General features: G+C 40.4%; 1 protein-coding gene across 1 annotated transcript; it reads left to right on the top strand.

Annotated features, from left to right (window-relative positions):
* Positions 1–12,652: 12,652 nt before the first annotated feature.
* prkd1.S (protein kinase D1 S homeolog) lies at positions 12,653–54,965 on the top strand. Its single transcript, XM_018232192.2, has 17 exons — positions 12,653–13,514; positions 31,787–31,925; positions 36,337–36,468; positions 38,145–38,305; positions 42,324–42,612; positions 42,731–42,905; positions 43,814–43,937; positions 46,037–46,114; positions 47,333–47,606; positions 48,607–48,659; positions 49,448–49,520; positions 49,722–49,828; positions 49,927–50,088; positions 50,539–50,637; positions 50,927–51,194; positions 51,669–51,754; positions 53,635–54,965. Exons 1-17 carry the CDS (start codon positions 13,353–13,355, stop codon positions 53,836–53,838), a joined length of 2,586 nt encoding a protein of 861 aa, XP_018087681.1. The 5' UTR covers positions 12,653–13,352; the 3' UTR covers positions 53,839–54,965.
* The last annotated feature ends 17,124 nt before the right edge of the window (positions 54,966–72,089 follow it).

Consider the following 72,089-nt stretch of genomic DNA (forward strand, 5'->3'; position numbering starts at 1 on the left):
AGTGCTCTTAAGGATTAAGAAAAGAAGATTTTATGAAGATGTGACCTAATGTTCCGCTAGAAGCATTTGTACAGTTGGTATGGTCCACATGCATCTGCTTATTGTCTTGTCCAAATTATTGTATCTGTTTTGGGTCTGGGGGAAACAACTTAAGGGAATTCTCTTTTTGACAAGAAAATAACCCATTTCTACTGGAAATAACTTTAATGTCTTCAAATATGGCATTTGTTACAAGCTACGTGACAGCGGTAAACTTATATGAGCCGTGGGAGAAGTCATTGTGTCTTTGGAAAGACTGGCCATAGCAATACACTTGCATCAGAAATTCATTTTCTCCAGGCTGCTATAGAACTCTCACAGATCCTTGCAAGTCCCATCTCTCTTTGTATTGTTATTTCTCTCACCTCAGGCTTCTGGTCTGATTATGAAACAGTCCAGGGAAAACAGCAGTGGGAGCATAAGACTAAATAGATGAAATTTTACAGAAAATGGGAAATTACGTCTCAGTAGGTCAAATGTGTTGAAGGTTTACATGAGATCCCACATGCCGAAAATAATGAAGAAAGTCTTTGATGTGTTCCACTCGGCAACAACTGATCTTCCCCAAGGACTTTTATCGGTGTCTCTGTCGTGAGAATTCAATTTCCATATGGCAAATAGCCGACATTCCCATCAATTTCTTTCAGTGATACTGATGGTCCCAAGGACTTTTCCATGAGAAAATGGTCTTTAGAAGAACAATCCAAAGTAGGGAAGAAGGACACCAGTTCAGCTAGGCAATGCCTTTTAGCACATTTATTTGCAGAAGTATAGAACGCACAAGCTTTTGGGGTCCAACCCCTTCCTCAGGTTGGACCCCAAAAGCTTGTGTGTTCTATACTTCTGCAAATAAATGTGCTAAAAAGCATTGCCTAGCTGAACTGGTGTCCTTCTTCCCTACTTTGGATTGTTGCAGTGTTGGGCTTGGGATATGGATGCACCCAGTAATATGAATTAAGTGGTGTGCGGCAAATTCAAAAGTATTGCTTTAGAAGAACAATCTGCCTCAACAGCTTTCCAGTGAGTACCAACACTAAGAAAGGGTTAATATTCTATTTTTCTCAAAAAATTTTCTAAAATCTATTTATATCTCTCTCTTTCTGTCATTCTTTCATTCATGCTTCCTCCACCCAAAAACACTTTTTATGCACAAAGAAAGGCAATACCTTCTAAGCAACCTTCCAATGTGCATTCATTAAAAGTCTTAAATGGATTTAAAGGTTTTTGTAAATGTAATTGCAACTGAAAGCAGTTTTAAAAAACAAACCCTTTTTGTCCCCATGTTGTGACTCTTGAAACGATGAAGTCACTTTTCCCCCTGGTCTGTTAATCAGCTGCTTCTGTTACATTATTTCAGATTGTAAAGACAATTAACAATACTGGGAAGAACTTTAAATTGCACTTAATCTTGGAATCGGGTTGGAATTTGGAGAGGATTCAGCCTTTTTCAGAAGGATTTGTATTGGGCTCAATACAAGTGCCTGACATATGGGAATAAGGGGTGGGATTCAGTTTGGTTTTGGGGTTTGGTTTGGGATTCGGCTGAATTACAGAATAGTGGATTTGGTGCACTTTAAATGACTTGTGAGTGTAAATTGGATCACTGTGTGGAATTATATTTTCATCATGTCGGTTTGCATATGGCAAATGGATTCTCTGTACAAGGAAATCATTTTGTTTTTCCTTATTTTCCCCTATAGTTAAGATACAAACAAACAAACCAACAGAAATCTATTCCCGCTGCTAAACCGATTTTCAGTGTTTTTAATAGTTCTCCAATTAACTGCTTGAGTATGTTTATGAATCTGCTAACCAGATAATACCAACAGTAGCAACATCCAGGGCTGCCGTGTAGCTGAGAGTCGAGATGGTTGTGTTGGTAATGCTGATTTAATTGTCAGCTCATTTACAGAATATTTAGCTGAGTAGTGAGTCAGATGAGAGGAGTTAATGAGCACAGCTTCTGCCGTAATTAGGTGGGCCCAAGAGAAGTTCATATTCTGCGTTTTCTGTGCGTTAGAAGCAAAGCCATGGAACTGGACTAAAACTAATCCATGCAGAATTCAGTGCTAACCGTGCTGTTGTCTTAGGCTGGAACTAAACGATGTGTCTTATTAATCCAACATGATGAGGGGAAATTGATGTGACGAAAATAAGGTAAGTACTAGAAATGTCGGCCCATGTTGCAGCATGCATCTGACATGAATGCACTGACTAGGTCCGACATTTCTAGTACTTACCTTATTTTCATCGCATCCGTTTCCTCTCATCACGTCGGATCTCAAGAAGACGCAGTGTAGCTCCAGCCTTAGGGTAAATCTCCACGAGTGTTTTTCATCAGATTTTATGGCTCAGATTGTGTCTTATCCTCCATACAACTCTGCACAACAGCACAAGATTTTGTAGGGTGCTAAAATGTAAACTTCAGATAAAGTTGGATGGAGTCTTTTCTTCATTCTTCTTTACATCCAACAGTCAAAATATTTCAATGAGAAAAAAAAAAGTCTTTCTGACGCCATCTGTTTTCATCTTGTTGGAGGAAGATGCAGCATGCAGGGTTCATGCAGTTGCATGCATCAGATTTTTCTATCAGCCCCATTTTATTTTGACCCATGCGACTACATCAGACTTGTCCGATGCGTTTTGTCAATCCGACACCATCGGAGTGGAGTTTAGCCCATTTATTTTATGGCTCAAGCCATGGTTCCATGGATTCTGCTCTGCACTATGTACATGATGCACATTGGAAGGAATAAAAAGAAGGAATAAAAAGATGAATAAAAGAGAGACAAAGACCTGAGTGAATGGGACAGGGAGTCAGATTTGTTTCCAGTATGAGGGACATATGAGATAAATATCAGTTTACGAAAGCTCAGGAATAATAGAAAGTAAAGCAGGAGACCAGAAAAGGACAAACAAACAAGATGTAAATAAATTGTTTCCACTGGGACAAGCAACAATCTATTTTGTGAGACTGAATTAGCCACATCTGTCAATGACTAATCTGTAATTAGTTCCTGGATTCTCCATTAGAACTAGTTAAACTACTGATTCTGGGAAATGGCACCTCCCTCTTATTGAACCCATCAGTTGTATTCAATCCGTGCAGAGCAACCAGACTGTCAGGGGCCTATCAGCTCCTAGCGGAGAAGTCTGGACCAAGGAGGAAGCTTAGGGGTTAAAATCCAAGTTTGCGGTATCCAAAGGGGTCAGGCATAAGCAAAGTCAAGTCCAGGCAAGAGTTCAATAAGGCCGGCAGCAAGAATCAGAATCAGGGTCAAGCCAAGGGTCAGGAAGCCAGGAAAATAGGAAACCCAGGAACACGATCAGAGTCGGACCTCGCCGGCGGGACACCGGGAAAAAACCCAGTGGGTCCCTGGCTCTTAGGGCCCCGCCAGCCCAGATCCACACCCAGATCCTTAGATTTACAACTCGTTCCTGCATCAAGCTCACGTAAAACACAGTGTATGCGCACCCTGCAGGTCCGGCGGGGGGCCCTGGACAGCAGCCCTGGGCCCCCCAGTCCAACCCTGAACATGATTCAGCAATTCCAATAATCGGGCATTGAACCCGTGACCTGGAAGTCCTTTTATTTTCAAATTTCCCGCCGGGTGTGCACGGCATCAAGGTGGAGATGGAAGCGCCAACAGGCTCTCCTGACACAGAGAAGATTATAGGAAACCACATGTTTATTTGTAAATTGGCGCAGCCATGGATTTGTTTATAAACGCTAGGCCTTAAATACAAGCACTTACCGTCTCTATTGGGATATTTCAGCCACACTTTGGCTACGGAATAACATTTTAAAAAGGGGTGAGATTCATTCATTTTATATATTATATATTATATTCATACACTCGGCAGTGCTACTGGAATATTCATTATTTAGTATTTCCAATCCTGTGTAGAGGGGATTTCAGCTTTGTACCCAACACTGCAAAGAGCAGATACTGCTTTCAAAAGCAATTACACATACAAATAACTTTAAAACCACTGACAATAATTAATGAATGTTTATTGGAATATTGCTTAGGATTACATTTTCTTTCACCATGCAAAAAACTGATTTTGGATGAGCACCCCTTTACAATAATCAACTTTTATTATTTTTATTCATTTATTATTTATTAGAAAGGCATGACATTTTTAAGTTTGGGATGTTTAGGCAGTATACTGATTTTGTATCTCTAAAGGAAAACTATACCCCCAAAATAAATATATATAGCAATTTTATATCAAATTAAGTGGCATATTAAAGAATCTTATCAAACTGGAATATATATTGCCCTTTTACATCTCTTGCCTTAAACCCCCATTTTGTGATGGTCTGTGTGCTGCCTCAGAGATCACCTGACCAGAAATACTGCAGCTCCAACTGTAACAGGAAGAGATCACCTGACCAGAAATACTGCAGCTCTAACTGTAACAGGAAGAGATCACCTGACCAGAAATACTGCAGCTCTAACTGTAACAGGAAGAGATCACCTGACCAGAAATACTGCAGCTCTAACTGTAACAGGAAGAGATCACCTGACCAGAATACTGCAGCTCTAACTGTAACAGGAAGAGATCACCTGACCAGAAATACTGCAGCTCTAACTGTAACAGGAAGAGATCACCTGACCAGAAATACTGCAGCTCTAACTGTAACAGGAAGAGATCACCTGACCAGAAATACTGCAGCTCTAACTGTAACAGGAAGAGATCATCTGACCAGAAATACTGCAGCTCTAACTGTAACAGGAAGAGATCAGCTGACCAGAAATACTGCAGCTCTAACTGTAACAGGAAGAGATCACCTGACCAGAAATACTGCAGCTCTAACTGTAACAGGAAGAGATCACCTGACCAGAAATACTGCAGCTCTAACTGTAACAGGAAGATATCACCTGACCAGAAATACTGCAGCTCTAACTGTAACAGGAAGAGATCACCTGACCAGAAATACTGCAGCTCTAACTGTAACAGGAAGAGATCACCTGACCAGAAATACTGCAGCTCTAACTGTAACAGGAAGAGATCATCTGACCAGAAATACTGCAGCTCTAACTGTAACAGGAAGAGATCAGCTGACCAGAAATACTGCAGCTCTAACTGTAACAGGAAGAGATCACCTGACCAGAAATACTGCAGCTCTAACTGTAACAGGAAGAGATCATCTGACCAGAAATACTGCAGCTCTAACTGTAACAGGAAGGGATCACCTGACCAGAAATACTGCAGCTCTAACTGTAACAGGAAGAGATCACCTGACCAGAAATACTGCAGCTCTAACTGTAACAAGAAGAAGTGTGAAGGCAAAAGACAAAAGTGTGTCTTAACATGTATGGTTTGTTTGGTATGTTTGTGTGCACCGTGAATCATACGATCCCGGGGTGTGTCCATTAAAAAGGCAATTTTCTATTTATGATTACCCAATGGCACATAATGCTAAAAAGGTATATTATTATGAAAATGGTTTATTTACATGAAGCAGGGTTTTTTACATATGAGCTGTTTTATGCAATATCTTACATTTCTTCTACATTGTTTGAGGGGTATAGTTTTCCTTTAAGAATCTCTGTTTTAGGGTATAGAGCAATATAGGCATTTCATATGTCAGTTATAAAATAATTCGAGTCCTATAGGTAAAGAATCATGCTGTGTTCTGGCATCTTCACTAGAACTCAGAGCTTCTCTGCCTCTCACCTTAGTTTCCTTTCCATCCAAATACTATTACTGTAAATAAGGATATTGGGTGGAATGTACAGGGGAGAGTTCCATTAGGTTCATTGCAAACACCGGGTATTTTTATAAACATCCCTCTTAAAGGATAAATATGATAACCCCTGCTTACAGCCTTCCTTGCTAGTGCAGGTAAAGGCTTTAATTAAAGGTTAGGGTTAGGGTGCATGTGACACAAACGCCTGTGTTCACTCGAATGAAATCTCTTGTTGGACATGATCTGTCACATTAATCCAAGACCATGGGATTGTGCCAGTGAATGGACCACGACGTAGAACTCTGCAGGACTTCAGCCAAGAACTAGTTAAGTAGTGGTGCAAATTGTACAAACACAAGCAGAAAATAAAGTGTCCTCCTATGCTCTGTAGGTTTCATGTTGTTGAGGAGAGATATTTGTACAAAGTAAACTTGCAGCTCAGTCATTATCCCGGGTGAAGATTACAAGGTAGAACAATGAAGGCTTTATCAATACAAAATACACACACTTTTTTTCTGATGCCAATTTTCATTTTGTCATTTTGCTTCTGGTTCCCAAAAAGGTTCCCGACCCCACGCTTCCATTAATCATAGGACTTTATTTAATTCACTATTGTGTTTCCACACAGACTGGTTATAAGCAGAAATGACAATGTGCAAGGCTTAGAGTCCAACCTAAACAGAAATACCTACATTTTGGCAAATAAAAATTCTTATTTTAAATGAATGGCTTTGCATGGAGAGAGAACTTTTGAGCTATAAAATATTCTCTATTGTAGAATTTATAACAAATCTCTGTGTCCAGGTATAAGTGATACAATTCTAGACAGAAAAAGTCTGCCAAAAAAGAAACTTGGAGATAAAGTTAAATAGAAGTGGTTCCAGGGTACCTGATCTTACGGATCAACATGTTGCCTTCCAGCCACTGCTTGTGATCACTGGTCTAAATCGTTCATTGACCCTGGGAATTCAGATAAGGCTTATGAGCAATTTAAAGATTATTTACTTCACCCTCGCAGCTTTTTCATCATTGATCAACTCTCCGTCTATAGCATTAGCCTTAGTTACATGGTTAATGGTGTTCAGCTCTGGGTAGATATACAGATAGTGATGCCTCTATATTAAACATGAGAACAGTTTCTCATGGTGCCAGTGACTCTCTGCCTATGGTTTTCTTTCCCACCACTGATTAATGGTTGGCCAGATATTTATAAACTGGGAAATATTCATTAGAATCAGTATAGATGGAACAACCAGCAGCAGGAATACTGAAACCTACCCGACTCCAACAGAGACATGAATGTCTATTGCACCGTTAATGAATTAGGGGGCAAATCTGTGTATATTTATATGAATGAGAGTGAGTCAGAGGACAACAGAGTCATTGTTTTATATTCAGCTAAAATAACAAGAAATAATGTATAATGACCATTCTGCAACCCCAGGTAGAGATACATAAAAGGGGCACAAATGATTTGCATTGATGGAAGATCCCTGGAGCAGTAGTGCAAGCATTGCCTCACTCATTGCCCCACTCATTGCCTCACTCATTGCCTCACTCATTGCCCCACTCATTGCCTCACTCATTGCCCCACTCATTGCCTCACTCATTGCCTCACTCATTGCCCCACTCATTGCCTCACTCATTGCCCCACTCATTGCCCCACTCATTGCCCCACTCATTGCCTCACTCATTGCCCCACTCATTGCCTCACTCATTGCCTCACTCATTGCCCCACTCATTGCCTCACTCATTGCCCCACTCATTGCCCCACTCATTGCCTCACTCATTGCCCCACTCATTGCCTCACTCATTGCCTCACTCATTGCCTCACTCATTGCCCCGCTCATTGCCCCGCTCATTGCCTCGCTCATTGCCCCGCTCATTGCCTCGCTCATTGCCTCGCTCATTGCCCCGCTCATTGCCCCGCTCATTGCCCCGCTCATTGCCTCGCTCATTGCCTCGCTCATTGCCTCGCTCATTGCCCCGCTCATTGCCCCGCTCATTGCCCCGCTCATTGCCCCGCTCATTGCCTCACTCATTGCCTCACTCATTGCCTCACTCATTGCTTCACTCATTGCCTCACTCATTGCCCCACTCATTGCCCCACTCATTGCCTCACTCATTGCCCCACTCATTGCCCCACTCATTGCCTCACTCATTGCCTCACTCATTGCTTCACTCATTGCCTCACTCATTGCCCCACTCATTGCCCCACTCATTGCCTCACTCATTGCCCCACTCATTGCCTCACTCATTGCCTCACTCATTGCTTCACTCATTGCCTCACTCATTGCCCCACTCATTGCCCCACTCATTGCCTCACTCATTGCCCCACTCATTGCCTCACTCATTGCCTCGCTCATTGCCCCACTCATTGCCCTTGGAGGGAAGTCACAGAGAACTGCGCAAGGCTTGGGAAGGTGTTGGAAGACATGGGATTAAAGAAAAGGTGATATATTCCAGCATACTGCCCAGTTGTCCCTAAATGAATGGAGTAACTGGCTGCAACTGTAAAATAATTATCTTTGCTGTTAAATATTGAGGCGTATGACAAAGTAAGTGATAAACCTGAGCCTCGTCAGCAGTTTGAAGAGTTTTGTCCCTCCCGTGGTGCCTGTTCTTGTCCATCTGCAGCACAGCACATACATTATAGCTTATTACACTCCAATCTTTCACTTTCTCCTCTTCCCTTCCCCTCTCATATATTCTATTTTCCATTATTTATTTTTTCGACAATAAATATAGGGATCATTTATGACAGTCACAGTGTCGCTACAGAGAAATGACCCACTAGCAGTTGTATATATTCCTGAGCCCTTTACATATAGTTTTTTGATTCATCTAGTACAGGGGGTCCCAAATGTTTTCTACTGAAGAGCTACATTCAAATGTAAAAATAATTGTGGAGTGAACATGTTCACAGGGGTGCCAAATAAAGGCTGTGATTGGTTATTTGGTAGCCCCTATGAGGACTGGCAGACTACAGGAGACTCTGTTTGGCAGTACACGTGGTTTTTATACAACCAAAACTTGCCTCCAATCCTGGAATTCAAAAATAAGCTCCTGCTTTGAGGCCACTGGGAGCAACATCCAAGGGGTTGGGGAGCAACATGTTACTCACGAGCTACTGGTTGGGGATCACTTATCTAGTAGGTGTTTGTTAGCAATGAGGTTGGGAACTAGCTCCGGACTAATGGGCCTTGAGCTACACTCTTAGGGAGAATGAATATTCATGAATATATGAGCAATACTTGTTCACTTGCACTTCCGTGTAAGCAAGGGAGTATCATTTGTGGGGCTATTGACTGCTATGTAACAGTATAAGGGTAAGGCCAGACGAGGAGATTCGGGGAGATTTTGTCGACTGGCAACTTATCGCCACATCTTTTGCGCGACTATCTCCCCGAACTGCCCATAGGCTAGAATGAAAAGTCGCCTGCGCTAATGCACACGCGGCGATGCGTTTTCAATAGTCGCCCAAAGTTGCCTCAGTGAGGCAACTTTGGGCAACTATTGAAAACGCATCGCCGCGTGTGCAATAGCGCAGGCGATTTTGCGCTGTAGACTATGGGGAAAAGACGCTGAGGCAGTTCGGGGAGATAGTTGCGCAAAAGACGTGGCGATAAGTTGCCAGTCGACAAAATCTCCCCGAATCTCCTCGTCTGGCCTTACCCTAAAAGGGTAATTGAAGCTTATGCCTTAAGGAGAAGAGGATGTTTGATAGCAATTAGGTGGAAAACCAGAGCAATGAGCCTCGAGCTACACTCTAACACTTAAGCTTTGAGCAATACTGGTTTGTGTCCATTATTGTGTGTTGCAGACAGAGGAGTAGTGGCTACAGGGAGGAGGGAAGTAGGTTGTGGGACTGGCATCGTCTAGGAAGGGACATGTGGAACACATAAGCTTGTGTAAGACTTCTGTAAAGTTGCAAATAAATGTTGCTGTGGACCCCAGTAAGTTCTAGTCATACTATTGGCCATAGGCAGGTCGCACTCCCATTGTACTGACATGGTTCTTCCTGAGATGACTGCAGAGACTGAAACCACCTGTTGGTTCAGTTCGTATTGGACTTGGATTGGAGCGGTTTGGCATTTGGGTGCGTGTGTTTTGTTGTGCCAGACTGAAGCTTGGAGCATTCGCTCTGCTAATAAGAGGACTCTCCTGCCTACTCACTGGCCAAAGTCATCATCTCTACTCATGTTGACACAAGGGGGTTATTTATCAAAGTCCCATTTTATTTCAACATTTTCTGCTACAAACTCCGAATAAATCCGCTCCGGTTTTTATGCTTATTTTTAAGGGGCATTGATTCACAGGAGGAGGGGGTCCCACTGTATAGAGCACTGGTAAGGCCCCATCTAGAATATGCCCTACAGTTTTGGTCTCCATCACTCAAACAGGACATTATTGTATTAGAGAGGGGACAGAGAAGGGCAACTAAGCTGCTAAAGGGAAAATCTTAGCTATGAGGAAAGACTGGCCAAATTGGGGATGTTCACTCTGGAGAAGAGGCGCTTAAGGGGAGATATGATAACTATGTATAAATATATAAGGGGATCATATAATAATCTCTCTAATGATTTATTTACCAGTAGGTCTTTCCAGCTGACACAAGGTCACCCATTCCAATTAGAAGAAAAGAGGTTCTGCCTAAATATTGGGAAGGGGTTTGTTACAGTGAGAGCTGTGAAGATGTGGAATTGTCTCCCTGAATCAGTTGTACAGGCGGATACATTAGATAGGTACAAGGAAGGGTCGGATGCTTTATTCACCAGTAGCTCCTCCCAGCAGACAGGAGGGAGCCAATGAGATTAGAGGAGGGAAAGGGGTGTTACAGGGAGAGCTGGGAAGTGAATCAGGGGTACAGGCTGATACATTAGATAGGTACAAGGAAGGGTCGGATGCTTTATTCACCAGTAGCTCCTCCCAGCAGACAGGAGGGAGCCAATGAGATTAGAGGAGGGAAAGGGGTGTTACAGGGAGAGCTGGGAAGTGAATCAGTGGTACAGGCTGATACATTAGATAGGTACAAGGAAGGGTCGGATGCTTTATTCACCAGTAGCTCCTCCCAGCAGACAGGAGAGAGCCAATGAGATTAGAGGAGGGAAAGGGGTGTTACAGGGAGAGCTGGGAAGTGAATCAGGGGTACAGGCTGATACATTAGATAGGTACAAGGAAGGGTCGGATGCTTTATTCACCAGTAGCTCCTCCCAGCAGACAGGAGGGAGCCAATGAGATTAGAGGAGGGAAAGGGGTGTTACAGGGAGAGCTGGGAAGTGAATCAGGGGTACAGGCTGATACATTAGATAGGTACAAGGAAGGGTCGGATGCTTTTTTCACCAGTAGCTCCTCCCAGCAGACAGGAGGGAGCCAATGAGATTAGAGGAGGGAAAGGGGTGTTGCTGGGAAGTGAATCAGTGGTACAGGCTGATACATTAGATAGGTACAAGGAAGGGTCGGATGCTTTATTCACCAGTAGCTCCTCCCAGCAGACAGGAGGGAGCCAATGAGATTAGAGGAGGGAAAGGGGTGTTACAGGGAGAGCTGGGAAGTGAATCAGTGGCACAGGCTGATACATTAGATAGGTATAAGGAAGGGTCGGATGCTTTATTCACCAGTAGCTCCTCCCAGCAGACAGGAGGGAGCCAATGAGATTAGAAGAGGGAAAGGGGTGATTTTTTAAAAGTCATATTCAGATATTTATGGTTCTTGAATGATTTTTATTTTTATTCAGCAGCTAGTTGCTAGGGTCCAAATTACCCTGGCAACCATGTACTGATTTCAATAAGAGACTGGAACATGCATAGGAGAGGGTCTGACTAGAAAGATGAGTAATAAAAAGTAGCAATAACAATTAGAGGTACATTTATCAAACTCCAAATGTATCTCATTATTTTCTGAAAACTACTGACCAAATCCACATGGGTTTTTTCCTCTTGTTTAAAAAAAAACATAGGAAAAAACATAGTCTTTGGATTATTGCACAAAACCCAGCACAGATCAAGATATCTTCGGGACTTCTCCCATTGACTTATATGCAACCTCGACAGTTCTGAGATGCCGGATCCACTAAAAAAAGGTTGGATTTTCAGGCTCATTCCAGCGCAGACCACAAAAACTTCCCAATAGAATTTGGACTTTTCCCATTGACATACACAACCTCGACAGGTCTGAGATGCTCGATTTTCAGATTCAAGCTTTTTGCTGCCTAGGGCTTTAATAAATCTAGAAAATTTAAGTTTTTAAAAACAAAAAAACCCCAAAAAATGAAAGTTTTTCTCCAAAAAGCCTGAGGGGAGTTGAGTAAATAATGGCGTGAGTGCTACGTGGAGAGAAAAGGTTGAGGTAAGCCAGTGTCCATTATATCTTGTATCCATACCTCCCAACATTTTGGAAGTAAAAAGAGGGACAAATTTTCTTCCCCGCACGTAGCGCAGCAATTTTTTGGACCACACCCCTTTCTGTGGCCACACCCCCTAATTACCATGTTTGTTTTACAAAATTTGGCAGGTTATGAAAGTTTGAAAATATTTCTCCTTATCTAAACTGTGTTTTTGTGTCTCAAAATTGTTACAAAGTCTCTTATTTGCACCTGTTAGCTGTTCTGGGCTCTCTGCTAAAAGCCAATTAAGTGAGAAACTTTGTTTCTTTTTCTGGCTGTTCAGTGCAGAGAAAAGAGGGACTTTCCAGTACAAATGAGGGACTGCGGGTTGAGCTGTCAAAAGAGGGACTGTCCCACTGAAAAAGGGACAGTTGGGAGGTATCTCATAGTAAATAGAATTACACTTGAGCAATATCTGTCCCATTTGTACAACATAAAAACACTGGAAACACGTAATGAACGTAAATAGAAAAGAGGTTTTTTCTTTCATTAAAGGGGGTTTTTCAGCTTTCCAGCAGTTTTCTCAGTTGATTTGTGTTCAGATCATTAACCAGAAATAAATCTTTTTTTCAATGACTTTCTCTTTTTTATAATTTGTCCAAATAAGAAGTTAAGGGGGTTATTTATCAAAAAGGGAATTTTGTTGATATTTTATTCCTGATTAAACCACAATCCACGATTTGACCTTATTTATTATTAAAAAAAGCTCCAATTAATCACATCAGGGAAAAACTTGAGAGAGAAAACTCTAGATTTTTTTTAGGCTTTTTCCTGAAAAGGCCAAAATAGTCCGATTTTTTGGTTCGGAGGCCGAAGTTCCCCTTTAAAAACGAATCACCTGTTTAGTGCAGGCGTGTGAGGAAACCTTGGAAACGACAACGTCCCTGCACGTAGCGTCCAATGGCGCAGTCTCGTGCGTGTCATGCAGTCATGTGACCGGTGCATCCGGACAATTTCCGCTTTCCTGAGTCTCCCGCCGTGATGATGTCATACAGCTGCGTGTCCGGCAGGGGACGCTCGTGGCGCCATGTTGCGTGTGGGCCGCGCTCGGACTTGTTGTGAGTGAAAGTTTTGTGAGAGGAAAGAGTCGGCGGCGGGTGCGTGTGACGGAGTGGGAAGGGGATTGAGTGTCCCGCCAGTGCGTGTGTCGCGCCTGTAGCGTCGTGTGTTCCCCCCGGAGGAGGGGCGCGGTTGTGTCGCTGACTCGTGGCAGCCCCCCAGTTGTCTATGAGCGCCCCCCCGGTTATGCGGCCGCCCAGCCCCGCGGGCCCCGGCCTCTCCCTCCAACTACAGATCGGCCTGAGCCGCGAGTCCGTCGTACTGCCCGAGCCCGGGGAGCTGAGCCTGGGGGCCGTGCGGGACATGGCCTGTTCCATTGTGGATCACAAGGTGAGTGACGTTTGTGCTCCTACAACTCCCACAATCCCCTCATACCGGAAGTCTGTTGGGCTCAGGAATAATAGTCAGGGAAATCCCACCTGTTGCTGCTGCTGCTGGGAGTTGTAGTTGAACAACAAGAGCTGCACAAATATCCCAACACTTGTGTCATAGACATGAGCTGAGCCACCGGGATCCTCCTCACACACAGTATTGACTCCTTAGTATTACGTCTTGTTGGACTCTGTGTTACTGTGCAGCATTAGAACTATATACACGGAGTGTTACACAATTGTATCTCTTTATCTTGTGCCTTCAATTCATTCCCTAAATGTCACTGCTCCAATCATTCCCTGATACTCAGCAGCAGCAGCAGAAGCAGCACAGCTATGGGAGTCTTTGTACAACAATCCTGGGGCCTTTACGTCTTTCTCATCTCTACACAAGTCACAATCACATTCAAGACTTTGCAAGGGCTGCACCCCTCTCTGGAACTCTCTCCCACCGTCTGTCCCACTTTCTCCCAACCTTTCTGCTTTCAAGAAATCTCTGAAAACGCACTTCTTTCAAGAAGCCTCCCCTCACTCTGCTTAACTACCAAACACAACACCACATACAGTACCACATTTCTCACCCACTTAATTCCATCTTGTCCACTCCCACACCTTGTGTATTACTCCCTTCCCTTTAGAGTGTAAGCTCCTATGCATAGGGCCTTCCTCACCTTTTGTACCTGTATTGATTGTGATGTTTGTTACTCAATATATTCTATGTATATAATTCATGTGATTTAGTTGTATAATCACATTTACTTTACAGTGCTACGCAATATGTTGGCGCTATATAAATACATGTTAATAATAATAATAATAATTGTCTCACAGACAAAACCATTGCCCCCCACATGTTCCGGCTTGTTGTCTGTAAACAGATCTCGACCTCTGAGCTTCACACACTGTAGTTCTACACTCAAAGCCAGTCTATGGGATTTATGTCCTATGTATGTCCTATGTATGTCCTATGTATGTCCCACTGCTGCTCCAGCCCAACACCATCTATACAACAAGTAACATGACTGAGGGGGACAAAAGGACAGGATTACTGCTAATGTGCAATTTTATTGTAATCCACACAACGTGTTTCCTGCATCACAGACCTTGAAACATCTCGTGTGCATTGCAATAAAACTGCACATTACATAAGGTGTCTGTCCAGCTGAACGCAGGCCATGGATTCGCATAAAAAACCATGGGTTCTGTAGGGTCCACACCCCCATATTTACACCCCATTACTTGTCCCGGATGATGCTTTTTTTTGTATATCACTTTACTTTGTGTTAGAGCAGGGATGATTTTCAAGGAACTTGCAGCTAAACAAAAACTTAAATGGGAAACTCTGCCCAAAACTCTCTCTTTTGGCATAATGCTCTAAGTAATCAATATACATCTATTAAATGTTGACTGAGATTTTAAAGTTATTTGTAAATGTAATTATTAGTAAAGTAGTATCTGTCAGTTTGCATCCTCTGCACTCCTGGTTCCGACTCCTCAGACAATTTAGCAGAAACCAGCTGGTTAAAAGCACTGAAAGAGAACCGACTCCTGTTCTATTTTTCTAAGGGCAATGGTAGAGGAGGAGATTAGTTGTATGTGACAAATCTTCTCTTTTTTGGGGCAACTAATCTGCTTCAAATCCTCATAAGGAAATTTAGGGGCGACACAAGCTTTAGCATCACTTTATCACTGGTTGGAGGAGATTCGTCACCCACAGAAGAGGAGATGTGATCCTCATGTCTGCCATTGGCCTACAAATCAGAGCCACAGAATAGACAGGGCTGAAGAAATGCTGCAATAGCTTTTACAGATAACCTTAAGGGAGCTTACACGGACAGATTTGGGGAGATTTAGTAGCCTGGCGACTATTCACCTCTTCTGCGGTGCTACAATCTCCCCAAATTGCCTTCCCCGTGCCTGCTACCTGCTATAATGACAAAACGCTAGCGATAATGCACTTGCGGCACTTCAATTTCCAAAGTTGCCTAACGAGGAAACTTCAGGTGGCTTCGGAAATCATATAGTGCCACATGTGCATTGTCACTAGCGTTTTGTCATTATAGCAGGTAGCAGGCACGGGGAAGGCAGTTTGGGGAGATTGTCGCCCCGCAGAAGAGGTGAATAGTCGCCAGGCTACTAAATCTCCCCCGAATTTGCCCTGGTGCTTTTTCCAGTTTTGTTTTTTTCAGATTGTTCACCAGAAATATACTTTTTCCAATTACTTTCTATGTTCTAATATTGAAGTGTAAAGTTTAATTTTTCACCTTCTAAAGCAGCTCTGGGAGTGGGGTCGCCGACTCTTTAACTGTTCTAAATTGATACATTTAGTTGATCCATTTCTTATGTTTGTCCCTGCTGAGCAGAATCCCTGAGTGTCATTACAGGCAGCTGTTAGACTTGATACAATAGTTGCACTTATATTCCCCATAGATCCTACTGGAAATGTATTTACTAAATGTATCAATTAAATCAACTAATTGTAGCAAATTGTAACAGGTCAGATGTTCCTGGCTCACTGAGCTGCCAGACTGAAACACTAGAGACAGGGACAGTAAAGTTTAAAGTTCAATTTTGGAAAAATGATACAAAAAAAAATAAAAGATGGAAAGCAATTGAAAAAAGTCTTTCTGTGGTGAAATATCAGAAAGCAACTCAATTGGAAAGAGTGTTTGGAAGGGGAATTTAAAGGAGCAATAACCTCCAACAATGAAGGTGTTAGAGTCAGGGTCACTATAGTGTACAAATTGCAGTTCAGCTGTGTAGGAGACAGTGGCCAAACAGGGTCAATTCCTGGTTCTTTATAGAATGAATAGTAAACCTCTCTCTTACAAAACAGGACATTTGTTGCCAATATATTGTTTGTAGTTGTTGGATGGACAGATTCTCATACACTTCAAATGTTCTTCAATATCTTACTGGACCTTTAAAGAGATACATCTATCAAAACATTGCCTTTGCATGCTATTTACAATTTTGCTAGTAAAGTATTTCTTCAGTGCTGTTACGTTAACTATATGATCCCCATGTTCCTATTACGATTATATTGTGATTTCCTCAACATGATGGATCCGTGTGCTTTCTCTCTGTCAGGGTTAAGCTGCTTAGGGCTTTTCAGTGCAAGGATTTTCCTTCACTTTCCCTTTTGCACTTGGCACACTGGCAGGGTATTACATTTGCAGAGAATGACATTGCTGGAGAGGCAGCCATTTTTTCTCTGCTTTGTAACATAGAGAACTGTGTTTCTTTAATGTGCTATTTATGTACAGTAATCATTGGTCTCAGCTTATGTCAGTCTGTGTGAAGGCATGCACACACGCGTTCTTGTATACTGGAATCTCTGTGGGCACACATTGCACATTGATCACAAATGGATGTTGAATGCATATAGACAAGCACCATGGCAGCATCTGAGTCAATTGAGAATGTCAATCCCATTGTGTCCCTAGCTTTAAAGGAGAACTAAACCCTAAAAATGAATATCAATATATCAATAATGTTAGTGGGTCCCTAAGCTCAGTAAGTGACAGCAGCACGGAGCATGTGCAGTGAATCAGCAGAAATGAAGATGGGGAGCTACTGGGGCATCTTTGGAGACACAGGTCTTTACTGCTAAAGGGTTGTTGTTGCCTTGGGCTGGTACAGAAGCACAAAACATCATATTTAAGCTTTACTTTTCCTTTAAGATGCCCTTGCTTATCAAATGGGTTTTGCCTGTTGCCTCTGTACATGGTAGGCCTGGTTGGGCTAATGCATTGCTTGTAGTGATGTGAGGCAAGAAACCTGTGGTTTCAGCAGGGCCGTATTTATATATACCGTATATACTCGAGTATAAGCCGAGTTTTTCAGCCCCCAAAATATGCTGAAAAACTCTCCCTCAGCTTATACTCGGGTCAAGCGTAAAAACGGTCGCCAAGAATGGTCGCCGGCGTCCAAGAATAGTCTCGAAGGATATTCGCCGGTGTTCAAGAGATGCCGGCACCTCCAATGGGAGCAGAAACTCTCAATGTTTTGATTGAAATTTACCAGAAGCTGCTGCATTTCTCACCCTAGGCTCATACTCGAGTCAATAAGCTTTCTCAGTTTTTGGAGGTAAAATTAGGTACGTCGGCTTATACTCGGGACGGCTTATACTCAAGTATATACGGTATGTGCCTTGGGGAGAGCTGGATTATATCTTTTGAGTCACTAAACTTCTGTACATATCAGTGCTATTAGTAAAGCTCCTTTTTATATCTTCATTGTTATTTTCTGTTTGGCAGTTACATGTAGAGTTCTTTGATACTTGCTAGGTTCTTATTTCGTTTTTAACTCCCTGTGCTCTTTGACCTTGTTCTTTGTTTCCATACATCAGTTCCATACACATGCAACACATTGCCATCATCATTTGCCTATAAAGTGCCAGCAAGTAACCCGGTGCTTTACATTTGTTTCTAACAAATAGCTGTCTCGCATTTGGGTCTTACAGTATGAAAATACGATTGGAGGGCCTGATCACCAAGGCTTACAATTTAAAGGGAGAAATTATAAAAATAAACTAAACTATGTGCCTGTGATAGATTCTGTAACTGGTTAAACATCGTAGGAATGCTAAAATACTTTTGATGTCTTTGCAATGTGTTTTTGCATACAATCTTGCAGAGAAACCCCTTTTACACCAGCAGTGGCTGTGCATTGATTCTATATAATGTATTCCATGTATTCCATGTACAAGGTGATCATGGGTGAGTGCTTTTATTGCCTCTTACTGTACCTTTTAACGGACCTCCTCTCTCCCCCAATCCTCCTCTTCCCTGCTCTGGCTTTTTGCCTTCTCTTTCCACGTATACACTATTATAACTTTTGTTGGCTACAGTCCCCTAGCTTTTCTCCCAGGCAATAATGTCCCACATATTTAACTGCCTCCCTGCTGCTTATGTTTTGTAGACTTTCTGCTTCATATTGTTTTCGGCACAAGATGAGAATAAAGTGCAGCATTGCTGAAAGGATAGTGGCTAGTTGTCATTGAGCAATGCTGTATAGTGTCCCGGGGTGTAGTGTCCCGCGGTATTCGGTATAGTGTTACATGGTATAGCATTCCGCGGTATAGCATCCCGTGGCATAATATCCATAATATGGTATTCACATGGGTGTTTGGGACTTGTTCTGTTCCTGGCTATTGTAGAGGTTGCATTTTAGGCATTGTTGTCAATAAAAGGGTTTAGAATATTTGCACCAGACTTTTAATACCTGCATAGTTAAAGCACTGCTTTGCATTCACCCTTTCTGACTTTCGTAAACAGTGAGCTTGTTAGGAAGTCACATTTCTCTGCAAACAAGCCTGAAAAATCTTGCAGACGCACACAGTGTTAAAGCAAACACTCCACCAGCAGCACAAGTTTCCATTTCCACATCCTGAAAAAAAAAAAAAAGAAAGTAAAAGCAAACGTATAAAGAACATTGCTGGCCAATTTAGGCTTCACACTTCCTTCTGGTTGACCTTTTGTTATGGTAAAAGAAGGAAAAGAGAGATATTTGTTGTATAATGCACACTCACTCCTAATAGCCAGATCTACCTGTATTAGCCCAGGTGGCCCAACATACAGATGTTTTCCATCTGTCCTGTATATACCCATAAAACAAGTAAAATCAGATGTAATGAATACATGACTAGTGCAGGGGGATGGCTTGTTTCACATAATAGTAAATGTTTTTGTCCATTGTCGTTGCAGTTTAGTATCCTTATGTCCTAAATAGTTTTTGGGTAATACTTTTGCTAGCATAACAAAAATGGTGTAAAAGTGATACAATGATTGGCTTACTAAGATGAAAATCACCGCAAACTTTCAGAACATTTCATTTTCTTTTTCAAAGCTAATTCTAAAGTTTTACCCTATAACTTTCAGTGAAAATATCCTCTTTCACCAATTGAATTGTATTTCTACAGACACTATTGTATCCTAGTCTTAAAGCTATATTTCTGAACATTGCAGCTACTACTGTGTTAATGCAGCAGTTGGGTGTCAGATATTCACTGACCGTTAGACCCAATATATCTTATAGGGGGGCTCCTTTTGCCTAGAAGATGTATAAGAGGTCACTCTATTAAACTCACCAGACATCATGTCTCTCTACATGCAGAATTTGTGCAAAAGGCAGTTATTTTGTTACATTTTGTTTGTACTGGAATCAGTTATTTGAGTGAGCTCTAATTCATCTGCTAGGAAAGGAGCCCCCCTATAAGATATATTGGATCTAACTGTCAATGAATATCTGACACCCAACTGCTGCATGAAGACAGAATGAAGAGAAACAGATGCTGAGAGAGGAATAGTGAATCAAACTTGATTATTTCAGAATCAATGCAGAATTTTTAATTGGTTGTATTTAGAAATTTTCTTCAGTATGATGCTTATATACATTTTTTATTTTCGCTAAAGTTCCCCTTTAAGTAACAGACCGACATCAACTTGGTCTTGGTCTTTCATTTATTTACACTTTGAGTGTCTTACTCACATGTGCCCATTGATGTCCTTATAATCACATATGCTTCAAAACACGTTTAGTGCTTTATTAATGCATTTAACGACTTATGAAAGTCACCTGTGATGATGTATAGATGGGTAGCATCAGCCACCAAAAGGAAGATTATTTCACCAAAGGAGAGTGCCCACCCCTGCTAAACCAGTGACTGGGACACACTTGCAAAAAGTAAAAGTAACGTTGAAAAATGTTGTTTTTTCTTTTTTGAACTTTAAACATTGGATAGATAAATTTGTCATACAAAACTAGGGATGCACCGAATCCACTATTTTGGATTCGACCGAACCCCCGAATCCTTTGCGAAAGATTCGGGTGAATACCGAACCGGATCCGAACCCTAATTTGCATATGCAAATTAGGGATGGGAAGGGGAACATTTTTTACTTCCTTGTTTTGTGACAAAAAGTCATGCAATTTCCCTCCCCACCCCTAATTTGCATATGCAAATTAGGATTCAGTTCAGCCAGACAGAAGGATTCGGCTCAATCCGAATCCTGGCCGAATCCCGAACCGAATCCTGGATTCGGTGCATCCCTATACAAAACACCTTTTCTTATTGAATCTGAGAATTTGTGGCTGGTAGTAAAGATACATCTAATCTACAGCAACTCTCTTTCCCCAACATGTGAAACGCATGGAGCAGAGGTGCACAGAGCTAAGGTTAGGGGCCAAGCGGAGAGCCATGGGCTTTGTCACACTGAAAGCTTTGTAAGAAAGAAGAGCAGGTATAAAAGAGTAACACAATGAAACCTCTTTTGTTAGCAGAACATAGTGTACCATAGCAACTGTGGGATGTATTAATAGAAGATGCTATCCTATACCCTGTGCTTAGCCTGTGTCCGCAGGTCATGCCCCAAGCCTCTCTCTGAGCCTCTGAAGCTGCCATCACTGTGCTCATTCACACAGCCTTAGGGGAGCAAATCTGGCTTTGAATTTCCACCACAACACCGCTTGTAACCATGTCTTAAATTCAATTTAACTAATCTTTGAATAAGACTGACCATTACTCTTAAGGCTAGTGGATGTTTGACTAATCCACTAAATAGGTGGTTTTCCACTCATTGGTTCAAGTCATCTGCAATTAGGAAATTTACTCTATGCCTAGCCGATAAAAGCGGTCGTCAGACAGAGTCGGCAGCTTATTGGCCTTCCGACGGGCTTCTCTGATCGATATCTGGCCAAGAGTTGGCCAAATGTTGAACGGGCGGGGATAAAAAACCCGTTTGCTGATTGCATCTGTTCATTGATCTGGTCCCGTGATCCACCCGTCCATATTATCCTATCATTGGGCCCTACGGCCCACGATTGGGTTAGCCCAATATCGCCCACCGATATCGGGGAGAGATCCTCTCGTTTGGCGATTGTGTATGGACACCTTAAGAAGTGAATATTGCAGGTTATAGGAATTGCAGTTTCCAGATTGTGGCAAATAGTGCGCTAAACTGCTCTGATAGTTCAGTATATAAACTACAGCAATTCTAGCCATATATTTTTTTTTTTAGAATTTAGTTCTGCTTTAATCTAGGTGACCTGGGACATTTGTCACTAATATTACAAGATTTATAGTTGTGCTAGGCCTGTATGTAGAAAAGGTCATCTCTAGAAGCAAGCATGGAGACAAGTGTGCCAAATTAATTAATTAATTGTCTGATAAGAAGGGCTTTGGAAATTAAGCCTTTATCACAAGCTGTTCTGTGTACTATGTAACTGACATGGACTTCACTTGACATTGCAATATAACTGAGCTGTTACACACTGTATTATATGGTATAACTGTGAATTTTGCACTGTAACTATGGTTGTTAATACTGTAGTTGCATGTACTCACCCCCTTCTCTCCCCCCCAATACATTTTGCATGTTGGCTAGTCTTGGGTATTGTGAGAAATTGCTTTTAGGGTCAGCTTGGAAGGGCTGGAAAAGCTCGAAAAGTCGCTTAGCTTGAGGCATGAATAAAGCAACAATTTTTTCACCATAATCGGAGTGCTGCTGAAGTATTTTCTTGTGCTTTTAGGGTCAGGGCACACGCGACAAATCTCCTCTTCTTCGGGCGACTAATCTCCCCGAACTGCCTCCCCTGCCTTCCTGCCGGATAAAATGTAAATGGCTGGCGGGATGGCACTCGGAGCGATTACTTTTCCGAAGTTGCTTCACAAGGAAACTTTGGGAGACTTCGGAAAACGAATCGCTCCGAGTGCCACCCCGCCAGCCATTAAAATATTAGCCTGTGGGAAAGCAGGAGAGGCAGTTTGGGGAGATTAGTCGCCCTGAAGAAGAGGAGATTTGTTGTCGGGCAACTAATCTCCCCAAATCTACCTATGTGCCCTAACCCTTGGAGACAAAGCACCCCATTTGCCATCACCGTTCTCGGACCTCTGGACTCTTTCTCCTTTAAGGGAATGGCAAATAGTGAAGCACACAGTATCAAGTAGATAAACCGGTCACCAACTATAAAATAGTGAGAGAGAGCCTCCTGGACCATTTCATGGAGGTGTAATTAGGCTTGGAGAAGGCCTAGATTTAGAGTTCTATTTCATATTATAAACAACAATGTATTTGGTCAGAAAAAAGTTAAAGTGTAATGGTAATTGAATTATCCCTGCTGCGCTTCATAGCAAAGGAGAGGATTGAAGCCATAATTTGCCCTCAGCGATTTAGTAATCTAATGGGCTCACCTATGATTTCAGTGCCTCCCCCAACATCTACAGAACTGGGATGTAAGTCTTACAAAGTATGCAGAAGTCTCCAAAGAATGAAAGAAGCATAAGCTAGTGCCATTTAATTGCGGATATATCTGTGCAGTGCCCGACTGTATTCCAGCAGGTGTATATTCAAGTTCATAGGTGCCAAACATCTGGAGGTTGTGTAGTGGTTTGTGGGCCAGATGCATCGGAGGCTGGGGGTACATCTAGGTGCTCGTTTGTTTTTCCTGCCGTCTGAGGTCTCTAATCAGTAACCAACCTGCCTAAATAACAGGGAGTGCCCTCACCATTTAGTGAATCACAACTCAGGTGTGCCAGGCATTTAACAAAGTGAATACCAGCCACACCTCTTCATTGTGAGCACAATATATTACTCCCTGTGCATCAAAATAAAGCTGGCAAGCTGCTGTGTTTTCTTGTTTACTAAATCATTTATTATCATCTATATTTGCTTCATAGTTGATGCTGTTTGTAATGTATGCATATTCTATGTGGGATTGGCACTGAAATGTTCTAGATGCAAACTCAGATATGATAGGGCCCTCAAATGTATTTTGTCACTCTTTTCATTGGCCACGGCGACAAATATGTGGGGCATACCCATTTATTATTCTCTCCCTAATATTTGGTATATTCATTATTTGGAAATATCTGGTTAAAAACAACTCTTGGATGGACTGATCTAAGCAAATGGGTTGGTTCTGAGGGTTTTCCTACTGGTTGGATTTTCCAGCTCTATGGGCAGGTGGCAAAATGATTTAAAGGGATACTGTCATGGGAAAATTTTTTTTGTCCAAAATGAATCAGTTAATAGTGCTGCTCCAGCAGAATTCTGCACTGAAATCCATTTCTCAAAAGAGCAAACAGATTTTTTTTATATTCAATTTTGAAATCTGACATGGGGCTAGACATATTGTCAATTTCCCAGCTGCCCCTGGTCATGTGACTTGTGCTCTGCACTTTAGGAGAGAAATGCTTTCTGGGAGGCTGCTGTTTTTCCTTCTCAATGTAACTGAATGTGTCTCAGTGGGACCTGGATTTTACTATTGAGTGTTGTTCTTATATCTACCAGGCAGCTGTTATCTTGTGTTAGGGAGCTGCTATCTGGTTACCTTCCCATTGTTCTTTTGTTTGGCTGCTGGGGGGAAAGGGAGGGGGGTGATATCACTCCAACTTGCAGTAAAGAGTGATTGAAGTTTATCAAAGCACAAGTCACATGACTTGGGGCAGCTGGGAAATTGACAATATGTCTAGCCCCATGTCAGTTTTCAAAATTGAATATAAAAAAAATCTGTTTGCTCTTTTGAGAAATGGATTTCAGTGCAGAATTCTGCTGGAGAGGCACTATTAACTGATTCATTTTGAAAATTTTTTATTTTCCCATGACAGTATCCCTTTAAATTGACTGGACGTTCACTTGAATGAAATTACTTTTTTGGTTGTGCTACCTGCAGTCTGTAGAAAGCTAAAATGCACATACAAGCCAACTGGAGGACAGATAACATGTGATCTCAGGCTAGTTGAGCTTCTAAAGCAGTAAATGGCCCCTGTGCTTGCCTGGGTCTTTGGTTGGTTGATACAGAAAGTCTTCATTTTTCTCTCCGTTGCACCAAATAGGTGATGTTCCTGTTTTTTGGAAAAGCAAACGCATGGCTTCATTTAATAAAATCATATTTATTTTTCATACTGTGGTCATACTGTTCGAAGGAAGAAAAACCCCATTTATGACACTGTAATGCCTTCCTTTTTTTTTTTTTTTTGAAATATTTGTCTTCATAGTAGAATAATGGGCGAATTGTTAGTTCAGGGTTTTGCTGCCTATGTGCATTATGAGTAGAAAAAGAAACTAAGATATTTATCTCTTGACAATGCTTGTCTATTGTGTTGGATTCCTGCTTATATACTATATATGTGTGAGTGTGTGTGTGTGTTTTAAAGGGGACATTTAGTTCTCCAGGCATTTTCAAGGTTTTTGGAATTTTTGGAATGTATTACTTCTTTCCTTTACCACATAAACGGGGAATTTCAAAATTCTGTAATTGTATTATCTTTTACTTTTTCACCCCCTCTAACTAAATGTTAACGTCCAGTAAAGCAAAGAAATAAAAGTATTAATTAGTATATTTTTCCCAGTTAAGGTGGTCATACTTGGGCTGATAAAAGCTACAAATGTGGCCTCTCCCAGCCAAAAATGAGGCAGATATTTATTGGCAAGTGAGAAATTTCCTTTGAGTGAGTGCTGATTCGGGCACTGATGCAGTCTTTTGCTGAGAGATCTTACCTGGGCTTCCATTATGATCTTTTTGTTGGCCCTGGATCCAAATGATCAAATAATCCAAAACTGATCCAGAGAAGTGGCTACATCGCCTAAGGTTCCAATAATTTGTTGACCTCATCAAATGTGTAGATCTAAAACTGGCCATGCACTATAAGATCTACTTAATTGTTTGAGGTTGCCAATTGACTGGATCTTTCCTTGATATTGGCCCGAGACATGCAGGATTTTAGGACGAGGACAGCAAAGTGGTTCTCCTAACTTGATATTTAAACCTGGCTGATCAATATTTGTCCAATTTTCATCCAGATAGCAATCAGCAGGCCAACCAGAGGGCCCCTACATGAGCAGATAAGCTGCCAAATTGGTCTGAAAGGGCCAAATTGGCATCTGAAATCTGCCTGTGTATGGCCATCTTTACAGTACTGTATATGCCCAGATTAGTTTGCACTATTTTAGAAACTATTTTATATTTGAAAACTATCAGTATATTTTGGGGGCTGTTTATGAGTATGTATTCTACAAAGCTGTGCTTGCATACAGTATAAAGATGTAAAGCAGATTTTTGCTACCTACATGCTGCTGATCAATTGTTGGCCCTCCACCAGTGATTGGATTTTAATGTCTTGTGCAGACCCATTGAAAGAGAACTACATCAATGAGCCAATACAGTCCTTGAACAAGGGTAACAAACCCAACAGTTACAGATCCCAGTGGGGCAGCCTCCATACACAGTAACTTTGCAACTCAGTCTGAAGGGGCTGAATTGGAAGTTTATATCAGCCCATGAATGGGCACACACCTTATTTTTTACACTTTTAGGTAAAATGCAGGTACTGCTGTGGGTTTTGGCCTGAAAACATAGGTGTGCATTTTCAAAATGGTTCTGTATCAGCAAGCGTTGACATTTTTCTGCTGTTACGGTTAGCCTTGGGCAATGACAGAAATGGTATTTTGACACTGCACCCCCTGTGGTTTACAAAACATTTGAAAGTATTGAAAATTCTTGTAATCCCCTGTTCTCAGCCAACTGAATGTGTAAAAATGTGCAAGGAAGCAATTTCCAATAATCCAATTGTCTAGGTGATTTCAAGGCTTTGCACAAGCATGGTGATTACCTATGGCTGACTAAAGGCAGTGTGTACTATATCCCTGGGGGAAAGGTGCATGCAGTTGTGGGAAATCACCAGAAAATACTGCATGTCAAACACTTTACATATAACTTCCCCACATGTGCCATGAACCGTACTGAATATACTGTAAATCTTGTAATTCACACCTACAAATATGTATAACAAGAATGTAAGAAGATATCATGTGTCCAAGAGAAAGTCCTTCAGTAAGAACCAGGTGGTGGGATACCTTATATTCTATTATTTAGTAAGAATACTGTACCTGAGCTCTCCTGAGTTCCATTACAGATGATGTTGGAAGTAAAGGAGGTCATACACGGCAGATATAAGCATGTCCTTTAGACCGATTCAGTAGCTTATCTGCCCATGTAAGGGGTCCTCAAACGGCCTCCCAACTGATAGGCCGAAAATCAAGCCCATGTTGATCAGGCAGGTTTGATTTTCCCATTGGATTGAAGATTACATTGGCTAATTGATGTGGTGCTTGTCCTGGTGGCGCCTGTTGCCGAAATTGTAATCTGATCATTTGGCCCCAGGGCCAAACAATCGTATTAGCCTGATATTGCCTGCCTTTGGTCGGCATATCGGGAGCCTAAACACTTACTGAGATATTTGTGTAAGTACAGGTATGGGATCCGTTATCTGGAAACCCATTATCCAGAAACTTCCAAATTATGTAAAGGCTGTTTCCCATAGACTCTATCATAATCAAATAATACAAATTTTAAAAAATGATTTCCTGTTTTCTCTGTAATAACAGTACATTGTACTTGATCCAAACAAAGATATAATTAATCCTTATTGGAAGTAAAACCAGCCTGTTGAGCTACATGATTTTCTAGTAGTCTTAAGGTATGATGAAGATCCAAATTATGGAAAGACCCGTTATCCGGAAAGCCCCAGGTCCCAAGCATTCTGGATAATAGGTCCCATACCTGTGCATATAAAATGTATGCTGAATGTATGTGCATGTATATAGAGTTAATGAGTCGTCAATAATGAGTAAAGTTAATCTGACGGATGTATTAACTATGATAAAAGGACAGTGCTACCTGCTTTATTATCATAGTAGGTGTGTACCTGGCACAATGTATATACAACTGGCAAACAAGAAGTCCCTCTCCTGTTGGGCATTAGTCAGGTCACTTATTCTCTGCTTTTCTGTGTAGTTAGACTTCTGAGCTACAGTAGGTAGTGAACAGGGATAGGGATGATCAAGAAGCCCCTGTATCATGCTTTTTCCTATTAAGGTAATAATTAGCAGCTTTAATGTTCATCTACATTAATTGCTTGCCCCATAGCTTTTGTAGAGCAAAATACCAAGTCATGAAAAATCCCTGCTACTCAGTTCTGTGAATGAGAGAGGTCTGATTGCCTTGCCTGGTGTGGGCAGTGTGGCTCTATAACTGGGCTATAATGATGGGCAGCTTTGAAATTTCTCCATTTTTTTTATCTGGAGAAATTTTTAAAGCCTGTGTTTCTTCCATTCACATATCAGTGTGGAATATTGGTGTTTGGGTGAGAACATGTAGGAGGAACACATTGCAGATTCGACAGTTGCTCTTTGATCCCATTTTTAAAAGGATATTCTGTTTTTCTTTTCATTATATCAGTGCTTTGTTGGCATGAAACCTGTCCTTACCTGTTGCCGTGTTAAATATCATTGTCCACATAAACTAGTTTAAAGGAGAACTAAAGCCTAACAAGAATAAGGCTAGAAATGCCACTTCTTGTATGTATTTGGCCCCTGAGTTTAGGAGCTGACTCCGTATACAGTATATAATCAAATACATGATACAAGAGTAATTTGTTATTAATTTATATTCACATTACATGGCAGTATAAATATCAGTACTTTTTGCAACAGCATTAGATAAAACTCAGCACTGTAGCAATTATTTCTGTGACAAACATAATGGTACTTTCGATGATTTCAGATGGAGAGATTTGGTGGTCAAGATCGAAGGCATTAGTGATGTGCCGGTTGACAAAAAGTTTACCAGCACCCAATCCTAACCTTGCCTGCTAACACGGTTACCCACCCCTGACCATAACCCGGTGAACCCTTGAATTTATAGACCCGCCCTGCCATAACATTACAAGGGGCAGGTCCAATCAGGCTCAATCCTTAAAATAATAAAAATTGCTCACTGGAGGTGAGTGAGACTACTGACAGGGAGAGTAAAAGGAAGAGCTCAACCCAAACTTGCCTGCAACCCAACTATCATGTGCAAAGTTATCCCAAACCCACCACTCCTGAGCTGGCCAGAACATCACTAGAAGGCTTGGGTCATTACTCTTACTCGTTACTCTTACAGGTCTGCTGAATCTCAAGGTTGGTGCAGAAAGCTCAGTATATAATAGACAGTATATCTAGATATATCCTGGGCTAGACAGAGGTTGCACATGTCTACGGTGCTAAATACCCGGACACATACCTCATCTACCTACCCTTAGTTTGCCATTTGGTAATTCCAGCTTCCAGGCCAGTTGAGGGAGCAGCAACCCTGCCTTGGGTGCCCCTTATATTTGTCCAGCCACCGGACACATTTAGTTCTACTCCTCTACTCAACTTGTAGCTGAGGGCATGAACATTCAGACTGCAGGCTGTATAATAACTTACATTGAAGCTACATGAGTGCATCAGTAGTTTGCAGGTGGTTCAATTTGCGTTTGCTTATGTTTTTTTCTTGTTTACATAGGGCCAAAATATCATTGTTTCATGGAGTACTGAATGGGGGCAGAAATGCTTCTTTTGGCCCTGGCTCAGTTACTTTTGTGCAAGTTTTTTCTTTTTGTTTCCGATGCTTCGTCTTCAGCAGTGTATGGGGGGAAGCCTCCACCTCATCAAAAAGATCTTGTGTGTTGGCTGTACACGCGGCATCATTTGTAGGTTTTTGTTTGGTGTTTCACTTGAATACTTTGTGTGGTGTGACAACATTGACATTAAAACTTGGACTGATGGTTGGGTTAGAAACAGGAGAGCAGCTAATTGGCAGGAGAATGTCTATGTGGCCGCCTCGTTGCTTTGTATTTCTCTCTATTAAGATATTGTTTGGCCTCTGTCTTATATTACCTTTATTGGCTGTTCCCACTCCTGCCCTAGGCTTTTGTACTACAGTAACTTGTGGTTAGTCAGTAGTTGATGTGTTTCAGCAGTACATTAGTTAATATTTTCTAGTCCCCACTCCCGTCTCCTACTGCACATACATGTTCCTTTCCCTCTCCTCCTTTCCTCGCTCTTTCCTTTCCTGCAACCGTTTCCTGTATTACATCCTTCTCTTCTCCACTTTATACTCGTAAGTGGTTTTATTTTTAACATGGATTTATAAGGCACCAACATATTCATCAGCGCTGTACAACAAAAGGCTGTATAAATCAAACATATAAGGGTGTTCCCAGCTCATTGCAGGTTATACTGGTGTTTTTTTTTTTTAAAAATACCCCCACCCCCATTTTCATCCATTGCTACTTAAGGTCCCCGTAGACGCAAAGATTTTTCTTTGCCGAACGAGCGATTTTAGCAAAGTCCGACCAATCCATTGAATTATCGTGCGGTTAGTGGGATTCGAACGATCGCACATCTTACGATTTTTCGTCCGACATCTGTCAGAAAATTGATTGGCCAGGTTAAAAAATCTTTATCGGCCCCAGTGCAATGTATCTATGTCTGCAGGGCCAAGCAGCTCCCCTTTGTTTTCCTGGAAAATTAGTCTTTTTAGTTGATGGACACATCGTACATTTAAACGATCGTTTTGAGATAATTGTGGTCTCACGAATTATGTGCCTCTTTTATTTAATGAAGCGCTGTTTAGCCTGCAGTGAACGCATTCTTAAATTAAAAATATAATTTTTAAAAAGTATTTCCTTTTTCTGTGTAATAATAAAACAGTCACTTGTACTTGATCCCAACTAAGAAATAATTAATCCTTATTGGAGGCAAAACCAGCCAGTTGGGGTTATTTCATGTTTATATGATTTTCTAGTAGACTTAAGGTATGAAGATCCAAATTACAGAAAGAACTGTTATCTGGAAAACCCCAGGTCCGGAGCATTCTGGGTAAGAGGTCCCATACCTGTTTTTCAGTAGATCTGAGCCGGAGTCATGAAACTTGTGATTGATTACAAGTACTATATTATAAATCCCGAAAACTGGATGGAAAAAACTCAAATTGCTCAACATCTATGTACATATCATAAAGCAAGGGGTAAACTTGATTGTCTTTCATTATCCTCTTTCTACACGATTTTCTGGCCTTGGCTTTCGATAAATGTGCCCCTTAGTTTTGATAGGAAGCCTATGAAGCAATTTTGCATGTTTATGGCATATTATTATCACACAGTGCAGTTAATTGTAAGGGCTATTTTTCAGTAGCCAAATGCAGCAATAGCTCCTTATAATGATCTGAGTCTCATGTCTGTCAGTGCTGAGAAATGTTATTGTATCCTGTTATCTACAGAACATTCCATATAATTGATGTAACGTGTGTATCAAGATGATAATTCAGCATTGTTTGATTCCAAACACGAGAGAGAAACATCTTTTGCCTCCTTAGCTTCCCTTTTCCCTTTAGTTAGAGGGTCACATAAAGAGCAAAATGCTCTGCATCACATGCGGGCAATGCTAACCCCGCATTACTGGATCCTTGTGTATATTTTATGGGCAGATTTATCAAGGGTCAAATAGTAAAGTCGAATTTTGAGTTTCAAAATTCACACAATCGAATTTTATTTCCCCTAATCAAATTCATATTCGAATGTGAGATTTATCACCCCTCAACCATGGCAATAGTCCTCATTTGAATAGTCGCCACCTAAAACCTGCTGAGTTCACGGCCATTTGTTAATAGCCTTCCTGACATTCAAGTTTTTTTTTTTTTGGGAGAAAAACTTGATTCATACAAAACAAATACGAGTTGAATAAGATTTGAATTTTTGGGTTGGAACCATCTGATCAAATATTAGACATTTTGGATTTTTTCTTAAATAACCTCCCAGTCGAATTGTGAATATATTTCAATTAAAAGAAGATTCGCATTAATTCAAAATTCTACCTTTGATAAATGGGCCTCTTAGTCTTAGCTCTGAGTTCTTTGTTGGGATTGTCTGGTCTTTAACTAATGGCAAATAATCTCTAGGGTTTTACCTAAAAAACCAGGATGAATAAAAGTTTTGTGCTGTCACAGGTTATTTCTAGAAAGTTATGAGAAAATTAAAAGGGACACACTCACTTTTTGAGTGATCTGCTTTATACTATTTAGCATTATTTTATTTATATATGTGTATATACAATGCCAATCCAAATCATATAATTATATCTGTGATTAAGTAGCACTATTATTGCTACTGGGGGAACACAGCCAGACTACCACCTATGAAACCCACCCCCATGAAGCAAAAAAGAAAAAAGCAGACACGGACGCACACACACGCACAGACGCACACGCACAGACGCACACGCACACACACAGATGTTTATTGTATCATTGGAACAACATGTGGTATGAAGAGCATTCATTGATATTTATTGTATTGTCTGTATAATTATAAGGTGGCATAAAGTGTTCAGACAGCCCATTTCTAATGTTCCCTGTCACTTACAGTTTCCAGAATGTGGTTTCTACGGGATGTATGACAAGATCCTCTTGTTTCGCCACGACCCAAACTCAGAAAACATCTTGCAGCTGGTAAAGTCTGAGGCTGATATTCAGGAGGGGGACCTCATTGAAGTGGTGCTCTCAGGTAAAATCTCACTTTCTTTCTTATGTACATGGAACCTTTTAATATTTCCCTGAGTCAATTCCAAATGGGCATGTGACACAGAGATGTATGAAGCCTTCAGCAGGCAATGCATGTGTCATACTTACAGTAGTGCCACAAGGGAGCTTTTTGTCTCCCCAATGATTTATTGATCAGACAGAGTTGTTCAAAATGCTACATATCTCCCTATGTGCCATTACCCTTTTGCTTTGTTGGGGGATCAAGTGTTACATACATAACATAACATAATAGCCAGAACACTACTTCCTACTTTTCAGCTCTCTAACTCTGAGTTAGTCAGTGACTATAAGGGGGGCCACATGGGACAAAACTGTTCAGTGAGTTTGTAATTGATCCTCAGCATTCAGCTCAGATTCAAAAGCAACAGATATGTCCCATGTGCCCCCGCCTCGAGTCACTGATTGGTTACTGCCTGGTAATCAGTGGAAAGCAAGAGAGCTGAAAAGCAGGAAGTAGTGTTCTGGCTATTATGTTACACATCCACTCACTCCAGCCTTTATACATTACATTTTTGCCTAACTAACTATATTAGATACATTATTTATTTTGCACAGCCTATTTATTTACCCAGTTTTTATTTTTACACTGAACTGTTCCTTTAAATGGAAAGTGCTTATCGCTGTGCAAATAGGGCCGATTTCAGCCTTTCACAGGGGTTCGGAGGAGTATTGTTCTTCTTTCTGCTGGCACTTCATGTGACATTAACCATTACAGTACAGGTATAGGACCAGTTATCCAAAATGCTCAGAAACAGGGGTTTTCTAGGTAAGGGGTCTTTCTCTAATTTAGATATTCATACCTTAAATCTAATTTAAATATGTTTTAAAAATGAGTTAAAGCCAAAAGGATTATTTTGGCTCCACTAGAATGAATTATATCATTTGGAATTCAGTACCAACAGTTTTATTATTACAGAGAAAAAAATTAAATCATTTTTATAATTTAAATTATTTGACTAAAATTGAGTCTATGGGAGATGACATTTCTGTAATTCAGAGTTTTCTGGATAATAACAGATCACATACCTGTAGAAAAAGCAGTTGATTTTCTATAGAAGTCAATGGGAGCTGCTCTGAGAGGGTTTCAGACTTTTTTTTCCACTAGTAATTGAAAACATCAAATTTTTTGAGATTTTCAAGGTTTTTTAATTTTTTTAGTCCCTTGTTCAGAGTTTTTTTTGCTCATAATTTTTATGTTGGCATTTTTTTAATAAATTACAAGTGTTCATGTTTTAGAGAAATAGAGTTTAATCATAGTTTTAACAAATTCTAAAAACACTAAAATTCAATTGTTGAAAAATAGGCCTTGTATATTATGGGTACAGAAAATACCTCTTTTGTTAAAAGCAATGTTGTTTCTTGCCAAAACCAATAATGTAGCAAGCTCATTGCCATTATGTGCCATAGAACGTTACATTTAGTTTCTTTACTGTAGGGTAAGGGAACACAGGCAGAGATTTGGGGAGATTAGTCGCACCAGCGACAAACCTCTTCTTCGGGGCGTGACAATCTCCCCGAACTGCCTCCCCTGCCTTCCTGCTGGCTATAATGAAAAATAGTTTGTGGGATGGCACTCGCTGCGCTTTGTTTTCCGAAGTCGCCCGAAGTTTCCTCGTTGGGCAACTTCAGAAAACAAAGTGCAGTGAGTGCCATCCCGTTGGCGATTTTTCATTATGGCTGGCGGGAAGGTAGGGGAGGCAGTTCAGGGAGATTGGCGAAGAGAAGGTTTGTCCCTGGGGCAAGTAATCTCCCTGAATCTGCCCGTGTGTCCTTGCCCTAAACAGGGGGTAGTTTTATGACTTGATATTTTACAAATTTGTACTTTTTAAAAACAGTATCCATGGGCTAATGCAGTCTATCTTTAAACAGAATGGGGCAGTTTTGCTCTGGGAAAGGTGACATCGACAGTGTTTGAAATGGTTTTAATAAGAACCATATGATTGAGCTACAGAGTGGATTTTTGTTGCAACACAAGCAGCACTATTCATTGAACTCATGCTGAAAAAGGGGGCATAATGCCCCTTTAATACTCCAGTTTGTTTTATATATTTTTTGGCTCATTAAGCCTTGTTTATTATAACTGGGCAGAATTACCCCATAAATCAGTGACCCCCAACCAGTGGCTCTGGTACAACATGTTGCTCCCCAACCCCTTGGCTGTTGATCCCAGTGGCTTTAAAACAGGTGCTTATTTTTTAAACTCTTGGCTTGAAGGCAAGTTTTTGTTGCATAAAACTAGATCTGAGCCTTCTTTAGACTGCCAGTCACATAGGGGCTACCAAATAGCCAATCACAGCCCTTATTTGGCACCCCGGGACCTTTTTTCATGCTTGTGTTGCTCTCTTTTTACAATTAAATGTGGCTTTGGGTAAAAAAGGTTGGGTACCCCTGCCATATAGTATGGGCTACTGAACTGCCACCTTATTGGCCCTTGGGCCATTGTTATCCAGGAATACAATAACAGCAATGGCACTTGTGTAGCCATACAGATTAGACGGCTGCTGACAGAGGTTCCATCAGACCTTTTTGACCCATTTGACAAAGATTGTTAAACGGATCAACTGGTGTAGGAGGAGAGGTTCTGCCTTATTATTAATAATAGTATTAGTAAGTAGATATGATAACCAAATTAAATTAAACTAATTAAATTAACTAGAGGAAAGCAAGGTTTCAACAGTGCTGCTGTGACTGAATGTAAGCTCTAAATGAGAATAGGCCCGTCTTGCAAAATACGCTCTGGAAATGAGGTCAGTGACCTAACATAGTCTCCCGCCATTTAAAGGCACGCGAATTAAAGCCCACAACCATTCAATTTGTAATTGTGTTAGTGATAGAATATTTGCCTGTAACCTATAAAACGAAAGAATTTCACTGCCAGCAAAGACACATTCCCCGCTGCTTTTAATGACATTTATATGTGGCTGAACACATAACCCATTTCTAGTTGCTGTAAAAAGAACATAGCAAAATAAGGCCAGGCCAGGGTTTTGGTAATACTTACTAATACATAGAAGCACAAATGTGTGTAAATATAAAAAATTGTGGGATTTTTATATCCCATGTACAGTCCCATGTGAAATATTGAATTGTGCCCCTAAACCTGTATAATGTAGAAATATTATAGTGTATTTAGTTACTTTTCTTTGTGCCCTGGAGAAGGAAATGTTTTTTTACAGTAAAGTAAAGTTATCTTTGGCTCTGTATTAAAAGCCTGACCTTATCTCCTGCAATGACACGGCCCAGCTTCCTTCTAAATAAAACCATACTGGATACTACTTCCAACTCAATTTCAACTACGCCACACCTAAAACCTGCCAAATTGGTTGGTTAAGTCAATGGGAGACGTCCAGGGATCAATTTGGAGTTCTTTGCAGCCTTCCTGACTATATCGATTTTTAAAAATTCGAATCGAATTTCATTAGAGTTTTCGGGTTGATCCTATTCACCCAAGTTTCAAAAATTAGATTTTTGTAATAAATTTTTATTTCGTTTGAATTTCAAAATTTGACCCCTGTAAATGTGCCTCTTGTGTATGCTATTGGTTCACAGTCTTGGTGATATCTGTTTAATTGCTTTTTTCATTTTCTGTATTTTCTGAAATGAGTTTACACCCCCTCCCTTTTAAGTGGTTTGGTCTGTGGTTGAGACTGTCTGACAAATATTGCTGCTGTCTCTGTAGGTGGTCACGAACCACAGGGAAATGACAGGTGCAGTGATTTACATCTCCTTCAAGGTGCAGGTCACCTTAAAATGCAATTTTAGTATGATGTACACTACTAAGATCTGTGATCCATATGACTGCTACATTTCTGTCATTTCTTTTTTGACTTTTTTTTTCTACTTCTCCTTTAAAGGAGAAGGAAAGGTTAAAACTAAGTAAGCCTTATCAGAAAGGTCCATCTAAATATACCAGTAAACCCCCAAAGTAGTGCTGCTCTGAGTCCCCTGTCAAAAGAAACACTGCATTTCTTTCCTTCTATTGTGTACACATGGGCTTCTGTATCAGACTTCCTGCTTTCAGCTTAAACCTCATTGCCCTGGGCAAGAGCATGCTCAGTTTGCTCCTCTTCCCCACCCCCCTCCCTTCTCTACTGTAATCTGAGCCCAGAGCAGGGAGAGACTCAGGCAGGAAGTGATGTCACACCACATTAATACTGCAGCTCCTATCCTAAACAAACAGAGAGTTTCTAGAGCTTTTTACTCAGGTATGGTAAAACAGTCTACAGAATAAATATAGCATTCTAGCTTGCACTATTGCAGCTAATCTATTGGCAATAAAATGCCTCTGAAGCTTTCCTTCTCCTTTAATGTGTAGAATTTAAAAAAGATGTATTCTATATCTTTAACATTTTCTTTTTTTCTTAATTTTAAAGCCTCAGCCACTTTTGAAGATTTCCAGATCCGGCCCCATGCATTGTTTGTCCATTCTTATCGAGCGCCAGCATTCTGCGACCATTGCGGAGAGATGCTTTGGGGTTTGGTGAGACAGGGCCTCAAGTGTGAGGGTAAGTAGAGCAATAAGTCGGCATGAGATGGGAAATGAGCACTTTTAAGCTGGACAGCCCACTGAGGACTGGAATTGTTTCCCTGCCTTTGAAAGCACTTTTTTTTTGTGATATTACAGACAATGTTACGGTATTGTAATAGCAAAGATACAACATTTGTAGTACTGTTACAATAAACTCAGTGTAATAGTTGTCAAAGCTGGACACTATAGGTTACAGTCAGCGGAGTAACTATAGAGGAAGCAGAGAAAGATGAGTAATAACTAGCAATGACTATAAATTTATAGGCTTAGAGCATTTGTTTTTAGACGGGATCAGCGACCCCTGCCCATTTAAAAGCTGGAAAGAGTCAAAAGAAAAAGACAAATAATTCAAAAACTATATAAAAAATGAACAATGAAGACCAATTGAAAATTTGCTTAGAATAAGTCATTCTATAACATACTAAAAGTAAACTTAAAGTTGAACCACCTCTTTACAAAATATCTATGGTTTGTGTTAATTCTGGCATTAAAGAATATAATGAAACCAGTGTCACTTTCATTCCTGTTTCTGATGTGCAGAATAAGTATCTGATAAAACTAATTACAGCTGAGTGGTACAGGCTATAGAAGCACAACTTGCATAATTTTGAAGGTAGGGGGGTGGACAAGCTTAAAGGGATACTGTCATGGGAAAAACATTTTTTCTCAAAATGAATCAGTTAATAGTGCTGCTCCTGCAGAATTCTGCACTGAAATCCATTTCTCAAAAGAGCAAAAAGATTTTTTTATATTCAATTTTGAAATCTGACATGGGGCTAGACATTTTGTCAATTTTCCAGCTGCCCTTGGTCATGTGACTTGTGCCTGCACTTTAGGAGAGAAATGCTTTCTGGCAGGCTGCTGTTTTTCCTTCTCAATGTAACTGAAGGAATCTAAGTGGGACATGGATTTTTACTATTGAGTGTTGTTCTTAGATCTACCAGGCAGCTGTTATCTTGTGTTAGGGAGCTGTTATCTGGTTACCTTCCCATTGTTCTTTTGTTTGGCTGCTGGGGGGGAAAGGGGGGGGTGATATCACTCCAACTTGCAGTACAGCAGTAAAGAGTGATTGAAGTTTATCAGAGCACAAGTCACATGACTTGGGGCAGCTGGGAAATTGACAATATGTCTAGCCCCATGTCAGATTTCAAAATTGAATATAAAAAAATCTGTTTGCTCTTTTGAGAAATGGATTTCAGTGCAGAATTCTGCAGAAGCAGCACTATTAACGGATTCATTTTGTTAAAAAATTTTTTTCCTATGACAGTATCCCTTTAAAAAACTTGAAAAAATAGCATTTTCGGTTTAGTTCTACTTTAAATAATTTTGCTGGCAGTTTGGTATTTGAGGTGAGTATTGAGCCGTGCTGTTACCTAGCAAGTGATCTGCCTGTTGGGACATCAAGTTGAAAGTGCAGGTGTATTTCATACATGAGATTAACACTTAGATCTCGTACACTATACCTAGCCGAGCATAAACACCATATTTTGAATAATCTTCTAAAGGCTGTAAAGGGAACATGTCCCTCTTTAACTGTGGCTTTTATCTTTTGGGAATCTTTTTTTTTTTTTTTTTTGCCCAGTATTTGCACGATTACAGTTATTGCCGCAAAATCAGCCACATATATTTTTGCGATTCTCCTTTTCCTTCTAGGATGTGGTCTTAACTACCATAAGAGGTGCGCCTTCAAGATTCCCAACAACTGCAGCGGTGTGCGGAAGCGCAGATTGTCTAATGTCTCACTCACTGGAATGGCCAGCATTCGCACTATGTCCGTGGAATTTCCCGCTAGTGCTCCCGATGAGCCTTTACTGGTATGAGACTGCAATATGTGTAATATGTTTGACACTTCTCCAGAAATAAAGTACAAATGAATATATTTAGGGAGCACATTAATCAGGTTTAGGTAAACATTGTGCACTCATCTAGTATTCCCATGTCTGATCACACATTTTCCTTCTGAAACATTCTTAACACTTTGGATGCTTTGCTTGCTCATCTGCATTACATAGACTGTTGGAAGAGTTTTTGGCTGAATATGCAGATGCCATTATATCTCCCTTCCTTGTCTGTGCTATCCAGGTATTTTTTCACACAAGTTCATTTTAACACTTGGCTCTCTTCTCTCTCCCAACCTGCCTCCCTTTCCTTTCTCAGTCTCCTCTCAGTCCCAGCTATGAGGTATGTGATGTCTATTCATCTTCTTTTCCAACCCCAGCTGTTCATCCTTCCATGTGTCTGACTGCTGCCGCTGCTGCCGGGGATTCAGCCATTAGCTGGTTAGTGCATTTGTAGCAGAGGTCAGAGTAGCATGGTGCCTGTGTGTGTGTGTGTGTGTGTGTGTGTGTTCACTTTAATGCTTGTTTTAAAGACTACTCAAACAGCATATTTTATGCTTTTCATACACATGCTATGGCATACCATACGGTAGTTAAAGCCGGGCATGTGGGTAGAGTTAGTATATTGTATACAATGTTATAATGTTTGCAGTGCATGCCCTATTAATTTGTACACTAACACTCAAATTTATGACAGCCCATGTTAATCAGGAAAAGTTATTTCATATGTTTACGGTTCCTTAGGTAAAAGGTTCAGAGAGACTTTCAGTGGGTTCCAAATTGATGATTCTGTATCAAGAGTTAAGCAGGGTATTCTGCATGTGCACTGAGATTTGCTAAATTCTGGTTTTGCAGCAGAGATAACTTATTATTTTTATTATAACATTATTATGGAATTGTACATGTGAGCAGAGGGGACACAATGAGCAGAAGGTTGTGTATGAGTATGAGCTATTGGCACAAATAGGGATGATTATTTGATTAAATATGAATGCAGGGTCATAGACTATTACTTGAGATATGTTGTATAAGTAACAAGTATAATAAATCAAAAGAATGTAAAAAAATATAAGACACACGGTTATATCCTCATTTTGCATGCGTGAAGGTTCTGTCGTTTGCTCTGCAGAGACAGTGCTTCCGCTACATAGGGATAGTATAATTCCTCCAGGATTCTGTGTGTTTGTTGGTGTGTTTGTTGGTGTGTTTGTTGGTGTGTTTGTTGGTGTGTTTGTTGGTGTGTTTGTTGGTGTGTTTGTTGGTGTGTTTGTTGGTGTGTTTGTTGGTGTGTGTGTGTGTGTGTGTGTTTTGGTATGTGCATGCAGAAGCATGGAAAGCTGTGTGGAAAAGGAAGGGTTCCAGGCCATGGTTCTGTTTGATTTGGCTTGTGTCTATTTGCTGCTTGTGGCTGACACTATACTGCACTCTGTTTGTAGGTTGCACAAAACTGTCTAATCCTGAGCTGTCAGACAGATGCGCTCACTTCGGCACTCTTTACCCCCTCCTGTCCTTTTTGGATTACACTCACTTTCTTAACCCTTGTTCATGCAGTCGGGATAATAACTTAAAGGAACTGTAACACTAAAAAACTTTTTATTTAAAAATCCATTCTACCCACACTAATAATAGATCTACCCTGCATAAAGTTTATTAATAGCAATGATTTATTAAAAAAATACTGTTAGAAAACACTGAAAATAGAAAACGGCGATATGGTGACTCACTCTGCAGCTCTGCACTCCGCATCGTCTCCCACACCCGACTTCTGCCAAAATCGGAAGTTATGAGCGATGCAGCTGTGGCATGCCGGTTTCCCAGTTCCTAGAAGAATTGGTCTCTTTTAAAATCTGGCAACGGCCAGTTTCTTGTTGTGACAGCTTCGGTAATGTCTCTTTAAATAACTGATATGCTCTTACCGTAACAATGCCTGGGTGGAGCAAGGTCCGGAGCAGAGTGAGCTCCTTGTGAAGTTTGTTAGTGGCGAGAGGGTGGCAGCCAGTGAAGTTGCCATAGCGAGTCACATCATTGCCCTCGTTGTGCACAGATTTGAGTGCGATCTCCTTCCCGTTACCCAAGTGAATACTTGAGGCCAGTTACATAGGTGAGATCCTCGCAGCCTAAAGCCCCAGTCCGACCCATTATCTCCCTGGGCAGCAGCTCATCTGCCCTCCCTGAGGGGATCCCATCATCCCCCGACCCCCCTCCAGAAGAGAAGTGAGCAAGAGGAGCAGATCTCCACGACTCTCTAGGATTTCCCTGTACATCTCGGCCTCGCGATGGAATCTCAGAAAGGATATGTGCCTCCCGTTGTTGGTCGGCGGTTCCCATCAGCTGCACTTTGCATCATGTAATCTGCTTTTAGCAATCATTTCCTGGAGCCTTTCTAGCCAGCTCAGCTTGGAACAAAAATCCCTTGGAAATGGCACACAGTTCAGACTTAGTATCACGTTTTAAAGCTCCAAAACCCCACCTTTTGTCCAGCAGAGCCACCATGTGAGTGACTGTGGGGAATTCAGTTTTTTATTAGAGTTTGATTAGAGCCAATACAGACATTCTGCCACCATGGGATGTGTTTATTCATGTGTAATCTCTTGACATGAATCATTTACCGGCTCTTTCTGCTTCACTTTAGCTAAGGTTGCTATTTAAAGAAAATAGTAATAGAAACAATGGTGGAGCCTCTAGTATATATCATCTGTCTATTTACTCTTGGAAGTATCATTTACCCCATTGCTACAAGTATTACAGCTCCATGTACCAGCACATAGGATTCCCCATCTTATTTTACATTAATAGTAGCTATAATTAACATCAGTCCCTGGTGCAGTGGAGCTTACAGTCCAAGGTCCCTATCACATTCACACACACACGCACACACATTAGGGTCAATTTTAACAGGAGCCATGTCTTTGGAGGCCATAGCTACTAACCATGAGGATAATGGCTTGCAGGCTTCCATTCATCCCCTGCTGTCCCCCCCCCCCTATTCATTTTAATGGAAAATACCTGACAGCAGGACACAGAGGTGCTCTAGGTCACTGTCCTATTACAGTGAATGCAAAGTAGCGGGGGGGGGGGGGTTGAGATGAGCTTCTGTGATGGTTCAGATACAAAATCACACTAAATATATTGAGAAGCTTGAGGTAATTAGTGCCTTTAAATATGGGGCACTACGCCTCAAGCCACCATGCAAACCAGTTCGGGTGTTATAGTAAAGTAACTGCAAAATAGTAGACACTTAAAATGTAACCTTTAATAAATATCATTAAAACCACAAAACCAAAAAATATACAGGGCCATGCCCTCAGTGACACAACACCACTACAAAGCGTGTAGACCCACTACCTCAAAGTAGTATAGGCAGTGCAGGACATTAGCCTTAAAAAACAATTAAAAGCTGCATCAGGTGGTATACGGTGGAGTGACAAAACGCCAATCAGTAAGGCGATAGATACAGGTTTAAGGAAGCCTAGTAGCAACGATTTCACCCTCCCCTTAATTTGGCTCACTCTTTTTGATTTATGGTTCAGATACACCAGAGAAGAATTGAGCTCATATGCCATTTTTACATGTAAATAACTGTATTGATACAGAACAATAGGAAGGTAACCAGATAGCAGCTCCCTAACACAAGATAACAGCTGCCTGGTAGATCTAAGAACAACACTCAATAGTAAAATCCAGGTCCCACTGAGACACATTCAGTTACATTGAGTAAGAGAAACAACAGGCTGCCAGAAAGCAGTTCCATCCTAAAGTGCTGGCTCTTTCTGAAATCACATGACCAGGCAAAATGAGCTGAGATGCACCTACACACCAATATTACAACTAAATACACTTGCTGCTTCAGGAATGACATTTTATATTGTACAGTGAATTATTTGCTGTGTAATTTAGAAATAAAAACTACTCCATAAAAATCATGACAAAATCCCTTTGAGGACAGCACGACTTGCAGTTCCATTTCCTGACCATTCTGTGTTTAAATTCACAGCAAAAATCTCCATCTGAATCCTTTTTGGGTCGACACAGTAGATCCGGCTCACAGTTACATATTGGCCGTCCAATTAAACTGGATAAGTTCCTCCTGACAAAGGTGAAAGTGCCTCACACATTTGTTATGCACTCGTACACCCGGCCGACTGTTTGCCAGCACTGCAAGAAACTGCTTAAGGGCCTCTTTCGTCAGGGACTGCAGTGCAAGGACTGCAAGTTCAACTGTCACAAGCGATGCGCATCGAGGGTGCCCCATAACTGCCTGGGAGAGGACGCAATAAATGGAGGTATGTTGGGCATGCTAGTATTTTACACCTTTGCTTTGTGCTATGCAAATGGATTGTTTAATGCATGTTTTATACTAAGCTGCTTGCCCTTTATATTTCCTTTCATTTTGTTTTTAAGACTTACCTGATGAAGTGATGGAGGAGGGGAGCGATGATAATGAAAACAGACCCGACATGGACATGGATGAATCCCCCACAACGGACTCCGAGGGTTCCATATTAGGCTGCCGTACTGAAAATGGAGAAATGCAGGAAGCAGACCAGGATCAGGACGCATCAGACCGGACAATCAGGTATTGCAGCAAGTAGCTTCAGCTGGACATAAGAGAATAATCAGTGACCCCCTTACCTTGGGGGCCCTGAATCAGCTTATTTGGGTGAGATCATATAAAGTGCTGTAAAACTGAAATCCCAGCTTGAAGTTTAAATGTGGTGAGATTTAGGATGGACATTTATTTGAGTTCCTAGAGACTCTTGTAACAATATCTGAATGGCTGATACACCAATAGTTTACAATATTTATAACATTGTTGTGAACTAAATGGGTGGAGGGCCCCTGGACCTCCAAGGGTTCACTTTCAGTGATCTAAGAGACTGGGAGTAAAAAAGACAAAGTTAGACGAATCAGTCCTGAAATCATCTGATGCATGTAGGATTACAATTTAGAAAAAAACATAAGCTCAGTAGCATAGGTATGGGATCCGTTATCTGGAAACCTGTTATCCAGGAAGCTCAGAATTACAGAAAGGCCATCTCCCATAGACTCCATTTTATTAAAATGATTCACATTTTTAAAAATGATTTCTCTGTAATAATTAAACAGTAAATTGTACTTGAGCCCAACTAAGATATATATAATTAATCCTTATTGAAAGCAAAACCAGCCTATTTGGGTTTATTTAATCTTTACAAAATTTTCTAGTAGACTTAAAATACAAAGATCCAAATTATGGAAAGATTTGTTATCCAGAATACCCCTGGTCCAGCGCATTCTGGATAGCAGATCTCATACCTGTACACGTATAGCTGAAAGTAACATAGTAAAAGACCAGAACTTCTGCATAAGGACAGCCAGACAAATTGATTGACTGATGATGAATTTAAATAAAATATTTACTGTAACAGGCCTGTGGCATCTGTAATGTTAGCAATGCATGCTTAGCTTCATTTCTTATTTTACAGTTTATTGACTTTCTTTCAGCCCTTCAGCCAGTAACAACATTCCACTGATGAGAGTAGTCCAGTCTGTGAAACACACAAAGAGGAAAAGCAGCAGCGTCATGAAAGAAGGCTGGATGGTACATTATACCAGTAAAGATCCAATGGTAAACAAAGGGAGAGGGCGCCTTTCTTCTATCACTCATTCCATTCTTCACACAAGGGCTGAGCTTTTTATGTTGACCAGGGGTGCCAAATCAAATAGAAGAATTCTCCTCCTGTCTCTTTATATGGACAGACATCACCTTGGCACCAGCAGCTGCTTGGGTGGTTTACACTTTGCTTTATTTAATATACATATCATTTATGCCTCTGCTTACATTCACACGATATGTGTTCAGTAAAAATGTTGGCAAAGGATAGTCTACCCAGGGATACCTATGTACCTGCATATGTTTGTTTATCCAGGCCTACAAATCCTCCATGAACCCTAGTGCAATAGTAGTCTCTTGTGACAATGGCTCCTGTACTCTTATTTTTTCAGCAAGACAAAACATAATTCTTATTTGATGACTTTTAACTGCCTTTAACAAACTAGATACTCTTCCTCTCCATGCAGTGGGCCAGTTATTTAATATATGGGCCATATTAAAAGGATGTCAAGTTTAATGTACTATGCTGCCTATACAAGTAGCGCTACATAAGTAAAAGGTATATAGAAATTCATATGGAGAGGTTTGAGTAGGCTGTCTATAAATATGGGTGCTCACAAGTACCTAGAATAAATTAGCATCTATGCCATCCACATGCCTCATTTTCAGCCTTATTTATTAATGTTATCTTTTAAGTATGTTAAAGAAGGTCCTGCTCTTAGCAGTTTTCAGTTGGTCAATTGCATTTTTTGTCATGTGTTACTTTTTTTTATTACTTATCTCTCTGTTCAGGCCCTCTCATCTTCATCTTTCATTCAAACCACTGCCTGGTTGCTAGGGTAAATTTGAACCTAGTAATCGGATAGCTGCTGAAATTGCAAATTGGACAATTGTTGGAAAAGAATATTACAGATGACATCATCATATTAAAGATTCAGTTGAAGCTGAACTATCCCTCTGGTGCCCTCAAAAAACACACCTTAACCACCCAGTAAAGTGTGACTGAAGTTTTTTTTAGAGCACAAGTCACATGACTGGGGGCTCCTGGGAAACTGACAATAAGTCTAGCCCCATGTCCGATTTCAAAATTAAATATAATTTTTTGGAAAAATGGAATTCAGTGCAGAAGTCTGCTGGAGCAGCACTATTAATTGGTGTGTTTTTCCCATGACCGTATCCCTTTAAGTCTACTTGAAAAACCCTTAACATGAAATAAAGCCAAGAGGCTGGTTTTCCTTCCAAAAGGGATTAATTATATCTTAGTTGAGATCAAGTACAAGCTACTGTTTTATTATTACACAGAAAAAGGAAATCATTTATAAAAAAATTGGATCATTTGAATAAAATGGAGTCTATGAGAGACGGCCTTTCTCTAGTTCAGAGTTTTCTGGATAATGTATCCCATACCTGTACATATAAACAGCTTAATTCCACAGCAAATGCATGTAGCAAAAAAAGTGCATCTATGGGACAGTTAGCCATATAGCTCTATGAATTAGGTTTTTTGTGTGTTGTCTTAGAACAGAAAGAAGCCCCTTGGGTTTAAACTGCATAGCTTTGTGTGAACATATTGACTGGAGCTGCCTGTAGATGTCTTTTCTTAAGAGCCTGTATGCTCCAAAAGCTTGCAATTGTTACTTATTTAAGTGGCCAATAAAAGGTATCACCAAACTTTACATTTTCTGCATTTCTTAAACTAGTCATACTGAGGCCGATGAAAAGCTGCAAACTTTTCCCCTCTAGTGTCAGCAGCTTATTGACCTGTGTATAGGGGCTGCCCGACCAACTGCCTAACTAATATCTGGCAGTTTATAAAATCCTCTCTGGTGCCTAGCGCAAGTTTATGCAGTCATTTCTCAAGGTATTACCCGGACATTTTTAAATCAGGTGAAGATCTGAGTGTGTACGGCAAGCTGCTTTACTTGTCACTTTCTATTTAGTTCTTTATAGACAACATGACCTGAAAGCATGCTCAATGCTCCATATATGCTGCTCATTGAAAGTCTTGCGCACATGCATCAAACTGTGTAAGTCCTGCTTTTGGCGGGATTGTTTTCTATGTTATAACGTTGTGTAACTGCTGATTGTCACCTCTTGCTTTCTTACTTTAACAGAGAAAAAGGCATTACTGGAGACTGGACAGCAAGTGCATCACTTTGTTTCAAAATGATACTGGAAGCAAATACTACAAGGTAATTATTGCAACAATTGCAGCAAATGTTTTGTTATGGAATTAATTAGAGTTTATTAAAGCAATCAACAGGCTGTATTTGGAAAAGCTAGATCAAAATAGAGACTAATAAGAATTAATATGACTTGGTTGGGTCATACACGTCTGGCCTTACTGAATTCTTGTGCAGAAAGAAATAACGGCGCTTCTTGCATGCACATGGGTTTTCCTGTGGCTGACACTTTTGCTAGTTAGAATATAATTGTACAAATTCCTAAAATAAAATTGAAGTCCGGAAACCCCAAAGGAAAGGACCGGTATTTATGTGTAATGTAGATAAAGAACAAGCTCTAATGCAAGCGATGTATTTTGGTCCTATAAGTGATAAATAGCTAATATGACCGGAAATAGCAACATGCACATATTGTGAAAGCATTTACACGTTTTGCTTTTTTTATATTAGACGTATTAGGGCTTCAGCTTTCAGTCATTTATTCTTTCTCAGCTAATCTTTATCTTTTTTACTGTCATTAATAATAGAACAAAAACCCACTTATTTACCACTTTGGTCTCCAACAATGGTCTATATTTATATTGTGCCTTTTTTTTTGCATGTAACTCAAAGCACTTTATAGCAATCCATTATTGGTGCATTAATCATGCTGGGGCATCAGGAGATTAAGAAATGTATCCAGAGTTATGAGAAGTTGCCGCAGTGAATCCAACCAGGGTTTCTGCTGTGAGATTTCACATGAAGGGATGATTGTGCAGCAGGGTTTGGGGGTCAGTGTTTTCAGTGAATCAGATGAAGGGTAATTTACCCCATTTTCGCTTTTGTTTTCTAACTTGTAGGTTGAAATCTAATTGCCGATTGGTTGCTATGGGCAACATCATCAGTGATCGTTTTCTCCACTGTTTTACACAGCATGATAAATAGGACCTTTTTATATGTATACAATCCCTACAATAAAGCAAGACAGGAGTGTTTGTTGTTATATAATAAATAGAAACCATTTAAACAGGACAATGTTTATTGCACATTTTTTGTAAATTGAAATCATTTTCTACTTTACATACTTCACGTTGTTTTCCAAGCATGTGAATGTTTTCCATCATGACTAAAATATCCATTTTTATGTCTGTATTTAAGCTTATATGCATCTGGACGTCATCTTGGCAAATATATGTTTTACGCTTTTCTTTGGGCACAAATTAAATCTCCCTTTTGCTTTGTTTTAAGGAAATGCCTCTGTCGGAAATATTATCTCTGGAACCTGCCAAAGATTTATCCCTTCTTTGTCCTGGAGCCAACCCCCACTGCTTTGAAATGACAACTGCCAACGTAGTGTACTATGTGGGTGAGAACTTGCCTCAGCCTGTGGCTCCTGAAATGGGCAATATCATGCCGACTAGTGGGGCAGGGTTGGACATAGCAAGAATGTGGGAGATCGCAATACAGCATGCATTGATGCCAGTCAATCCAAAAGGAACCAATGATGGCAGCAGCCAGCACCGTAAGTTCTCATATTGTCACATTTACGTGTATTGGCCCTTGTTTTAAGAGAAATCTATTGATATTCATGGTGTTATTCTGTTGTCAACAATTGTGCCCCATTGTCTTTTAATGGACCAATGTAAAAGACAAGTCAATTGTTAAAATACATCCCTTTCTTCAACACAAGGTCAGTGAATAGTGAATACGGTTTTATTTGTTTTTTGTTATTTCTTGAGCAAAATGTGACAAACAGAAACTGAAACGACTTTGACTTTAGCCTCCTGATTCTTGTAATCAATTGTGGAAGGAGCAGAAGGTAGTTAATCAGATTGCGAATATTCAGATAAAACCCCTCTGTGAGGAGAATAGCATACACTGATTTTAGCCCTACCATGGACATTAGCCTCCTCTCTTTTACCCATTGAATCGTCTTGGCGCAAACAGACTTTGACGGATTTCAGCTCAAAATGCAGAGGCTCTCGGTTCTTTGCCGAAACCCGCCGAGTCTGTTTGTGCTGAGCCAATTCAATGGGGAAATGAGAGGAGGCTACTGTCCACGGCAAGGCTCAAAAGAGCCAGTGTATTTCAGCTAGATCATTTTGGCCCTGTTTGGAAATCCTTGAGGTGTAAGGCTAGGGCCACAGTTTGGGGGCAGGTGGCAAAATGCTGTGAATTTATTTTCTATTGCCTATAATAATAATTATCTGAACCTTGTCTGTGCACCTGACTCAAATGCACTGGCAGGATCTGAGGGGAAATGAGTAGTAAAAGGCCAGGGATCCGCCCATGTGCAGTCACCATAAGAAAGGGCAGTGGGAGAGAGAAACTTAAAACAAGGATTTGTTGTTGCTTCATAAATAAGCCTCCTTGATTGCATTTTGATCCTTAAAAAGAAAGGCGCATCTAGTTGTATCCTGTCTCTATCCTTTTTTGGACTAATACACGCTACTTAATAAAACAAGGATCAACGTGGTTACTCTCCCCAGGAGTCTGACTTAATGCTTATTTTATCATTCCAGGAGACATCTCAATCAGCATCTCGGTCTCCAACTGCCAAGTGCAGGAGAATGTGGTAAGGATGGTCTTTTTGTCTTTCCGTGTGATAAGCAACACTAGTACGATGTAACGATCCCTCATTTAGGGTTGTGGCACAGGGGGAGTTTCGTCGCCAAACGATAAATCTTCGCTACTGCGGACGACTAATCTCCTCAAATGCCTTTCCTCAGCAACACTGGTGGGATGGCATACGTATTGCTTTGTTTTCAGAAGTCGCCCAAAGTTTCCTAGTTAGGCAAGTGATACATATGCCATCCCACCGGCGATTCACATTCTTGCCGGAGAAAAGGCATTTGAGGAGATTAGTCACCCGCTGTATGAATTTAAAACAGTTATAGAGTCAGCGACACCCCCCCAAAGCTGCTTTAGAAGGTGAAAAATTAAACTTTCACTCCAGCATTGGAAAAAACGTCACAAATAGAAAATAGAATGTAATTGCAAAAAATATTTATTTCTGGTGAACCAACTTCACTGAAAAAAGTGTTTGAAATTTACTAACCCCTTTAAGAAGAGCTTCTAAAATTTTAATTTTCACATTTTGTTCATAGTCAAAACTCTCAAATTCGAATAGTGAATAATCCAAACTCGATTCAATTTTAAATTTCAAGATTTATCAAACCGTGGCCCTTTGAAAATTTGAAGTCGACATACTAGAAGAGGGTCTTTAGCAGAAAGGCTAAATAACAAGGAGCACACAGTACCTGCAGCCTGATGAAAAATAGACCCTTGAAGATAGTATTTTGTTTGATCTTAAAATAACATCAGATTGTAGCTAATATGTTTTGTACATTTACTTTCTTACAGGATATTAGCTCCGTGTACCAGATCTTTCCAGACGAGGTTCTTGGATCTGGCCAGTTTGGCATTGTGTATGGAGGTATGTCCGAGGCAGAAGTGAGGCCTAGTAATGCTGTATTTCCAAATCACGAATACAAAACGATTAGAATTGTTTCCTCTATATTTATAGAAATATATATTTAAATAGCCAGGAGGATGAGTTTAGCCTCGTTAATAAAAAAGAACATAATAAATATGCGTACTTTGTTCATTTTTGTGAATGGAATCCTTTTTTGTAAAGGTAAGCACCGGAAGACCGGAAGAGATGTGGCTATAAAAATTATCGACAAATTGCGATTTCCAACTAAGCAAGAAAATCAACTGCGAAACGAAGTTGCTATTTTGCAGGTATCCATCTGTGTTCCCTCAGTTATTGGCTGTTTATTTGAATCAGCTGGAAAGTTACGTATTCCTTCTGACATTATCCACTGCTCTTCTTTCTCTAGAACCTGCATAATCAAGGTGTGGTCAATCTGGAGTGTATGTTTGAAACACCAGAGAGGGTTTTTGTTGTCATGGAAAAGTTGCATGGGGATATGCTGGAGATGATCTTATCAAGTGAAAAAGGACGGTTACCAGATCGTGTTACCAAATTCCTAGTCACACAGGTAAACATATGCATAACAGGGAGAGGACTAGATCTAGGTAGGTTAACATTTGCCTAATATATTTGAAGGCCATTGGACCTGGCTTTGATGGGATTCTCTTTACTCAGGGAAATCACATTAACATAGAATTAATTATCTTACAATTTACATGATCTCAACTGGAAATTTCCTATTTGCTCTCCCAGATAATTCTTCAAGCCCAGCTTGAAGGTCATTTGGGGGGGGGGGATTTATATTCTTCGACCTTTGGCTGAATGACTAAGGCACCAGTATTTTCCATATATTCTGTAACCTTGATAAGAGCTGAGGGGAAACCGTACCTCTTTAAACTGAAAAAGTCCAAAAATGACTGCCATACCAGTGGAGTGTGTAATTTTGTTCCTATATCCCCCGACATATTATGCATCACACTGTCCTTTCCCTAACTAATTAGCCATTGCCATTCTTCAGATCTTAGTGGCCCTGCGACATCTTCATTTTAAGAACATTGTCCACTGTGACTTGAAGCCAGAGAATGTGCTGCTCTCCTCAGCTGACCCTTTCCCGCAGGTGAGTTATAACTCAGTAGAACTTATTTATAGTATGAACCACTTGATATTAATTGGATTAATTGCTGCCAGTAACAATACATAAGGCATATTGGTGTGTGAAGGTTTATATGCAAGGTCGAGACAGTATATTTGTTTGGGAAAGCATGTGTGTTGGACTTCTTTGCTAGAACTCATCGGTGAACCATAACATATCCTGGGCACATCTGAATAGTAAATTCAGCCTGTCTACTTTCTTTTTCTTACATTAAAGTTATTTTCTGTAACATATTTTTCTTCATGTCCTTCAGGTGAAGCTTTGTGATTTTGGCTTTGCTCGCATTATTGGAGAGAAGTCCTTTAGGCGTTCTGTTGTAGGCACGCCGGCCTATCTAGCTCCTGAGGTGCTGAGAAACCGTGGCTACAACCGATCACTGGATATGTGGTCTGTGGGGGTCATTATTTATGTCAGCCTGAGTGGAACTTTCCCATTTAATGAGGATGAAGACATCAATGACCAGATCCAGAATGCTGCCTTTATGTACCCTCCAACCCCATGGAAAGAGATCTCTCCTGATGGTGAGGTTATTTAAATGCACAAAGGTTTAGTAGAGATGGAAATCCACTACAATGAGAATCCATTGGACTGAAGGTATTCTGTAGTCTTAATAAATCCAGGGTAATAGGAAAAAGACCCTCCGTCCACTTGCTACCATAGCACTATAGTGTGTGAGAGCTATGAGTATAGCCCACAGAGCTTAAAGGTTCCTCAGGAAAGAAATAATGATTGTACCTCTCCTGTTTGTGGGGAAATGCTGCATTTATGTTGTCAGGGCAACTTGCGTATATGAGAGCACCCAGGTTAACTGACGGATATTATTTCTGAATATGTCAGTGCTGTATTGGAGCTTTTTTATTCATGTCTATGGCGGCTAACTACTGTACTGTGAGGTCTCAGAAGAATATCTCCAACATATAGTGTGTTTATGATTATCATTTCTTGTTTAATGAGAATCTCACAAATACCTATTAAACAAATTCCTTTTATTTTAGCCATTGATCTGATCAACAACCTGCTGCAGGTTAAAATGAGAAAGCGTTATAGTGTTGACAAGACTCTCAACCACCCTTGGTTACAGGTAAGCACCACGTCAATATACAGAATGGAGGACACTTTAGAGTAAGGCCAGACGAGGAGATTCGGGGAGAATTTGTCGCCTGACGACTTATCGCCACTTCTTTTGCGCGACTATCTCCACGAATTGCCTCAGCGTCTTTTCCCCATAGGCTACATCGCAAAATCGCCTGCGCTAATGCACACGTGGCGATGCGTTTTCAATAGTCGCCCAAAGTTGCCTCAGGCGATAAGTCGCCAGGTGACAAAATCTCCCCGAATCTCCTCGTCTGGCCTTACCCTTAATGTCTAATGTGTGGTTTAGCTATGGGGCTCTCAGCCAGAACACAATCCATCTGTACCATAGCTATCTTTTCTTGTTTAATGGACATCAGTAAATGTAAACCACCTTTTAGCTGCTGGGTCTGACTTGAACAGTCAGATCCCCTCCTGACAACAGACAAGACTCCAGTTTCCACAATGCCTTAGATCTTAATTTAAAGACCTGTAAAAAAGAGAATTACAGGCATTGCAATGTCTCAGTGATACATCTAGCAAGAAACAGCATTGTAGTTAATAGCAAAGGGCAGACTTATTTTCTTCAACAGCAATTACATATAAAAATACAGTTTAGAGTTAATGTATACTGGAAAATTGCTTAAAAAAAAATGTATATTCTTTGTCACCTTTTTGCCAAAGTAGAGGTCAGTATGCTACATTGTTTGTTAAAAAATATGGGGATTTGATTCAGAAATTGCTCTTTGCACATACTGCTCTGATCATAAATGAGTTCTGTAATTTATATCATCCCAGAGACAGATGTGTCTCAATATTCCATTATTTTTTTATGCGATATTAGTTTTCTGTGTATGCTGTATTGTTCATTTTATGAATACCTCCGACATACTCCACTTTACAGAGATAGAATCAGTCGTTGCCCCAGTGCAGCTTACAATTTAAGACCCTATCAAATTCACACACACAATACAAACAGAAGGGAGTCATCAGCAGTCTGTATATTTTGTGTGAGGAGAAAACCAACGCAGTCATGCAGAGAACATACACACGCCTAGCAGACCTGTGTCACAACCAGACCTTAGATCTCATGGAAGCAATGCTAGCACCGTGCTGTATTATAGATATACATATCTAATTCAAAAAACAACTGGACTTGCTGAGTAATCATTGAAGACGTTTCACTACTCATCCGAGCAGCTTCTTCAGTACAACTGACTGGTGTGGGAAGTTCTCGGCATATAAACTCTTAGATATACCATGACTTGGATGAATGAAAATCTTCATAGTCATATACATATACAGGCTTTTCTTCTCCCACACTTGATATTATTTTGTTTTGATTGTCACATCATTGAAGTGAATAAGATTAGCAAACAGATTTACTGTCCCACCATGAATAAAGTACATTTGTAATTTTTTTTCAAGCTGCAACTGTCCAAAAAAAGATGTGTGGGAAATTGGTGTAAGACCAACAAGGTCTTCCAGACAGACACGTGATCATGATTGCAAAGTAACGAATGTAGCTTCATTCCTATGTGCCAGAGAAGAAATTAAATATGCTGTGAGTTTGGATTTTGAACTGCAGGCACTGCTTCATTTAAGGAGCTCTTTAAGAGTGGTGGAAATGCCACCACCCTAAAATTGAATGAACAGGAGTGCAAGTTGCCTATAAATTTTCTCTTCTCCATGGCACATAAGGCTACATGTTTTTTTTATTGAGTAATGAGAATGTTAGGTTACTATTGGGTTTAGAGGAAAAAAACGTTCTCTTTCTGGCCAAGCAATCTTCAGTGCTGAGAATGCATGATCCACAGTCCATTGCCATACATTTGATTTGCAGCAAGGGTTTCTTTTGCATCTCATTGCTTTGTCCAATTTACTTTGTAGGATTACCAGACCTGGCTGGACCTTCGTGAACTGGAGTGCAAGATCGGGGAACGTTATATCACCCACGAGAGCGATGATCCCCGCTGGCAACAGTATTCTGAGCAGCACTGCCTTCAGTACCCCCTTCACCTTTTACCCCTACCTTCCTATGAACCAGAAGATGCAGAGATGAGGGCTTTGGAAGAGAGAGTCAGTATTCTCTAGTATTCTACCACGCCACAGCACCATCTCAAGCCATTTATTTGAAATAATGTTGGGGGCAAAAACGATGAGAAGCAAGATTCAGTTGCTGATCAGTATTCATCAGTCTCCAAACTAACCCAAGTATTGCAAGTCTCTCTGATGTATCTGGCATTGGGTTGCTTTGGAAAGATGTGTACCCCACCCAACCTCAAGTCACCCCTTTGATGCTTAGTGATCTGACGGAGCAGTATGGAAGGGGCCTCCCTTTCCATACTGAGGACACTTGGATACTTGCTGGCTTATCATTGCTGATAACCTACAGTGTAAGCTTTGTACCGTTCTTAAGGCCTGCAATGCAGTGTGAGTCAGCCAGCATAAAGCTCAGCACGGCTGTAGATGTAAGTGTAATGCAGCGTAGGTGGTGGTGCGGAATGTCTGTGTGTATGATAGACCATTCAGTGAGTGCACTGAGTTCCCCAACACACTTCTTTCCTTGACCTAATAACTAAGAGATCCAAGTTTTTCTCATTGTAAAAGGGAGCCACGTGGCAGATGATGGAGCACCAAACTGATAATTCTTTTCACTCTACAAATCACATCTGTCACAAATGTTTTTGTCTTTTGTTTTTGACTCTGGAGGACACCGTGTGTTTGGGTTTTTATTTAATTCCTCACTTGTAGGAAAGCCTGCAGGTCCTCGTCTGCTACGCAAGACACTCTTTGGGGGTCGGCAGGCAACAGGATTGCCCCGAGAATATCGCTGCCTCAGGGTAGGACGGAGCAGAGCAGTACAATTATGGAAATCAGTGCTCTGTGTAAATAGGTGCAAGGAATGATCTATATTGTATACGTGATCTTGTACTGCATACGTGGATAGCAGTAATGACAGATTGACAAAGGACCAAGCATTCTCTCTTATGGGGCATTACTGAGGTTTTCCTGCCCTCTTCTCACTTACTTCCTGGTTGGTTTTGTTCTCATTTTTGTTTTCTTGTATGAAAAGTTACTAAATATTTTTTGCTAAAGGTCAAATACAATGTATTTAGCAATATAACTCCGTATGTTCCATATTATCCTCCTCTGGCAGATTTTAGATTATATTCTTACGTTTCTATCCTGAATAAAACTAAAATACGGTGTTATTATAAGCTGTTTGGGAGACCCTTTACAGAGGAAATGATGTCCAGGAAAGGCTGAAGCGTTTAATGGATACCTGCGAAGGGAAATGTGCTTTATAAAGCTATCAATGGTATTGTTTTTCCTTTAAAATCTTGTGCACAAAAAAGGAATCCTAACGAAGAACAAGGAATGGCTTGTGAAGCAGATTCAAAAAAGTGTATCTTGGTGACACAAACAATAATCACTTCTTTTGGGTATCTGGTCGGCTTTTACACATGGGCATTTTTTTAATGCGTTTGATGTGTGTTAAATGTACATTTGAGATGCAGGTTAGAAGCACTAAAACGCATTCACTATTTGATTCTATTGCATTCCGCCTGGCTGTACTCATGAGCGTTTTGAGTTGCGTTGTATTCCATTTGTGTTCCATCATGTCTGATTAAATGCAGCTGCTGCACATTCTTGCACTTGACCTGCGTTCAGAGACCAATAGAACAGAGAATTGCGTTTGGAACTGACAAAAAATGCATTTAGCTGCGTTTAATAAAAACGTATAAATAAATGCATTTCTTCACGTTCAGCATGTGTTTGATAAACAACAAAATGAAAATGCCCATGTGTAAGTGAATGTCATGAAGTATCATTATTATAATACACATCATTATTGGGGAAGGCAGGTCAGTCCACTGTCACATATAGAACTGAACTGCTGTGTTTGATGGTCATGATAATCTCACTAGTGATGTATAACCCGTGGGATCTGGTGGCACCAAATCTTTTTGGCCTCATTATGATTCACTCCAATTTGTAACATTCACTCTCTTAGGCTTATATGGGATGGTGTTCTTGCAATTAACAAGAAGCTGATTGGGTTGCTGAACCATTTCCAAGGTAACAACCACTGAATATCCTAACACATTATTATTAATCATGAGATTTACTTGCTATCTCTTGGCAGAACAAAGTGAGTATGACACACACAGGGAATGTAGAGCAATGAAGGCAGAGTAGGGCCGGAGACAGGGAAACGTACCAGGACCTGACAGTTGTTGGGGCTTCCAGCGTGAATGTGAGATGTGAGCAAAGCAGGGGCCAATACTGATGCCTTTTGATGCTCCCACAACATATGTAGTCACAGCATTCGGCTTTGTATGTAGGGACCACACATGGGACTAGTGAACATTACAATGCCCTTATATTTAAATGCAAAGAACTTACTCACTTTTATGTTGTTGTTGTTACTATTTCTTTCATTTTCTTTATCTTTGTATTACGTCATGATTTTCATATCCTCATATACCGTCATGTGGAAACTGCTTTGATACAGAGAATACAGTACATTTCCAGCTTATTCCATAAATAGACTGTGGCCAGAGGGAAGAAATTAATCAATTTTTTTATTAGTATTTTGTAGCTGAAGCAAAAGTGAATAATTCTTACCTGTTTGCTGAGCTGAACTTCTAGGTATTTATTTCTCTCATATTCTGTACATTTTCCCTGCATCAATGGAAGAAGAGCAAAGGTAATTGTTAGAATGAGTGTAGAAGCATAGAAAGCCTCAGACATGGGCCTTGCAGAGATGCGGAGGAATCACATACGTGGGGAACAAAAGGAAACCCTAGATTGTGGCTCCTTAGCAACTCCATAGAGACAAGCTCGGATGTTAAACAGTGTGAGGCTGAAAGAGAAGGGAGATGCCTATAATGCACCAACATGAAATCACTATATTGTGAGCTGTGAGAGCTGAAAGGCATAAAGGGTCATTTAATTGTACTTCTAAATGATATGTCATGTGATGGGCCAGATAGGGGATACTCATGTGCCACCCCAGCCCTCACCCTCAGGCACTTTTGTATTTACAGGAGAAAACGGGGTAGTTTCACTCCATGACACCAGGTTTAATAGAAATAAATGGATATTGAAATATTAGGGCTCATACATGTGGCCACTGATCTCCACTAATCTCCTACTCAATATTCTGATCACAAGCACATTCAGATTTGGCTTCTATGGGATATTTCGACTTTGAAGGCAGATCTGAACCCAAGAAATGAATTGATGTAAAACACAATGAGTGACCCTAGGGACACGCTGAGCCCTTCACTTTCTTTGGTGAGTTCCCCTTCCTGTTCAACATGAGTCTCAATTCCAATCCAAAAAGCAACAGCAACGTGAAACACAAGGGCCATTTATACTTTCCATAATGGACGACATGAAATCCCTACCAATGAGCCTGGGGATATTTAGTGCAAATCTGAACGTTCCATTTGATCTGCTCTAGGACTAATCACTCACATTACTCAGTACATTTATGGTACAATATTAGAAACAAATAAACTTCAAGTATTAATAGAGTAAAACATTTCCTGCAATGTTCAATGTTACTGGTATGGAAACCCATTATCAGAACGCTCACATATAAATTAACATCATTTCCCATCCCAGTCCCATTTAAACAACCAACTCGTCATTCTTTTAATTTTACAGGCGCTTTCTCTGTGATGATAAAACAGTTGCCTGTACTTAATGGTACCTAAGCGGAATGAGTCCGTACTGGTGGCAAAATAATTCTATTGGGTTTATTTCATATTTAAATGATGTTTGCCAGACTTAAGGGAACAGTTGAGTATAAAAATAAAAACGGTGCAAAATAAAAAATGTATCTAATATAGTTAGTTAGGCAAAAATGTAATGTATAAAGGCTGGAGTAAGTGGATGTGTAACATAATAGCCAGAACACTACTTCCTGCTTTGCAGCTCTCTTGCTTTCCACTGATTGGCTACCAGGCAGTAACCAATCATTGACTTGAGGGCGGGGCACATGGGTCATAACTGTTGCTTTTGAATCTGAGCTGAATGCTGAGGATCAATTACAAACTCACTGAACAGTTATGTACCATGTGGCCCCCCTTATAGTCACTGACTAACTCAGAGTTAGAGAGCTGAAAAGCAGGAAGTAGTGTTCTGGCTATTATGTTACACATCCACTCACTCCAGCCTTTATACATTACATTTTTGCCTAACTAACTATATTAGAAACATTTTTTATTTTGCACAGCCTATCTATTTACACAGTTTTTATTTTTATACTGAACAATTCCTTTAACCCTATAATGTATAGGGGCTTCCCTAGCCCCAGGCATGGGCCATTCTGTATTTTTATAGAAAATATCACCTTGCACCTACCGGCAGACTTCTAAATGGCAGGCCTAGTAGGGAACAAATCAACAGGTATTTTCATGTGCTTGGTCTGTAGTAAAAGTTCATGGGTTCCCCCAAACATCACTGCAAATATTATTTGTGCTCAACAGAGGGTCTTGCACATCCAGTTCATGGTCGCCATTTTCTTGGCATGTATAGTAGGTTTCTGGTATAGGGGTTACTTTCTGGGTGCAAAGGACGAGGGAAGATACAAAGTTCAACTTGTAGAATTTGCAGATAGAGAAAGAAAGAAGTCGAGGTGAATCCTTTAACAGTGCACATGATTGACCTGAATTCCTGTGAATTGACTAGAAGTAGAAATGGTGGATCAATGAAGTGCAGTGAAACGTCATTGATGTCCCGGAATTTCGGCAGGAATTCTAGTTTATATGTTTTTAACAAAGACAAAAGTGTTTAATGAACTTTCCAATGACAGTACATACAAAGGTTTGAAAAGATTCCAAACAGGAGAGTATTGTAACTTTAGCAGCTGCTTAAAGGTCACTAACGTCTGGGAAAAGACAAAACTGTAAAATAAGTTGCAGTGAAGAACAAGTGCTGCGAAGCCGTTACCTTAATCTTGATTCTGCTCTACTACACGACCCTCCCTGTGTCACAAAGTGACTTTCATTGTTCAGTGAAGTCTGAACTTTATTTATAATGGAAATCAGTCACACAGCCTGTCAATCACTCCCACAATCCTCAGCTGACTGACTGCTTTCCCGTCTTTGAGATTCCTAGATAGACCTCAGAGCCCAGCTTGAAGGTTAGGGTTAAATTTAGGGTGATTATCTATTTGCTGTTTTATGGCTTAATGATTGATAACACTATTGATAACTCCTTTAGCTGCACCAACTTAATGAGCCAAAGGAGGTTGGAACAGCCCTGGTCAAAGAACCTCCCAGGATGGACTAGAACTGTAAAAACTTGACAACCATTGAGTAAAGGTCTCCTTCATTCTAGGCAAAGGTCTTATACTTTACTTCCCAACAATTCAGAAATTGAAATCTGAAGAGCAAAACAAAAGCCTAAACAAAAAAAGGAAAAATAAACTGTCCCTTCTTCTACCTTGGACTTCTGCAAAAGCTTTTTGTTTGTCCTCTTTGTTTCATTAGACACATCCAGGCAAAGCAAAGACTTAGGGAGGAGAGATAAGCACTAGATCCTCTCAATAGGAACCTCTTACCTGACTGATGTGAAGGTACAGGGAAAAGTGGGAATTGCTGATAAGACTGATGAGTGATGGGCTCACACATTATCACATCATACATTATCACCTAAACAATACACAAGGCATTGACTAATGGCACCCAAACTAAGCACTTCACATACAAACTGCTTTATAGGAATGTCTGAACTAATTGCCTTATTTTCTGTACTTTCTTATCAGTGTTTCCTGCTACATATAGTGTGAAAGGGATTCCTACATTACAGCTACATTACATATACCACTATCACTTGGGCTAAGGGTCTGTTCATTTTGGTTTAAATCAATGTTCATATGGTACACTGGGAATTGGGCTACATGAATTATTGTACGTAGGACAATTGTAACCCAAACCTAGAACAAGAAGCGTAGTCATTGGCCAGGTTGGCTTGGTACCAATCAGACAATGCAGTACAAGGTCAGAAAACAGAGACGTAGTCAAGGTCACAGGCCGGAGTCAGAACCAACAGTAACGCAGCACAAAATTAGAATCTAAAGAATGATCAGCAAAGAAGCAGTAATCAAGAACAGGCAAGAGTCAAGGATCAAGATCTGAACAAACCAGTCGCACCCAGGAAATATGAAGATAGACCTACATTGGGCAACATGAAAAAGGAAGATGCGTCTTTAAATATCTGAAATTCACGCCAAGCACGATGATGTCATACACAGACGCAAAAGTGCTGCAAAAGCGAGTCAATTTTGGATTGGTGTGCGGCAAACTCAGATGTGGCTCCACCAGGAAACGTTACAGCAATAGAAATGCCTTCCCCAGCCTAAGATGAAAAATAGGGATATTATAAGTGATATTATAAGTACTTTTATATCACTCAAGGAACTCCTAGGTGACGTCTAATTTGGATAAAAGTCGCATGTATAAAAGTGGTCGCTTGTGTCAAAATTGTTGCGCGCCAAAATAATTTTGACGCCCACTGGCTTCAATGCGGTTCACAAGTTTTTCACCATTTCGCAAATTTTATGGCGAAAGTGAAATGGGACAGATTTGTCCATCACTACTTATGATTCATATCTTATAGATGTTCTGATAAATGCAACAAAGCATTGTACCACACTACAATAGATTGTATTATATTATGGGGCTGCCTGTAAGGTGTTATGGCCAAACAATAAGCAGGTCACTTTAGATGTGCTTTTATGATTCAGATACTGTGTCCTGTGTGCAATTCACAAGCCTGAATATTAATTTAGACATATTCTTACAGTTTGGATGTGATCCCCTCTTCTGACATGTGGCTCCAACATATTGATCAACAATATTGAGACTTGTACACCTGCTAAATAGTTACAGGCAGACTCTTAATTAGCTTTTGTGGCAGCGACCCCGTAACTACCTCTTATATTACTGTAAATTGTGACTTCATAATATTTTATCAGAGTGGCAAACCGTGTCCAGCTGAGGTTTCTTCTTCAAACACACGGTCCTTCATAATAATCAAATGTATATAATTCAATAGGTGAGAAAGAAATGATAACGTGCCACTTGCAAATTCTTCTTGACCTGTTGCCAAGGATTAGATTGTCCAGAATAAACGTAATTAAAAGAAGCAGCAGAGCTCTTCTTTAATGTACCCACTTTTAGGACTTGTTCCCCATCCCATGGTGCAAAGCTTCTTGGCCTAATTTCTCCCTTACTAGAGGCAACTACAACTGTCAGAATGGCGCAGGAATGGTTGACACTCCTCTTCTTCCTCTTCATTCAGTAGAACTTTATGCACTAATAAATAAGTCAAACACACAACCAGTGGGGTGAAGGTAAGACCAACACTCCTTCTTCAATAGGGCGGTTACCAGGGGCGGTAATCAGATTGGACACTAAACCTTAATCCATTTTCAGTTTAGAAGAGTATCTTAAAATTACATTGAAACAATCCTTGTAAATCAACCTCCACTCTCCAATTTTCAGCTGGGGTACCCCGAAATTAAACTCAACCACTTAACTACTACTTACGCCCAAATAAGGCAACTGTATTCTAAAGCGTTGGCTGTATCGTTGGAAAGGTCTCTTACCGAGGTCCAGACCCAACATTTGTAAAAGGAAAAGAAAAATCTGAAGAATTAATTGAATCCTTATCTTTAAACTTGACATGTTTATCATTTAAAAAGCTGAAAATGTTGTTTTGATGACTTTCAAGAAATCTATACTTTTGGGGGTTGGGGGTTCTTGTTGCTTAGACGGCTTGTGTACAGAGTCACGTTACACTTTTCCCACTTTTGCTAACTAACTGGCTATTATATTTAAGGGGTCTAGTTTCCTCTGCTTCATTGGCCCGTTATTCCTGATCTTGATCACTGGCCGCGCCGGTGTTTGACCTCCCAATGTGCTTCTGGGAAATGTGCACCAAAGGGGTCAGGGAAGGAGCCACGGGAAAGAATTTGTTTCCATAACCAAAAAGCTACTTCTGGCACCTCTGAAAACGCTTTCATTTCAAATGTTATTTCTCTCTCTCCTTGACTCTTTACATTGCTATTATGATAATGGGGAGCCAAGCGTCCATTAAAAGCAAACCATATGTTCGCTGGCTTGCTGGGAAATAAAAAGATGTATATTGTCCCCGTTGCCTAGGCAACACTTTCCTTCGTTTTGTCAGGGTTGGGCCCGATCATATAAATTACAAGTAAACAAGGAGCCTAGTGTTGCCACATGGGTAATATTTACAGCATTTCCGTTGCTAAACAATGACAAAATGAAGGATTTTATTTCCTTTTTTTTCTTCACGTTAACAAAACGCAGCAGCAGATTTTTTTTGGGCTTGTGGATCAAACCATTGGTTCTGGGTTGCTGATCCATTTTATCCTGTAGTAGGTTGTGTATCATTTGCAAATGATTGGTATTAGTCTTAGATATTCTATCAGGGAGTTTACATATAAATTTGATCTTTCCACCAGTCTTTTGTCAATTACAGACCTCATTGTATCTGATCACGGACGTCAGAATCTAAGATCACCTTTCAGCCAACACCACATACTATTTCATCTTTGGAAGAAGCACCACTTTTTGTTTTTACAAAATGCCATTTGTGGGTCCTGGATGCCATAGACACATAATATTTATTGGGCCTGTGAGGCTGTTTGGGCCTCTGTGTTACTGAAATTCCAGGGCCTAAATTTCAGCACAGTTGGGACCAGGGTCAGGCCAAGCCGACGGCACCGTAGGCACCCCGGTCAGCTACACCGTCCCCCCTGTGTGTGCCGCACGCTCATGCCATAAGAAGAAAACGGAGGGAGGGGAGAGCTATGAAGGTGAAGGGCAGGTGAAGGGAAGGGCAGGGGAGATAGGTTGGGAGGAGAGAGGAGGGAAGGGAGAGCAGCTCTAGGGGTACTAGGGGTAAGTAAAAGACCTTTGAACAGGTACCTGCCCAGCACCCCAACATCGTTGCACCCTAGGAAGGTGCCTTATCTGCCTCGCCCCTAGTTCTGGCCCTGGTTGGGACCTGACAAATAATCATCTCCCATTGGCTGCTTTATAAAAATCTAAAATGCTCTATACAGTCTTGGGCCTGTAGCAAAGGATATTGTACTTCAGACAAGGTTGAGTTCTACCAAGGTTGAGTAATACCATACTGGAACACTGCCACAATGTGGCTGTAACCCGCCCCGCTGGTCGGCCATCTAATGTTACCTCCAGATGAGCTGACCTGTGGGTTCACAGTAACTACACACAATCTACACCTTTGTGAATTTGTTCAGATGTCACCTCTATGAAGAGTTACAATGGGCCATTGTGATTGGATTAGTGGAAGACTTTATATGCCCAGAACTTCCCACACCAGTCAGTTGAACTGAAGAAGCTGCTCGGATGAGTAGTGAAACGTCTTCATTGATTACTCAGCAAGTCCAGTGTTTTTAGATTTACCTATACTAGATATACCATGACCTGGATGAATGAAAATCTTCAAAGTCATATTCCCATTGTTCTGTTGTTTGGCTGCTGGGGGGGGGAGGGGGTGATATCAGTCCAACTTGCAGTACAGCAGTAAAGAGTGATTGAAGTTTATCAGAGCACAAGTCACATGACTTGGGGCAGCTGGGAAATTGACAATATGTCTAGCCCCATGTCAGATTTCAAAATTGAATATAAAAAAATCTGTTTGCTCTTTTGAGAAATGGATTTCAGTGCAGAATTCTGCTGGAGCAGCTCTATTAACTGTTGCGTTTTGAAATTTTTTTTTTCCCATGACAGGATCCCTTTAAGGCCCCACGGGCAGTTAAACTTACTGAGCCGTATAGAGTCGAATTGCCTTAATCGGAGCATTCGTGGTTTCTCAGACTGTTTGCAGAAGGGCCATTTGACGGTTCCGAATGTGTTGTATGCTGGATCCGAATGTTTCCTGGGAATCATAGGCGGCGTTTCTAATCTCCGGCGTGTTTGGTGTTCTCAGATTGTTTGCCGAAGTGCCATTTGACAAACAGGACAGACAGGAGACAGACAGGAGACAGACAGGAGACAGACAAGAGACAGACAGGAGACAGACAGACAGGGGACTGTATATTACTGTATATTACTGTATATTGCTGTATATTACTGTATATTACTTTATATTACTGTATATTGCTGTATATTGCTGTATATTACTGTATATTGCTGTATATTGCTGTATATTACTGTATATTGCTGTATATTGCTGTATATTGCTGTATATTGCTGTATATTACTGTATATTGCTGTATATTGCTGTATATTGCTGTATATTACTTTATATTACTGTATATTACTGTATATTACTGTATATTGCTGTATATTGCTGTATATTGCTGTATATTACTGTATATTACTTTATATTACTGTATATTACTGTATATTACTGTATATTGCTCATGCTCCTGTAGGTGTGTAATAACAGGAGATCTATTGAATGAACAGCAATGCACTTTGTCTGTATTGTATGAGCAGTATAAAGCCTATCCCTGAATATAATTCACTTGGATCTTCTAAAGAGGTTCCTGAGTCTGAGATGGATGGATCGCCCATCATACCTTCCAACTGTCCCATTTTTAGAGGGACAGTCCCTCTTTTCACAGCTTAACCTGCAGTCCCTCGTTTGTACTGAAAACTCCCGTATTTTTCTGCACTGAACAGCCAAAAAAAGAAACAAAGTTTCTAACTTAATTGGTTTTTGGCAGAGAGCCCAGAAAAGCCACAGCTGCAGATAAGATACTTTTGTAACAATTTCTAGATAAGCAAATAAGTAATTGTAACAATATAAGATAACAGGTCCCTTGGGAGAAATTAGACTCACAGCTTAAAGGGCAATTCACCTTCATGAGCAAAACGGTAATAACTGGAAAAAAACCTCAGAAATATGTTCAAACTTTTATTACCTGCCAAATTTTGTAAAACAAACACGGTAATTAGGGGGTGTGGTCACACAAATGGGCGTGGTCAAAAAATGTGATCTTTCCAATATGTTGGGAGATATAAATGTGACATAGAGGAAAGCAAAGACCCTCGGACACAGGATAAAACACCCCCGGGAGCAAAACCTTTTATATAATAAGTAATTAATTGTAAAGTGAATGAGGGAAAGGACAGGTCTGATGATGTATCATATAAGTGTTCAGGAATGAAGGATTCTAGTCTCTATAATGTAAGTGTTCAGTATTCACTGCTGGAATCTCTGGATTTAAATCTCTGGCACAAGTTCAGTTCTTGTTGTCATTTCATACAAAGGTCACACGGGGGCAGCAGTGTTCCAGAATATTCCCTGCTGGTTCCATTAACCCACAAAGCACTGGAACAATCTCATTTCCCTACACACAAAACCCACCGTCCCCCCGAAGTGATTGGATTTGTTGCTCTCAGCAGAGGTTGAAATAAAAAACACAACGTGTACAAGAGATTTGTTACAATTCTATAATATTACTTTATGTTTGTTTATTGCAGGGACATCCGAGATTATTAATAGGATTATGGGGTTAGGCCCTTACCTTGTGCTGTCATTTCAATAGTTAATAATACTACACATTTCTATTGGTGTCCAGCCTGTTACTACTGTTTCAATTAATATTCATTTCACTGAGACGAGTAAAGTATTTGCCATTCGCCTGTATTTCTATGTGTCCCCCACAAACACAAGTGATTTTCAGCTGCTCTTCCCTATAGGGGTTTTGTGTTATAAAAAAGAATCAGAGGAACAGCCCAACCCCCACCCATAATAAAATGAAAATAATGTATTGCCATAAGCAAAGCCTTGGGTTTCCTAAGACTGGTTACTGAATAGGGGCAATAGCCTGACATTGGGAATTAGGTTAGATCTCTAGTTCTTCACATTTCATGACTATTTATGACCAGGTGAGATAAAATAAAAGTGTTGCAGAAGGGGCAGAGTTTATATCAGTGTCAGATTCATATTGTCTTGTTCAGTAGGGTCACTGTTTGTGGATTACTGGGATCCTTTCTATTCTATGTCTCCTACAAGATTTATCTCTCACAGAAACTGGATCTGAATCCAGAATGTCGGACCAACTCTCACTGGGGCTCATTTATCAACACTGGGCAAATTTGCTCATGGGCAGTTACCTATAGCAACCAATCAGAGATTAGCTTTTTGAAGCCAGCTGGAAGTAGAACAATGAATGCAGTAATCTGATTGGTTGCCATGGGCAAATTTGCCCAGTGTTGATAAATGAGCCCCACTGTCTGGTCTGGAAATGTCGTCTTCTAATTGTCTATGTCCATAAGAGAACTCGTTGATTTCTGAAATGATCTATTATATAGTGATGGGCAAATCTGACCCATTTAGCCGTAAATTCATGAAACAGCAAAAATGCTACGAAATTCACGTTGAAGTCAATGGGTGACAATTTTTTGGGGCGTCTTCCATAAAAGTCTTCAGTTACAATTACTGCAGCCCAATTCCATTTCTTCTCAGTGGAATAAGCCGCTGGAATTGATCCTCCAAGATCCTCTAAACACTAAACTTAAGGAGGCCATACGCGGAGATACGCGGAGATACGCTCGTTTGGTGATGTCGCTAAATGAGCGGATCTCTCCCCAATATTCCCACCTTGAGGTGGGCGATATTGGACTGATCTGTTCATTTATTTATAAAATGGCAAATTATTCCAGCTAAAAGATTATTTAAAAAAAATGGGTAAGGTAACTTTTAGTAGGTTATAGATTTTTAATTGAAAGCAACTTTTCAATTGGTTTTCATTATTTATTTTTTATAGTTTTTGAATTATTTGCCTTTTTCTTCTGACTCTTTGCAGCTTTCAAATCGGCTACAATATAAGATTGAAAATCACCGGCGGGATGGCACTTGGAACGCTTTGTTAACTGAAGTCGCCTCACGTGGAAACTTTGGGTGACTTCGGAAAGTCGAAGTGATCCAATTGCCATCTAGCCGGCGGCAAGGCAGTTCAGGGAGATTAGTCGCCCGAAGAAGAAGTGATTTGTCGCTGGGCATCTAATCTCCCAAAATAGCAGCGTAGTGTGTCTCTGCCCTAAGGCTACAAATGTAGTGTTATTGCTACTTTTTTATTACTCATCTTTCTATTCAGACTCTCTCCTGTTTCAAATCAGTGCATGGTTGCTAGGGGAATTTGGACCCTAGCTACCAGATTGCTTAAAATGCAAATTGAAGAGTTGCTGAATAAAAAGCTAAATAAGTCAAAAACCACAAATAATAAATAATAATAAGAAATGAAAACCAATAGCAAATTGTCTCAGAATATCACTCTCTACATTATACTAAAAGTTATCTCTAAGGTGAACAACCCCATACATCTAAATTAGGGTATCATATATTTTCCTTCTGTAGAAGTGCTGAGCATCATTATGTTATGGACATGATATCATATATATATATATTTTTTTTTTATATAATTCCCCTATAAGGTCAGAAATCTGTAGAAAATGACACTACTAATAAATTTAACTAGTGTCTGAAACCCTTTCAGTGGTGTCACTAAATAGTACCCAGGATTCGGTTCAGGACTCAGCAAGAATCAGCTGAATCCTTGTGTCTGGCCGAACTGAATCTGAATCCTAATTTGCATATGCAAATTAGGGGCGGGAAGGGAAATCTCTTGACTTTTTGTCACAAAATAAGGAAGTAAAAACATTTTTACTACTTTTTCTTCTTCCTGCCACTAATTTACATATGCAAATTAGGATCAGGATTCGGTTTGTTACCGGTATTTGGCGAAATCTTTCACGAAGGATTCGGAAATTTGTCTGAATAGTGGATTTGGTGCATCCCTACTAAAAATACACCTTTGTATGGTTAATCCCATTCATTAGGCACAAATCTGCTCAAATCTGCTCAAATCTTTTTAAATCTGCTCAAATCTTCTTAAATCTGCACAAATCTGCTGTTTTACAGGTCGGTTTTGTGCGGCATTGTCTGCGACATTCACTGTCAGGTCGTTGAAACCAAATGTGAACCTTCTAATCTTAATTGATGGGTAGGGTGCGCTAAGGTGAAGATTTAATTGGCAAATGGGAAGAAAAGATCTCCGTTTTACTCATTTAAATGGCTAAAAAAAAACGAAGTTGCAGCGAAACAGAGACTAATTGGTTTGCAGATTCCTTGTGGTCTCTACACCCAAGTGTATCATTTCCACTGAATTCTGTACATGACAACTTTACATTGAGGTTTAGGGCACTGGGAGTCTAATGGAGCGTTGGCACTAGGATTCTATTCTCTCAGGCTGAAGTTCATCATACAATAGATATGTGTATAATGTATAGGAAGCACAGCCTGTGTTAGAGCCCTGCAGCCCAGAAGGTGTTAGTGACCCATTTGTATGATGTACAAATGCTCAAGGTTCATGTTTATCACTTGCAAAAGCAGAAGCTACAAACACAGCAGACCAACCAAATATGACACATTTACACCATAAATATCCAGGTATTTATCATACACTCCCGGCTCCCACATTCTGATGGCTTTTATTACTAAACACAAGTTCATGAGAATGAATTCAATCTTTAATTGGTGTCTCTCGAGATGTTGCCGCTTCATCGTTCTAACAATTAGAATTGGAGATCTTGGAAGTCAACATGAATTCATTGGGGCAAATTCACTAAAGGGTGAATTATCGGCAGCAACCACTTCACCACACTCCGCGGCACTTCACCAGGCGCAAATTCATTACTAGTGATGGGCGAATTTGCGCCGTTTTGCTTTGCCGAAAAATTTGCGAATTTCCAGCGAAATTCGCAAAACAGAGAAAAATTTGCAAAATGGCACCGGCATCCGTTTTTTTGATGCAGATTTCTGTTTTTTTGATGCCGATGTCCATTTTTTGGCGCTGACGCCCTTTTTTTTACGCCGACGTCCGTTTTTGACGCTGACGCCCGTTTTTAACGCCAGCGTCCATTTTTTTTCACTAGCGTTAATTTCTGTCTAGAGAAACTTTCAAAGAAATCCTACGCTTAGGTTAATTTGAATAGGTGGGTACTTAAAAGTCTTATGGACGTCTTTATTAGAGATGTTGGTGCAAATGCTTGAAGTGGCGACTTTTTCAAAGACGTCCCATGAGCCATAATAAAGGCAAAAGAGATCCTCTAATGCCCTACACATGAGCCCCCCTTAAACAAATGGGCCTTGCCCCTCAAATTAGTTCCCACATAAATCTTTAATAGTTCGGACTTTTGAAGGCTTTAAAAAAAGAAAAGTCGCCAGCGTTTTTACAACTTAAATGCATTTCCGTCAGACAGGATGTGATGTCACTGACATAAGACTGAGGAGGAAGTAACTTCATTTTATCAGTTCGCCTGGTCTGAGGTGGTGAAGGAAACTCTTGTGAAAGAGGAAACGTTCAGGAAAATTTGTATTTTAGTAAATTTGTATCTACTGTTTGTCAGACTGAAAGTCGCCAGGCGATAGGGTATGAGCGAACGGTCTCCTTTGTTAGCGAATTGTCTTCTACTCCCGTTAGTAAATTGGCGATGTCCCCGCGGATGTGATTTCTGGGAATTTTCGCGTCTGCCACTTCAGCCTTTAGTGAATCTGCCCCATTGTCGTAGACTCAGAATATATCCATGAAGGAACTTACAAAACAGTGGCTCCTAGTCCATTTATATGGTCCATTGACTGATCTATGGAAGTTTTATTTATTACTGACTCTATGGGGCACATTTACTTTGCTCGAGTGAACGAATAGAGTAAAAAAAACTTTGAATTTTTGTTTTTTTTTGGCTACTTCGACCATCGAATTGGCTACTTCGACTACAACTTCGAATCTAAAAATCGTTCGACCATTCGATGGTCGAAGTACTGTCTCTTTAAAAAAAACTTCGACCCCCTACTTCGCCACGTAAAACTACTGAGGTGCAATGTTAGTCTATGGGGAAGGTCTCCATAGACTTTCCTATGTTTTTTTGGTCGTAGAAAAATCGTTCGATTTTTATTTCAATCGTTCGATCGAACTAATTGCGGTAAATCCTTCATCTTTGAAGTCGAATGATTTACATTCGGCAGTTGAATATCGAGGGTAAATTAACCCTCGATATTCGACCATATGTAAATGTGCCCCTATATGTATTACTGGCACAAAACAACATTCACAGACGCTTTATTATTTATTTTTCCATCGTTTCTGTTCCCGTAGCAGCGACTCTTAAGTGATGAAACTGGGCGCAAATGTTTCTCATTCAGCTAAATCTATTTCTCCCAATCTGAAAATGTTGCGACTTTGTGGAATTCCAACGCCCCCCCCAACAAAAATATTGGAGCCAGCGAATGTTTAATAGAGAGAAATAGGCAAAGGAGCAATAGAGAATAAATAAAATCATATATATTGCCCGTCTGACTGTGGTGACATTATGGTTTAAGATCGTTGCATTATAAGGGGCCCATTCACCAAGCTCGAGTGAAGAATTCGAAGTAAAAAAACTTCGAATTTCGAGTAGTTTTTTGTGCTCCTCGACTATCGAATTGGCGTAAATTTGTCTGAGTAGAATGATTCGAATAGATCGAGCGCAAAAGCGATGCGACTATTCGCCATTCGATAGTCGAAGTACTGGATCGAGCGCAAAAACGCTGCGACTATTCGCCCATTCGACAGTCGAAGTACTTTCTCTTTTAAAAATACTGCGACTGCCTACTTCGCCACCTAAAACCTACCGAATTGCTTTAAAAGCCCATGGGAAAGTCCCATAGGCTTGTTTTCCAAGTTTTTGATCGAATAAAAAGGCATTCGATCGAATGAAAATCCTTCGAGCGAATATTCGATTGAGCGCCTATTCGCCTGGCGAATATTTGCCAATTCGACTATTCGCCAGTGCGTAAATTCGCCCGAATTGCCTATTCGATTCTATTCCCCAGTCGAATTTCGAGGGATTTAACCCCTGGAAATTCGACCCTTGATGAATTTGCCCCTAAGTGATAACTGCTCATTGTATTGGCAACAATTCCAACCCTTCCACCAACAATGGAGTTAATAGGAAGTGTGTAGGGTTTGGCAGAAAGGTTACGGTTTCTATAGCGACACAAAGGGTAACCTCCCTCCACAGGCGCTTGGGTGATGTTGTGGCTGGACATACAGGTGTTACTCCATCCACTCTTCCCAGTCATCCTGCAGGAGGTCACAATGGGAGAATAAGCCTCTCCGGAGCAATAAATGAAGAGGAATTTTGTTTTTCATCTTTTATTTTATCTCTCTTGATCTGCGGAGCAGAACTAAGACCCTGGGGACATACACAAAACTGATGGACAAATACACAGAGGTAACATGTTTTGTCTCTTGTACTTCTGGCCCTTTCAACCAGTCGTACAGAATTGAAGAGGGAGCCCCCACCTATTATGTCTCCTCTTATACACCATGAGCAACCACTGCCAAATATCTCAAGTAATATCAATAGAAAGATATATCTCTGGGATTAACCGCATCTATTGATTCCTTATCCCGCCACCAGTTGCCCATTCCTGTTGCACGTGAATCATACAGACCGACTCTGCCATTTTTATTTTATTATTGTCACCATTAAAGGGGTTTTCAGTTAACTTTTAGGGGTTTATTTACTAAGCTCCAAATATCCAAAATTCCCCAAAATTTGAAAAATTTGTGATTTTTTTTAATAAAATCTGACTTAAAAAAATCAGAATTTATTAAACCCAGAGGGCTAAAAAGCCTGAATATAAAAACACGGCATCTCAAACCTGTCGCGGTTGCATAAAAGTCAATTGGAACAGTCCCATTGATTTTTGGTTGCGTCAGGGTTTTAGGCAATTTCACAATGTTTTCGGAGCTTTTGGGTGAAAGATTCGGAGATTTCGGGGAAAATTCACGAAAAAATCTTGAAAATCTGAGCTTTTCCCACAAAGCTAATTTTCAGGAAAATTTAATAATAAATAAGCGTTAAAAATACGGGCGGGTTAGATCGGAGTTTGTAGCAGATGATATTGAGATACATTTGGACCTTGATAAATAACCCCCTAAGTGTGACGTAGAGAGTGATCTACTGAGACTATTGGTTTTAATTTTTTATCATTTGTGGTTTTTGACTTATTTCACTTTTTATTCAGCAGCTCTTCAGCTTGTAGCTTCAGCAGTCTGGTTGCTACAGTCCCAATTCCCCTGCGCTGATTTGAATAAAAGACAAGACCTAAATAGAAAGATGAGTAATAACAATTAGCAATAACAATAAATCTGTAGCTTTACAGAGCATTTGTTTTTAGATGGGGTCAGTGACCCCCCATTTGAAAGCTGGAAAGAGTCAGCCGAAAGGTTTATTAGAATTAGCCATATTATAAAATATTACGGTGGAGCACCTGCA

Source organism: Xenopus laevis, chromosome 8S (assembly GCF_017654675.1).
Source record: "Xenopus laevis strain J_2021 chromosome 8S, Xenopus_laevis_v10.1, whole genome shotgun sequence".
Taxonomy (NCBI): domain Eukaryota; kingdom Metazoa; phylum Chordata; class Amphibia; order Anura; family Pipidae; genus Xenopus; species Xenopus laevis.

Coding starts and splice junctions, on each gene's coding strand:
- prkd1.S (XM_018232192.2), top strand. CDS start 13,353: ATGAGCGCCCCCCCGGTTATGCGGCCGCCCAGCCCCGCGGGCCCCGGC. Junction 13,515..31,786: donor GTTCCATTGTGGATCACAAG/GTGAGTGACGTT, acceptor TGTCACTTACAG/TTTCCAGAATGTGGTTTCTA. Junction 42,613..42,730: donor AGAGGACGCAATAAATGGAG/GTATGTTGGGCA, acceptor TTTGTTTTTAAG/ACTTACCTGATGAAGTGATG.